Source organism: Amphiura filiformis, chromosome 11, assembly GCF_039555335.1.
Source record: "Amphiura filiformis chromosome 11, Afil_fr2py, whole genome shotgun sequence".
Classification (NCBI taxonomy): Eukaryota; Metazoa; Echinodermata; class Ophiuroidea; order Amphilepidida; family Amphiuridae; genus Amphiura; species Amphiura filiformis.
The window spans coordinates 20,478,012-20,540,597 of NC_092638.1; the positions used below are offsets into that span (position 1 = coordinate 20,478,012).

The 62,586-nt window shown below is 37.9% G+C and overlaps 2 protein-coding genes across 3 annotated transcripts; one reads left to right on the forward strand and one right to left on the reverse strand.

Moving 5' to 3' along the window:
* The first annotated feature begins 3,483 nt into the window (after nt 1-3,483).
* LOC140163543 (uncharacterized) lies at nt 3,484-9,072 on the forward strand. Its single transcript, XM_072186856.1, has 3 exons — nt 3,484-3,505; nt 4,596-7,012; nt 8,478-9,072. The coding sequence occupies exons 1-3, from the start codon at nt 3,484-3,486 to the stop codon at nt 8,709-8,711; spliced, it is 2,673 nt and encodes an 890-aa protein (XP_072042957.1). The 3' UTR covers nt 8,712-9,072.
* A 15,296-nt stretch (nt 9,073-24,368) lies between these two features.
* Nucleotides 24,369-60,162, reverse strand: LOC140164520 (extracellular tyrosine-protein kinase PKDCC-like). 2 transcript variants are annotated; one of them, XM_072187818.1, is made up of 5 exons: nt 59,675-60,162; nt 42,811-43,552; nt 33,717-33,851; nt 29,411-29,618; nt 24,369-26,708 (listed from the first exon to the last, which is right to left on the reverse strand). In XM_072187818.1, the coding sequence occupies exons 2-5, from the start codon at nt 43,405-43,407 to the stop codon at nt 26,503-26,505; spliced, it is 1,146 nt and encodes a 381-aa protein (XP_072043919.1). In that variant the 5' UTR covers nt 43,408-43,552; nt 59,675-60,162; the 3' UTR covers nt 24,369-26,502. The 2 variants fall into 2 exon arrangements, with proteins under 2 accessions (XP_072043919.1, XP_072043920.1); XM_072187819.1 differs by lacking the exon at nt 59,675-60,162 and adding an exon at nt 44,236-44,511.
* Between the last annotated feature and the right edge of the window lie 2,424 nt (nt 60,163-62,586).

Genomic DNA, 62,586 nt, shown 5'->3' on the forward strand with positions numbered 1-62,586 from the left:
CTATCCTGGTCTTTATTGCCCATTCTTTGATAATCAATAGGGCGAGATACAGTGTACGTCTAGTGCAGGGCAATACATTCATAAGTTGTTTTCGCCTATCGATATGGTAATTAATTTTGTTAAATCACTACTTCTACAGGGAATAGGGCAGCCCCAACCCAACCTGTCTTGTCTCATAATTTTGTTTTTACCACTCAGGAAATTCCACTTACCAGATACGACAAAAGGAACACGGCGGAGCAGTGGAGATTTATAATGGTATTGACAAATGGGGCTACATCTGCCTTTCACGTATATTTTACAAGAAACGTTTCTCTATAGCTTCATTTTTTTGCCAAAATCTTGGATACGTTGATGCAATGGCTATGACTCAGATCACAATGGAGAATAGTGCCGCCAACATTTTTCTGACGAATCCAGAGACAACAGGCTGCGTTCATACTGGTACTTTTGCTAACTCTACTATGAATGGTTGTTTTTTGTTTGCGGTTACCGAAATGTGTAGCTGCTACAATAACCAAGTATTTGGAGTTTATTGCACTGGTAAGTACGTGCTAATAATAAGCTTCAACATAAAAAGACCAAGTTTTTAGAAAATTTCTCAAAATATCAAGAGCTATCTTTAGAACCACTGAACCAATACTAGGCTTGTTTGTACTCATTTTAAAGCATTTTTCATGTTGATTTCAAATATGGTCATGAAAATTTACAATTTTTGAGAGAGTGGAGAGAGTTAAACTTGGAAGAACAATCCTAATTTTAAAACTATAAACCATATTTGGGTAGATTTATTTGTTTGCACTATCTCACCCGGCACATTATGACACCCCATTGAATCCGATGTGACTTCAAGAAGCAAAGTTACAAGCATTTGATTTGACGCAGGTCCAGTTTTAAAAGTGACAAATTGGCCTATTCAAATCTCCACGGACTAGACATCTGGTTTGAGAGTGGCGAATGGCTAATTTATGCGTGCCTTTAATTTAAAACAAAAGGAACAAAAGAGAACTGAAACAAAAAAACTGACAAATCAAATGAAAGTTATGAAAAGTACAGAAAAGTAAAAACTGAAATAAAAACTGCTTTAAATAAAGCTTCATTGAGAAAACTGTGTTGTCTTTGTTGCGCTTGTTGGAATCTTTTTACGCCTTGTATAGGCCAGTTTGTCACTTTTAAAAATGGACTTTTGTCTATTCAATTGCTTGTAACTTTACTTCTTGAGGTCGCATTGGATTCAATGTGGTGTCATAATGTGCAGCATTAGATAGTGCATCTATTGAAAAGAATTTATTCCAACATGGTTCAGTTTTGGAATTGTGATTATTTTTCCAAGTGTAAGGATACTTTTTTGGCGCAGTATACTTCATCCGGTATCTTTGCATAAAATTGGATTGAAAGAATGCACGATAATACCATTTTAATCTTCTTCATACTAAGGGTATTAATAATCTCTAACGTTTCAGATCCTGTTGCACTAAAACGCTACACTAAAGAAAGTGACCAAACGCTTGTATAATTGTAGAATCATCCTTTGCGCACAAATTGACGAGCTTACCTTAATCAGGGGTAGGGATGCTATCAAATATGAAGGGTGGTTCAGTGCCAACCAGAGATCTTACAAAGTGCTATTACGGTAATGGCCTGAAACTTTCTGTATGTCATATAGAATACTCATTTCCTCTATAAACCAAATCCCCGATAATAATCTAATGTATATAATTTTAGAAACGTGTTACTTTATACAATTTTTAAGGCATTAGCAGCTGAAATCAATGAGATAACTCAGACAAAATTTCAGCCAGGCAAAAGTGGTGAAGGGGGTCGATGTAAAAAGCTGGTCGGGGCTTTTTATACAGAAAAGGCAAGTGTTAACCAGTGTTCACGCTGCTTCCTGATTGTTGCTGTTGTTGATAATGATGATGTTTGATGTTATGTTGTAACTGATACTATTGATGAAATTCTACTTTACTTCTTTTTCTTTTTTTAAAACTATTTTAACGATTTCTGTTATTTGCAGATAAAATACCACATCCTCAAACCACCTTCAGTTTTCGTCTTGGCCAATTAACTGGGATAAATTCAGGCATTGTAGAAATCGATATTGACAACCAAGAATCGTGGCATACTCTGTGTATGTCGAATGCATATCAGAATGTAAGAGCAAGAATTATTATTTGTACACTACAAGATTCCTGGCGACGGTGTACCTTTGCTACACTGGTACTTTGCCGGTACTACCGGTACCGCTGCTACTACCGAGTATCCCTTTCCCGCGGTGGCCGACGTTGGTACTACCGCAAAGTAGCAGCGTCGGCCACCTTAATGTAGATACCCCCGTAGTTGAGTACCTACATCGGTACTCCACCATGCGTCACCTCCGAATCAGCTGCGGTGTACCGAGTTGGTGACTTATAGGCATATTGTACACTACCGACACAGTGCAAAAACCGCTTCTAGAGATTAAACACTTTTCTTGCAAACATGTTGCAAACTAAATATTTTTCAATTTCTGATGGTTTGGACTTTGCTGAATTTAGCCATCCAATATGTGAAGTGTAATAACTTGGTATGTTTGTTGTTACAAATAGTTGATAAGGTTTTAAAAATTTGTCTACAAATTGATTACAAGAATTCTTTTAATTAATGATTGATCGTTATTTTGATCACTTTGCGACAGCAAGCATATACGTACGCAGGACTTTGCAAACTAATCACAACGGAAGGTGGTCTTGTAGACTACCATAGTATTGGAATAGATGATGAACCCAGCTGGAAGATAACTGACGCTTCTGTGAGTATATGGCTGGGAGCAACTGATCTTGATGTTATGCCGATAACAACTATAGACAGGGTAGCCTATATCCGCGGATCATGTCAGCGCTACGGGTATCATGCTGTACACCTAACTTGCTCGAGACGTAAGTAACCTTCGTGGGTACAACGATAATTATTGTGTTTTGAAACCGTCATTTTCTAAGCTTTACAATTACACACAATTCGGCTAGTTTGTACAGGGTGTATCAAAATGATTGGTACCGACGACTTCTCATTTTTGCCGAATTTTAGGGTTAATTATTTAAATATTTGAAATTATAGTAGTTTTATCCTCTCTAAGAATTTTAGATCGTAAAGATAGCTTATTCTGTTCAGAAGTTACATGATTCCAAAGGAAAGTAGGTGTTTTTACACTTTTCACTGTAACGCTGGATCAGTAGCGCACCATTTTCAAAGCTCCATTTTACTATACAAATACCTTTTGAGAATGATATGTTGAAAATCATGGAAATGTTTAACTTTTTCCTTGCCTATTTCATCATTCATAATATATATAAATGTTCTAATCAATATTTATTATTTTAGAATAACATTACTGACTTCAATAATTTAGGTGGGGTGAAAGAAGTTTGTGTATCAACACCTTCTAGGGCGGTAATTTATATTGTAGTATAAGATGTTTGAGATTACAGTAGATGGTGTGGCAGAATGGCTATAGACTGTAGACAGTGTATGTTAGGTTAGACCTAGTAAGAGTTTTTGCAATGGCTCCACAGTATTCCACACTTTAGCGTGCGTTCATAGTAAGGTTAAGGAATTACTGGTTGACACGAAGCTATGCAGAGAAGACTTAGAATACAGTTTCCAAGAGCAAGGAGTATCCCATGCAAACATGCTATAACTTGCAATGTTTCAAAATTTGATATGGGCAGTTACAGAATGGATCCATCTCAGGTGTTAAGTTCATTCAAGATAGTGCTTCACCTCACACTGCCAGAGTCGTATATGCAGGGACTTCAGGAACTATCTTTCTAAAAGCATGTGCAAAGCAATTTTATGTTATGTATACTGAGGTGAGATATTAAAGAGCATGTGCAATAAGTAGTTCAAGCAGTGTACCTATTCATCTTGTGTTGTGTAAATAAAACCATGATGACGTCGATCTTCGTTTAAATGACAATAGCTCCCAGATGCATCAACCTATTATCTTCAGAATATTAGATCAATAAGTTAACATATGCCCCTTTCTATTTAGAGTACAAAAACTATATTAATTGGGAACTTTATATTTTTGATATATTTTCAAAAATGTCACATAGCCCGGTACCAATCATTTTGATACACCCTGTATAGTGTTAATTTGTATAAAGATCACGGAAGGGCGAGTAGGAGCAGCGGGTATTTCCTCGCCTTGCACCACTGAGGTCCCGGGTTCATAGACTCATGTGCACTTGCTTTATCCCGATTCCATGCTCGCTCTCGCAGGTCTTCTCCGGGATCTCCGATTCCTTCTTCTTTCAAAAATCGGGGATTAGTTGTTTGGTTATCAAAAACTTCCTTCACCTAGTGGAATTTGGGGAGCTGCATAGATAATTGGTGGATGTTACAATCTAAGTGCGGATAGATTTGCGCCAAGTTCGGCTGCAACCAGCCTAGTTGAAATTATAGCGCTTTTATCCCTCTGAGATCTGGGAAAAGGCGCTATATAAAACACCGAAATTTAATTAAATTTTTTTGACAACAAGGCATAGTTTTCTTTTCACGAATTGATCAAATTATTTTAGTTTTCAACTATTTTCCGTTTTGTTTTTCTTCCACAGCAATTACCGTTGGTGAATTCAAAGGACGAGTAGACCGATCACTTTCGTGCCAGGAACGTTGTGAGATCACCGGAAATGAAACCAAATCAGGCGTTTGCCAATGTGACCCAGAATGTGAATTATATAACGACTGTTGTATGGATTACTATTCAACGTGCAAATCACCAACCAATGAGAAGCTTTCTAACTCAACAACATTCCCAACAGAACTGCTTTCTTGTTCTAAGATATCTGAATTTATCCACACCGCGTTACTGATAAGCAAGTGCCCGGACGACTGGGAAAACGAGTCTATCCGTAAAAATTGCGCCTATGAAATTAAATCATGGGACAACAATATTCAAGCTGCTTCACGACATTGGCCGCTATATAATTACAAAGGCTACAACTTTAAAAACCTATTTTGTGGCATCTGTAACCATCAAAACGTTCTTTTTCTTGAATTTTGGAATATGAATAAACCGAAAGTCACAGTTGATCAGTCAAGAACATATGACTTTGGTCCATCACGTCACAGGCGTCAGACGGGGGCCATTGATCCCATCGCCAAAGATCTTTGTTATAGCGACCACAACAGTGATGACCCACAGCTACTTGAATATAGTGCAGGATATCGTTTACGCAGCTGCTTTTTGGACTTAATCGACACTTGCCCAGAAACATACGGAAATGAGTCAGTTCGAAATGCGTGTGAGGCTTATGTGGCACCGGTCTGTCACCTCAACGATAATGGTTACGGATTTATGACTGGGGTTGCGACACAATGGAAGAGATACAAAAACCCCTATTGTTTACTCTGCCACGATGCTAAAAATGTTAATGATTTCATTACATGCTCCGATTCGTCTAGTTGGACCTCTCCAAATGGAATTTTAAGCTCTGTTGTTTGGAAGTTCCTCACTAACACACACGGTCGTAAAAGCAGGCATTGCGAAAAAGAAGAAGTATTTGATACATACTCGGGCATTTGCCGCCCACTTGCATGCGCTCCAGGATTCCAACGGCGAGACGGACGCTGTATACCAGACCCAAATCGTCAAAGCATCATTGAGAGTCAATTTTGTGCTCAAGAAAAGACGAACATTGTTATTAGCGGAAATGAAATTACTAAGAATACGTCAGGTTGTGCGTTTGAAATACTTGGTATGGCGAATGAAAGTTACCTTAATATAGAAGACGCTTATTCGTTATACATGTACAATACCATAGATAGTAGAGGTGCCGGCTTCTTAGAGGAACATGACGTCAGCAATGGAAGCGCAAGTTATGTTCTCAATCGAATACAAGCTGCCCTTCATGATCCCAAAATTGCGCAGGGTCTCATTTCCTTCTGCTCGGTAGAGAGCATTGAATTCATTCATAGGTGTCAAAAACAATCAAACAAGCACCAATGTTCAGGTACTTGGTATAATGGACTATCCGGGGACTTTCGAAGAGTGAACAATATCACTAATATTGCAGAGGTATATATTCACGGTGATGTCTATATTACCCCCGAGTTTGTCATGTGTGTGATAAATTTTCAATATAACTCATTCCTGCAACACATTGTCAGTTTCGAGGAATGTCACGTGTGTGGTTATGAAACTCCGGTTTTACAATGTCCTCTTGTGACGATTTATGAGTACGAGTACGTAATGGTACAGAGACAAAACCACACGGAAGTCTGGTATGGCGACGTGGTTCTTTTTCAAGATCAGTTTGTACATCTCCCAGATGGTCGTATCTTAATATGTGAATCTCCACCGGAAGTGTTTGCTTATTCTGAAGGTCTTGCTATTGCAAACATCATTGGAACAACGTCGTCGTTGGTAGGACTTGCGATGACATTTGGAACCCACTTGGCTCTACCAGTGTTACGTAACATTCATGGCATTAATATGATGAGTTTAACTGCTTCGTTGTTCACAGCACAGTTGTTGCCATTGATAACAGATAACATAAGCGTCCATGGTTTGTTGTGCACAACCTGCGCCGTTGTCAGTCATTTTGCCTGGCTTGCAGCTTTCAGTTGGATGAGTTTGATTGGCGTGAATCTGACCTACGCATTCGCATACAAGCCCGTCCAATCACGCGAAGGAATCGTGGCACCAAAGCTGATGCTGTCTCGACATCTTCATCTGGTAGGTTGGGGAATACCTTCCACAATTGTCGTCATATGCCTGATTATTCACGGGGCTCAACCGGAAGGAATCTCTTTCCAATATGGCCATCAACAAGGCGCCTGTTGGATATCAAATGCCGAAGCAAATCTGATTTTTTTCGGGATACCAGTAGCTATATCCGTGGTACTCAACTTTATACTGTTCTCCTGGACTGTGGTGGTCCTCTGGAAGACAAAAAGAAATTCTGAAGTGTCTAATGAATCTATAATTCGAGCCAACGATGGTCTGCAATATATGCTACTGTTTTTAAAGGTAGTATAAACATAGAGAATAATCCCAAAATGTTTCACTAAAATGTTTTGAGTGTTTTATGTCCATTACTGCGCTTTCTTATCTGTTTTGTTCGTTGGTACTATCTATCTCAGCTGTCATTGGTCCACTACAGGACAAAGGCCTCCCATGTTCATGATGTTGGTGTCATTTGCACTATGGACCACAAGTCATTCAATGAATGTAATGTATTGGGGTTAAGGAACTGTACCCCTGATAGATGCACATAATTATTGTGGATCATAGTGTTTATACCTGTCCGGTGCTTCTATCATTTGCCTACAAATCTGTCATTTTCATCCTTCTGCTGTTTGTTGTTGTTATGTTGTGTTTTGGTGTCCGTCTACTTTCTGAGCTTGTACTTGGTCTCCAGTATGTGAATCGCTCTGTCCATTTATTGTCATTTGATCGTGTCATGTGCTCTGCCCATATCAAATTCTTGTTTGGGATATGTTTAATGATGTCTTATGTTGTTAATTTACCAGCTGCAAATTGTATACGCGCAATCGTAATGTTTCTGGTCACCTTGGCGCATGGTACCGACGAACAAACAGTTGTGTACGTTTTACACATTCCACGCGTGGAGTTCACAACGCCGAGCTCCAAAACCAGTTGAATAATTGAATAAAAACACCGTAAAATGCATTCAATTAATGCAATTCCGGTATAGCTGAAAGTTGTTTAGGCTCCAGCTCTCTTATTAGAATGAACACATACGGGGGTATCCAAAAGTTTTTGAAATCACCCAGAAGTGAAGGAGCTATATCGATGAAATTGTGTCAGTGTAATTACTGGTCCTTATGTACATTATGGTCCAAAAATGGTCTCATAAGTATGTTTACTTTCGTTACAGGTGGCGCTAGATGGGCAGTAGGTGCATAACCTGCAAGATGGTGACAAATGAGGCACGCAGCGTGATTAAGATCCTGCATTAGGATCAGGCCTACAATGCTCAGAAAATCTATGATGAAATGAAAGCTATCTACGGTGATGATTGCCCATCATATGGCACTGTTGCTTTTTGGAAAAGGTAATTTCCAAACTGACAGCATGTCCATCACTTACGGATAATGCGGCCACAGTGAAGAAACTCAAGAAAGTGGAGGATCTTATCAGCTCTTATCATGAAAAGGTTATGCGCCTACTGCTCATCTAGCGCCACCTGTAAAGAAAGTAAACATACTTATGATATGAGACCATTTTCGGACCATAATGTACATAAGGACCAGTGATTACACTGACAAAATTTCATCGCTATAGCTCTTTCACTTCTGGGTGATTTCAAAAACTTTTGGATACCCACTCGTACACATACACACGCACCCCAAGTTTTCCAAGTATTAGTCGACGCACCTACTACACGCCACCGCGGTTGGAATAAAACCCACCGTCCCGTTTGGAACCATTTACATAAATATAATTCAATCATTATGGTTTTCCTATTTAGATTGCTACACTGATGGGTCTGGTTTGGATTCTTGGATTCATCGCTGCCTTTACTGATATCACCGTTATGTGGTGGATATTTGTTTTGGTATGTTCTACTCAAGGGTGCTTCATATTTATCTTCTTTGCACTTAATCGTCGAGTGAGGCGCATGTGGAGAATCAAATTCGAGAACAGACCAATCAAAAGTGCAATTCAACTTAACAGCATCAAGCAAACAAGTACAATAGCGTGATGAAGAGAAGTGTCAGGGAATCCATTAGGAAACGAATTTGGAGAAAACCTTCTGTTAATAAAATACTATGCTGAGCCACCAGCCTGGTTGGCTCACGCTCCAGTAATTTCAGGTGATTGGGCTCAGTAATACATCAAAGAATGTCTTCCAATTCATGAAAACAAATAGATAATCAGCTTATCGGATTAAAAGCTTAGAGGGAAGGTCTTGCTGCTCAGCGAGTGTTTGTAATTATCAGGTTTTCTCCCAATTTATTCTCTAATGCCAACTCCCGGGAACCAGCAACAATTAGCTGTCTGATCATGGTCGATTGGGAAACCACGCATCAATGAGTATGCTGAGGTCCTTGTATTTCATGGTTTATTTCCACACCACATTTCGCCAAAATACATTCTAGAAACGCTTGCTGTTAGAATAAGAAAAATTTTAATGCTAATTTATTGCACATTCTAGGGAAGCGTGGTTACCTTTTTAAAATAACCGAGTGAGAGGGTTTTCAAGAAAATATTTTTCCTGTCAAAACTGAAGCATCCTCTGCATAAAAGAAAATATGAATATTAACTGCACATCATATATAACGATTCGTGATACCCAATTGTGGCACATTTGATGTCGTTTAAGAAGCAGAGAATTTTATTTCAATTTTATATACGCCAAAATATTTTTTTAATTGAGCAAAAATAAGGATAGAAAAAACGTTGAAAATCCTATGTGAATATTACATTAGACCCGGCAAAAGATTACTGTTTCGTTTTTTATGGTAATCTAATCTTTTATTTCCTGAAAAAACATTTGGGGTCTAAAATGGAATTTTTATGTAATTGATAAAAACATCGAACGTGATACAAGAAAATGGTAGGTTTTCCTCTATAGTATTTTACTGACCATGGAAATGTACTGAGACACAAGCACGTGTCAAAATCGATATAATGTATTGTCCATACAGACGCCCAGTTATCACTGTTTATTATTGGATTTTTTTTGTATAAAACACGCAGTTAACTTAATTGAGCGCTAATAATACACCTAAATGTTTTTAGGCAAATAAAATTCCAAAATATGGTACGTTTTCTGCCTTTGCTTGTCACGTGGTAGGCCTATGTTGAAGTTGCGATTATACCTTCAAATAAGTTTCAAATGAATTCCAAGAAGACAAATGGCCGAGTGGTCTAAGGCGCTGGGTTCATAGTGTATCCAAAGCAGTCCGCCGCCGCCGTGAGTTCGAATCCCGCCTCCGCCAAACTTTAATGAAGTAAAATTAAAATTGAAATTTTACTTTTAAAAAATTTCATATTGGGGAAATGTGACTGGCAGAATTTATGTATGGCGTGGAGTGGTGTGGTTTATTTCAGTGCAAAAAAGCATGTTGATGACTTAACAACGTGTGTGGAAAGAAAAACTTGTGGGTAAAAGAGAAAAATGTACTACTCTAGTAGTCCCTTATTATTAAATGTTTAAAAATGTGTATATAAATAGAGTAGTGCTGGTACCAGAATAATGGTAAATTATGTAATATATAGTAGGAGATGAATCTTCGGCCAATTGGGATAGAGTTACTTAGATTAAGGAAAAGCTGCTATTCCATAAATTAATTGCACCCCCAGACGTGAGATTCCTAACAATTGCAACATGTGTTAAAAGTTCCCAAAAGTATTTGTGAAATTTAAATTTTACCTTTTTACCTGGGAAATCCAATTTTTCATTGGAAATTTCCCCAAATTGAAAATTCCCATTTTTGACTTACCTACTTTGGCCTTGCCATCTGATTCATGGTGATTCCATGTCATACTACTCGGTCTTTGGCTATAGCCTTCTAGCTGCTGCTACGGAGGTGTTGTTTCGAGCTAAGCAGTTTGTTTTAATAGTGTCCATCCATCTTTTGAGAGGTCTTCCTCGTTTTCTGTTCCCATGTACATTGCCCTCTAGCACAAGTTTGGGGTATCTGTCGTTTCTCATTCGCTATACGTGGCTAAAGAATTGGATCCTTTTTTTTTTTGGGGGGGGGGGGTTATCAGAAGTTGGTCGACTGTGATTCCGAGGTGACCTTCTCTGCTGTGAATACTTTCCCTGCATGACTCAGTAGGCTGATTCCCCTGTATAGTTTGCGCGGTTGTTCTTATTATGGCCATTCCCCAGTCCTTTGGGACATATTTTGTTGCACAGCCGGTACAGGATGTTGACCCCTGCTTCACCTGATGCCTAAAGCTCTTCAGCCGTCACATTGTACATTGCCATCAGTTGGCTTTTTTTATGGCGCTGGTAACCTCCTCCTCCAGAATGTCCGGGCTCCTCTTCTGTGCTTGGCATTTGTGGGATACTGTTTGCTATCTCTTCATTTATAGGATTTTGGTTGTTTTAAAGTTGTTCATAATTTCCTCTCCATCGGTTTTTCACATCGTGTAGTTCAGTTAATATCTTTCCTTCTTTGTTCTTTACAGTCTGCATTTTGATGCTTGGTTTATTAGTGATTTTCTTTATTGTAGAATACACCTCTTTTGACTTGGCAGCTTGGTGTGTATTCTCCACGTTTCTGCATAGGTCTTATAAGCCAAGTGTCTTTGCAGCCTTTGGTTTTCCGTTTGATTTCCCTAGTGAGATAGTTGAACCTTGTCTTACCTTATCAGTTTCTCCTGCTTGACCTTCGAACGTTCTTCACTTAGACTGATAACCTCGTCGCTTATCCAGAGTTTAGGCTTTTGAGCCTTTGTTTCCCAGAATCTTCTTTGATGTGTTACTGAAGGCTGTCTTTATTGCTTTCCATGTGTCATTGATAACAGTGTCTTCATCCCTTGGGATATTTTGGTTTTACAGGTTTAGTCTTAATTTCAATTGGATATTTGCTTGTACAAGTTGGTGGTCAGATCCCAAGTCAGCACTTGGAAAGCTCATTGAGTTTGTTATGCATCCTTTCCATTTGTTGCTGATCATAATTAGGTTCTTAGATCAGAAGATTCCCATGTCCATTGCCTGTTGTCTTTGTTTTGTTTGAACAGAGTGTTGGTGAGGTACAGATCGTTTGTGGCGAAGAAAGTCAATAGCTTGTCACCTCTGGTGTTTATGTTCTTCATGACATTTGCCCACTCTGAGTTGTTGTCTCCTACTTCGGCATTGAGGTCCCCCATTACCATTAGAATGTCTTTTCTGGGTTTTGTTGTTTATTTCCTGCTGTAGCTGGTCGCAGAATTCGTCCACACTGTTTTCTGCATCTGCAGTATTAGGCGCATACCATGTATACCTATAGATGATGGTGAAGGCTCCCGTCTTTGTTTGAAATCTTGCAGACAATCTTCTTCATGTTCTTCCTGAGATGGGGTTGTAGCCCAGAATGGAATTTTGTGCTGTTTGTTAAGAATCAGGGCGTGTATGGTATCATTTCCTGCGCAAAAGAATTTTATAGCCTTCCATAGTGAGTTCACCAGAGTCTATCCAGTGTGTCTCATCAATTACCAGTATTTCCCATTTAAACCATTTCAGGTTCTTCATTTGGTTAAGCAGTATTTCCAGGTTCCCTGTTTGATGCCTGCAGTGTTCTAACATTACAGGTCCCGATTCCGATACTGTTTTAGTATAGTTAGTAATGCCACTCTTTCCTTTGTGTATTCAGCAACAGCTCGTCTAATTGGGGGTCGGCTTGATGTTGGTCCAGCGCTGGGAGAAGCATCAAACCTTCCAATTGGCTTTAGGGCTGAAGCGTCATAGGGCTCTGTCATTTGTAGGCCCATTAGAAGTATAATAGCGGGTTAGTAATTTCAGGCCTCCTTAACCCTGGTGCTGTTTTGGTTCTTCATAATGGATCAGTTCCACTCGTATGTAAGCTGGGCGGGCAAGCAATCCTCTCCTATCCATCCTGGTCAATCCGTCACCCACTGAACAAGTCAGTTGGCTCACAACCCCCACCACCGGACGGTAGACCATGACGTTTACACGAATATCTCACAAGTCGGTCGTCCCCTCACACTACATGCCACACTACTGTCTAATGCTACATGCAAGATGCTACCAGGGATCGACGGTCTCCTTCCTCTTTGTATGGTCCATCATAACAAGTATGATAAGAGACTACAGGCTTTAGGGGGGGGGGAGGTCATTTTTACCTAATGAAATTCTGCTCTGGGAACTCTCGAGTTTTTAAACTAAAAATTACTCTAGGGAGTGCAGGTAATTTCTGGAATAGCCCAATAAATCAGTGCAGTGGACTATTATTCCATCATTGTCTTCATTTTGACCACTTGCGGAGCACATGAAGGTTTTAAAACTGCATGAATTCTTGTTGCACAAAAAGGGTCCACTCCTAAGGTTAAACAAAGGCGGTTGACTCTTTGTGCTCCATGCAGTTAAGGCAGTCCGGCAAAGCTGCGTTAAACTTCCACGCCACAAAAGGGCACAATGTATATAATAATGAATAGTATTTTAATGTATAACTTAGATATTGTAATTTAGATGTTATTGTGAAATTAAATCATCAGAAGTAACTCTTCCAATATGACTAAAAATTTGAAAGTGTTTGCAGGTAACACGTGGTGACTAATGTCGTTAAGCTAGTGCCGCGTGTCCTGATCCTTCCAGTTTTCAGGCACCGCCGCGGCGCGCCGAACACAATTTAATTGACCTTTTCCCTCTATCCCACAATGCACTTTTCCAGGGGGTATGACGTAGTCAATTAACCTCATAGGTCGTGTGCATCTGATGGTCTTTGCAATTATTTTGTCTTAATATGGGTATACTGAATCCATATGCGGATTATCGTAAAGGCCATCGATGTTACTAATTATGCAATTATTAAATACACGAGTGATGCAGTTACTGAGCGATGCAGAATATCTGTGTAAGAGATTATTGTTTACGTTTTATTTTCATCTCCGAAAAAAAGGACGCCAAAACGGACGCCGACCATATCACTGCGTGTCCCGTCATTAGTTTTTCACCTCTAGGTCTATAAAATGTATACAAAGTTAGGTTTCAATAACAGGAAACTTTTTTTCGCGACGACACCGTGTCAATAAGGCATAGAAATGTTGTTTTTTGCCCCCGAAAGGTATTAGTGATCGTGCGCCATTATCATGATTATCGGTGATTCCTTTTTTGTGATGAAGGCACCAGCCGAAATTTCCGTATTCCAGAATGTAATGAACATAACTCTGTACTCCCCTCCCCGCTGGAATAGTGCATGATGGGAAGAAGGGAAAAGGTCTATAGAAGAAACAAGAAGCGCCGTAAAAAACTCATTTAAGACAGACCATCACGAAATGCTAATTAGAGTCAGGGGTTAGGGTTAGAGGGATTAGTAACCCCTGACCCTAATTAGCATATCGTGATGGTCTGTCTTAAATGAGACATTTACCAAAATGTGAGCATTTTCTACTTTTGACACCTTCATAAAACACATCGCCCCTCCTTTAGGAAGAGAGACAGGAGCAGAAGAAGAGGAAGAGAAACTAGAAGGCTATATATTTGTACACAAATACGGCTATACCCGCATGTTATCGGTTTACACAAACTTACAGTCCTTATTTGCTGAGGCCTTAAAATAAAGAAATTGTATGTGTAAAAAGTGAAAGTCCAAGTCACAAGCTTTAATTGAATGTAGGTTGCACTGTCGTAGCACTTAAAATAAAGAAATTGTAAAAAGTCCCCTCCCGGGGAGTCGTCTCTCTTACTCTCCATAGGTTGCTGTTGTCAGTCTCTCTTACTCACAGTGAGGCTATGCAATATGATTCAGGGGAAACTATTCCAGAGGGAGTATGTAAATTAAATGGAACAGCCATTTCAGAGGGAGTATGTAAATTAAACGGAATAGCCTTTTTTGGGCCATTTCAGAGGGAGTATGTAAATTAAATGGAACAGCCAATGGGTATGTAATTTAACTGGAACAGCCTTCACGCTGGTATTTCCAATTATGATATAATACGATCTGTCTGTTTAGTCCTACGTGTGTGGGGTGGATGGGTGTGTGGGTGCTAGTAACAATATAATTCTCAGGTGCTATCTGTGTACAAATTCTGAGCCCGGAAGCTGCTTTCTTTGATGAGAAACGGCCCGCCCTTTGTTTTAACATTTGGGGCCCTGGGGCCCATAATATTTGACTTATGAGGCCCATGTACATAATTACGTTGAAGTATAATTTTCTAGTGCTATCAGTATACTCAAGCTGGCCACTGTAGCTACTTTATTTACTGAGTAACGGCCGGCCCTATGTTTTAGCGTTTGGGGCCCTGGGGCCAATATTATGTAATATATGGGGCTCATATGTACATATAACAATGTAGTTCTCAGGTGCAATCTGTGTACAAACTCTGAGCCATAAAGCTGCTTTTTATGATGAGAAACGGCCGGCCCTTTGTTTTAACATTTGGGGCCCTGGGGCCCAATATATATTACTTATGGGGCTCATGTACATATGTTGAAGTATGATTCTCAAGTGCTATCAGTAGACTCAAGCTGGGCATTGTAGCTGCTTTATTTACTGAGTAACGGCCGGCCCTATGTTTTAGCGTTTGGGGCCCTGAGGCCCATATTATGTGACATATGGGGATTATATATATATATATGACAATATAATACTAAAGACCTATCTGTGTACCAAATCTGAATGTAGCTACTTTACTTGCTGAGAAACGGCCGGCCCTTTGTTTTAACATTTGGGCCCCTGGGGCCCCCAGCCTTGTACATCTGGGGCCAAAATGGGCAAAAGGCACATCTACAACTTAGGGCCCATACATATGCCACATATGAGGCCTAGTGATCTTGTACTTTTAGAGCTAGGCTTGTCAATCTGTTGCACCATATTTTAACATTTAGGCCCCTGGGGCCCATAATATATAACATATGGGACTCTTGTATATTTGTAAATATAGAGTACCCCTAGGGCTATCAGTGTACCAACTCAGGGCCCTGAGGCTGCTTCATTTGATGAGAAATGGCGTGCTTTGTATTTTCACATTTGGGCCCCTGGGGCCCGTGACCTTTGACCTCTGGGGCCAAGATGGGCAAAAGGCACTTCTACGGGGTAGGGCCCATACGTGTACCACATATGGGCCATGGGGCCCTTGTAGTTTTAGCGCTAGCCTTGACAGAATGATGTGTTTGATGGGAGAAGAAGGAGATGAAGAAGAAACCACAGAATGGGAATATACCCGTCCATGCTTCGCATGCGGGTATAACTAGAAGGCTATATATTTGTACACAAATACGGCTATACCGCATGTTATCGGTGTACCCAAACTTACAGTCCTTATTTGCTGAGGACTTAAAATAAAGAAATTGTAAAAAGTCGCCCAATTGGGCAGAAAATGTGTAAAAAGTGAAAGCCCAAGTCACAAGCTTTAATTGAATGTAGGTTGCACTGTCGTAGCACTTAAAGAAATTGTAAAAAGTCCCCTCCCAGGGGAGTCGTCTCTCTTACTCTCCATAGGTTGCTGTTGTCAGTCTCTCTTACTCACAGTGAGGCTATGCAATATGATTAGGGGAAACTATTCCAGAGGGAGTATGTAAATTAAATGGAACAGCCATTTCAGAGGGAGTATGTAAATTAAACGGAACAGCCTTTTTGGGGGACATTTCAGAGGAGTATGTAAATTAAATGGAACAGCCAATGGGTATGTAATTTAACTGGAACAGCCTTAACGCTTCACGCTGGTATTTCCAATTATGATATAATACGATCTGTCTGTTTAGTCCTACGTGTGTGGGGTGGATGGGTGCGTGCGTGGGTGTTAGTAACAATATAATTTAATTCTCAGGTGCTATCTGTGTACAAATTGCTGAGGACTTAAAATATAGAAATTGTAAAAAGTCGCCCAATTGGGTGGAAAATGTGTAAAACTTGAAAGTTCAAGTCACAAGCTTTAATTTAATGCAGGTTGCACTCTCGTAGCACTTAAAATAAAGAACTTGTAAAAAGTCCCCTGCCAGGGAGTTGTCTCTCCATAGATTGCTGTTGTCAGTCTCTCTTATTCACAGTGAGGCTATGCAATATGATTAGGGAAAACTATTCCAGAGGGAGTATGTAAATTAAATGGAACAGCCATTTTAGAGGGAGTATGTAAATTAAACGGAACAGCCTATTTTGGGACCATTTCAGAGGGAGTATGTAAATTAAATAGAACAGCCAATGGGTATGTAATTTAACTGGAACAGCCTTAACGCTTCACGCTGGTATTTCCAATTATTATATTAATAATTATAATACGGATATGTCTGTTTAGTCCTACGTGTGTAGGGTGGGGAGGGGTGTGTGTGGGTGTTAATAACAATATAATTCTCAGGTGCTACTGTGTACAAATTCTGAGCCCGGAAGCTGCTTTATTTGATGAGAAACGGCCGGCCCTTTGTTTTAACATTTGGGGCCATGGGGCCCATAATATTTGACTTATGAGGCCCATGGACATATGTTGAAGTTTGATTCTCCAGTGCTATCAGTAGACTCAAGCTGGGCACTGTAGCTGCTTTATTTACTGAGTAACGGCCGGCCCTATGTTTTAGCATTTGGGCCCTGGGGCCCATATAATGTAATATATGGGGCTCATATGTACATATAACAATGCGATTTTCAGGTGCAATCTGTGTACTAACTCTGAGCCCTAAAGCTGCCTTATTTACAGAGTAACGACCGGCCCTGTGTTTTAGCGTTTGGGGCCCAGGGCCCCATATTATGTGACATATGGGGTACATATATACATATGACAATATAATACTGAAAACCTATCTGTGTACCAAATCTGAGCCCTGTAGCTACTTTATTTGCTGAGAAACGGCCGGCCCTTTGTTTTAACATTTGGGCCCCTGGGGCCTCTAGCCTTGTACATATGGGGCCAAAATGGGCAAAAGGCACATCTACAATTTAGGGCTTATACATGTGCAACATATGAGCCCTAGTGCCCTTGTAGCTTTAGAGCTAGGCTTGTCAATCTGTTGCCCCATATTTTTTAACATTTGGGGCCCTGGGGCCCATAATATATAACATATGGGGCTCATGTATACTTGTATTTATAGAGTACCCTTGGGGCTATCAGTGTACCAACTTATGGCCCTGAGGCTGCTTCATCTGATGAGAATCGGCATGGTTTGTGTTTTTACATGTGGGCCCCTGGGGCCCGTGACCTTTGACCTCTGGGGCCGAGATGGACAAAAGGCACATCTACGGGGTAGGGCTCATAAGTGTACCACATATGGGCTCTGGGGCCCTTGTAGTTTTAGCGCTAGCCTTGACAGAATGATGTGTTTGATAGGAGAAGAAGGAGGAGGAGAACTAGAAGGCTATATATTTGTACACAAATACGGCTATACCCGCATGTTATCGGTGTACCCAAACTTATAGTCCTTATTTGCTGAGGACTTAAAATAAAGAAATTGTAAATAGTCGTCCAATTGGGCAGAAAATGTGTAAAAAGTGAAAGTCCAAGTCACAAGCTTTAATTGAATGTAGGTTGCACTGTCGTAGCACTTAAAATAAAGAAATTGTAAAAAGTCCCCTCCCAGGTGAGTCGTCTCTCTTACTCTCCATAGGTTGCTGTTTTCAGTCTCTCTTACAGTGAGGCTATGCAATATGATTAGGGGAAACTATTCCAGAGGGAGTATGTAAATTAAATGGAACAGCCATTTCAGAGGGAGTATGTAAATTAAACGGAACAGCCTTTTGGGGGACATTTCAGAGGGAGTAGGTAAATTAAATGGAACAGCCAATGGGTATGTAATTTAACTGGAACATCCTTAACGCTTCACGCTGATATAATACGATCTGTCTGTTTAGTCCTACGTGTGTGGGGTAGATGGGTGTGTGGGTGTTAGTAACAATATAATTCTCATGTGCTATCTGTGTACAAATTCTGAGTCCGGAAGCTGCTTTCTTTGATGAGAAACGGCCCGCCCTTTGTTTTAACATTTGGGGCCCTGGGGCCCATAATATTTGACTTATGAGGCCCATGTACATAATTACGTTGAAGTATAATTCTCAAGTGCTATCAGTAGACTTAAGCTGGGCAGTGTAGCTGCTTTATTTACTGAGTAACGGCCGGCCCTATGTTTGAGCGTTTGGGGCCCTGGGCCCATATTATGTGACATATGGGGCTCATATGTACATATAACTATATAATTCTCAGGTGCAATCTGTGTACAAACTCTGAGCCCTGAAGCTGCTTTATTTGATGAGAAACGGCCGGCCCTTTGTTTTAACATTTGGGGCCCTGGGGCCCATAATATTTGACTTATGGGGCTCATTTACATATGTTGAAGTATAATTCTCAAGTGTTATCAGTACACTCAAGCTGGGCATTGTAGCTGCTTTATTTACTGAGTAACGGCCGGCCCTATGTTTTAGCGTTTGGGGCCCTGGGGCCCATATTATGTGACATATAGGACTTATATATACATATGACAATATAATACTAAAGACCTATCTGTGTACTAAATCTGAACCCTGACGCTTCTTTATTTGCTGAGAAACGGGCTGGCCCTTTGTTTTAACATTTGAGCCCCTGGGGCCCCTAGCCTTGTACATCTGGGGCCAAAATGGACAAAAGGCACATCTTCAACTTATGGCCCATACATATGCCACTTATGAGCCCTAGTGCCCTTATAGTTTTACAGCTAGCCTTGTCAATCTGTTGCCCCTTATTTTAACATTTGGGGCCCTGGGGCCCATAATATATGACATATGGGGCTCATGTAAACTTGTATATATAGAGTACCCCTGGGGCTATCAGTGTACCAACTCAGGGCCCTGAGGCTGCTTCATTTGACGAGAAACGGCATGCTTTGTATTTTTACATTTGGGCCCCTGGGGCCCGTGACCTTTGACCTCTGGGGCCAAGATGGTCAAAAGGCACTTCTACGGGGTAGGGCCAATGAGTGTACCTCATATGGGCCCTGGGGCCTTTGTAGTTTTAGCGCTAGCCTTGACAGAATGATGTGTTTGATAGGAAAAGAAGGAGGAGAAGAGGAAACCACAGAATGGGAATATACCCGTCCATGCTTCGCATGCGGGTATAACTAGAAGGCTATATATTTGTACACAAATACGGCTATACCCGCATGTTATCGGTGTACCCAAACTTACAGTCCCTTTTTGCTGAGGAATTAAAATAAAGACATTGTATGTGTAAAAAGTGAAAGTCCAAGTCACAAGCTTTAATTGAATGTAGGTTGCACTGTCGTAGCACTTAAAATAAAGAAATTGTAAAAAGTCCTCTCCCAGGGGAGTCGTCTCTCTAACTCTCCATAGGTTGCTGTTGTCAGTCTCTCTTACTCAGGTAGTATGTAAATTAAATGGAACAGCCATTTCAGAGGGAGTATGTAAATTAAACGGAACGGCCTTTTTGGGGGCCATTTCAGAGGGAGTATGTAAATTAAATGGAACAGCCAATGGGTATGTAATTTAACTGGAACAGCCTTAACGCTTCACGCTGGTATTTCCAATTATGATATAATACGGTCTGTCTGTTTAGTCCTATACGTGTGTGGGCTGGATGGGTGCGTGCGTGGGTGTTAGTAACAATATAATTCTCAGGTGCTATCTGTGTACAAATTGCTGAGGACTTAAAATATAGAAATTGTAAAAAGTCGCCCAATTGGGTGGAAAATGTGTAAAAATTTATTAATTTAATGCAGGTTGCACTCTCGTAGAACTTAAAATAAAGAACTTGTAAAAAGTCCCCTGCCAGGGGAGTTGTCTCTCCATAGATTGCTGTTGTCAGTCTCTCTTATTCACAGTGAGGCTATGCAATGTGATTAGGGGAAAACTATTGCTGAGGGAGTATGTAAATTAAATGGAACAGCCATTTTAGAGGGAGTATGTAAATTAAACGGAACATCCTATTTTGGGACCATTTCAGAGGGAGTTTGTAAATTAAATAGAACAGCCAATGGGTATGTAATTTAACTGGAATAGCCTTAACGCTTCACACTGGTATTTCCAATTATTATATTAATAATTATAATACGGATATGTCTGTTTAGTCCTACGTGTGTAGGGTGGGGGGGTATGTGAGTGTTAATAACAATATAATTCTCAGGTGCTACTGTGTACAAATTCTGAGCCCGTAAGCTGCTTTATTTGATGAGAAACGGCCGGCCCTTTGTTTTAACATTTGGGGCCATGGGGCCCATAATATTTGACTTATGAGACCCATGGACATATGTTGAAGTTTAATTCTCTAGTGCTATCAGTAGACTCAAGCTGGGCACTGTAGCTGCTTTATTTACTGAGTAACGGCCGGCCCTATGTTTTAGCGTTTGGGGCCCTGGGGCCCATATAATGTAATATATGGGGCTCACATGTACATATAACAATGTGATTTTCAGGTGCAATCTGTGTACTAACTCTGAGCCCTAAAGCTGCTTTATTTACAGAGTAACGACCGGCCCTATGTTTTAGCGTTTGGGGCCCAGGGGCCCATATTATGTGACATATGGGGTACATATGTACATATGACAATATAATACTGAAAACCTATCTGTGTATCAAATCTGAGCCCTGTAGCTACTTTATTTGCTGAGAAACGGCCGGCCCTTTGTTTTAACATTTGGGCCCCTGGGGCCTCTAGCCTTGTACATCTGGGGCCAAAATGGGCAAAAGGCACATCTACAATTTAGGGCTTATACATGTGCAACATATGAGCCCTAGTGCCCTTGTAGCTTTAGAGCTAGGCGTGTCAATCTGTTGCCCCATATTTTTAACATTTGGGGCCCTGGGGCCCATAATATATAACATATAAAACATTTGGGGCCCCGGGCACATAGTATTTGACTTATGAGGCTCATATATATTGAAGTATAATTCTCAGGTGCTCTCAGTAGACTCAAGCTGGGCACTGTAGCTGCTTTATTTACTGAGTAACGGTCGGCCCTATGTTTTAGCGTTTGGGGCTCTGGGGCAAATATTATGTGACATATGGGGCTCATATGTACCTATAACAATATAATTCTAAGCTTCAATCTGTGTACAAACTCTGAGCCCGGAAGCTGCTTTCTTTGATGAGAAACGGCCCGCCCTTTGCTTTAATATTTGGGGCCCTGGGGCCCATAATATTTGACTTAAGAGGCCCATGTACATAATTATGTTGAAGTATAATTTTCTAGTGCTATCAGTAGACTCAAGCTGGCCACTGTAGCTACTTTATTTACTGAGTAACGGCCGGCCCTATGTTTTAGCGTTTGGGGCCCTGGGGCCAATATTATGTGATATATGGGGCTCATATGTACATATAACAATGTAGTTCTCAGGTGCAATCTGTGTACAAACTCTGAGCCATAAAGCTGCTTTATATGATGAGAAACGGCCGGCCCTTTGTTTTAACATTTGGGGCCCTGGGGCCCAATATATATGACTTATGGGGCTCATGCATTATGTTGAAGTATGATTCTCAAGTGCTATCAGTAGACTCAAGCTGGGCATTGTAGCTGCTTTATTTACTGAGTAACGGCCAGCCCTTTGTTTTAACGTTTGGGCCCTGGGGCCCATATTATGTGACATATGGGGATTATATATACATATGAGAATATAATACTGAAGACCTATCTGTGTACCAAATCTGAACCATGTAGCTATTTTATTTGCTGAGAAACGGCCGGCCCTTTGTTTTAACATTTGGGCCCTGGGGCCCCCAGCCTTGTACATCTGGGGCCAAAATGGGCAAAAGGCACATCTACAACTTAGGGCCCATACATATGCCACATATGAGCCCTAGTGATCTTGTACTTTTAGAGCTAGGCTTGTCAATCTGTTGCACCATATTTTAACATTTGGGCCCCTAGGGCCCATAATATATAACATATGGGGCTCTTGTATATTTGTAAATATAGAGTACCCCTAGGGCTATCAGTGGACCAACTCAGGACCCTGAGGCTGCTTCATTTGATGAGAAATGGCGTGATTTGTATTTTCACATTTGGGCCCCTGGGGCCCGTGACCTTTGACCTCTGGGGCCAAGATGGGCAAAAGGCACTTTTATGGGGTAGGGCCCATAAGTGTACCACATATGGGCCCCAGGGCCTTTGTAGTTTTAGCGCTAGCCTTGACAGAATGATGTGTTTGATGGAGAAGAAGAAGGAGATGGAGAAGGAGAAGAAACCACAGGATGGGAAGATACCCTGCATGCTATTGCATGCGGGTATAAGGAGATGGAGAAGAAACCACAGGATGGCAATATACCCGTCCATGCTTCGCATGCGGGTATAAAGAAGAAGTAGAAATATTAAAACCTGGGTTTTCTGTCATAAAAGACAATACAAAGTTGAGGCTGAAGTTTTCAGATACAATTTAATCAACTTGTGTGAAAACAAATGAAATATAATAATTCAAAAAATCTTTTCACCTGAAAAAAATCAGTTTTGACAAACAATCGTTGACCTGTCACTTGATAAAGGTAAATAATTGTCTACCTTAGGGACTGTTCAATATTTAAGACAGGGGGGTGGAATCCGAGATTTTTGGGAGGGGTGAATTTGAATATTGTACTTTTACCAGGCTGGTAAATATAAAGTTTTAATTGAGAAAAAGAGGGAAACAAGGGGGAGTCCGAATATTTTGAGTGGACGCGAGAGGGGGAGGAATATTTTTATCGATTTTTTGATAAAACTCCCTTTTCCTCTTGCGTAAATAATGAACTGTCCCTTAGCTTGCCAAAAACAATTTCAGGTGAAAAAATCATTTTCTAAGATGATTTTAAAATACTTAAATAATTAATTTAGAATGTAAATCTTAAATTATTATAATACAATATAAGAAATTAAACAGGTTAAAATTGCACATACCACATTATAGAAAATATATTTATAATACAATATGATTGTTTAAATTGCATTGTAATTTATAGATTGTCTGAAAAGAATGAAAGCACTGTCGCTATTAATGTAACGGGATTTCATTGACTAAATATATAAATCGAGGGTTCAGAACCAGAAAGCCGTATCTCACTAATAGTGACTATGGCCAGCTCTCACAAAATGAGCAAAAGAGGCCGGTCGAGTGCAGATCCGTCGGAACACGCTTTTCAATACGGAATAAATTCTATAACCTCATCGTGACATCATCCAGGCAGCAAAGTTCATTTCCCATTGAAAAGGCGTTATCCGACGGATCTGCAGTCGACCATTCTGTAAAGTTGGCTCCTTGCTTTGGTCTTCAAAAATCAATAATCCTCCACATCCACAATGTCTTTTGTTTTCTGTTGAATTTTGTCATGATTAATGGGCTGTATAGTGCCCTTGATGCTCATATCAGTCAACATTAATAGGTAAATTTTCACGGGAAATTTTTCTGGCCACGTGACACCCATGGGCGCAGACATATTAGCATTATGGAATGTGACCTCGAGCACAGCGGGTGGTCTTCCAATGTATTTGAATAGGAACAATTCTTCCTTTGATGCAAAATAAGTTACTTGTCGCAAGTTGATAATATTATGGTAAGAGTTTCCGTAGATATTTTTGAAATTACGTTTTGATGATAATGTGAAAAATTTAAGATTACATAATATTCAATAAATTTGCAATGCACACATTTCTATCAAAATTGCGGCCAAGAATACTATTTCAATTCCAAATTACTAAGACTTGAATGCCGAGGTCACCGCCGGGGGTCAGGGATCAGGCTCGAGGTTACACTCACATTGCTACGCATTGGTCACGTGTCCAGACAATTTTCCCGTGAAAATTTGGCTCTCAACCCTCGAAATAAACAAATAAATAAACAAATAAATAAACAAACCATTTAGCATTAATCTTGCTACGCTCGAAGGCACTGAAGAAACTCTATAAAACTCGTGCCTATTGCAGTGTTATGTGAGTATTGGACTATTGGTGTCATCAATCCGTATGGGACCGGGAGGGGACATTTGGCCTACAATTGTAAATAAGTGACTGATAATAAATGGCTAATTTTCCCAAAATTAGCCGTCCCCATATCCCCAGGATTGGCGCCAATGACTTGTCATTAGGAAATGAATTTGGAGAAAACCTTCTGTTAATAAAATACTATGCTGAGCCACCAGCCTGGGTGGCTCACGCTCCAGTAATTTCAGATGATTGAGCTCAGTAATACATCAAAGAATGTGTTCCAATTCATGAAAACAAATATATAGATAATCAGCTTATCGGATTAAAAGCTTAGAGGGAAGGTCTTGCTGCTCAGCGAGTGTTTGTAATTATCAGAAGGATTTCTCCAAATTCATTCTCTAATGATTATGTGACTATTGCTATTTGACATTTTCAATAATACTTTGAGGAAAATACTGGAAACCGCTGAAAGCATGCAGCCTACACCACCACACGAACGTGTTGGCAATAACTCCCAGGGCAATACCCTAACTGTTAATGATATAGGCCTACTATTTTTCCATATTGATCAAACCACATTGATCAAATTAAACAAATAAAACAATGACGAAAAAAATCCCATAAAATTCAAGGGAATTGGGCAAGGCATTTGCTGAAGAAGTATGACACAATATTGCAGAAGTTGATGAGGTCTGCACTATTTCAGCAGAAAATTATTTCGCCCGTATAACGGTTACTATCATTAATTTTTAGTTTTTGCCTTTTCCTTTTACGTGTTACAGATGAAAATACTTGTTATTCAAACATTGTCAAAAGCGATAACATTTTGCACGAGGGATTTTGTTCACTTTTAACCAAATTTAGAGGGTGCAGCGTTAAAAATGTTTCTTCTTCCTTCGTCAGAATAGGCCTAAGCCTATATTTTTAACAGTGCATAGATATTATAGAGGCAAATGCACTTAGAGGAAAATACGTAACAAGTTCATAACACTCCCATGTTTAAAATAATGATGTCTGTGTAAATATAACGTATATATCTGAGTAAAAATTAAAATAATACACAGTTCGCAAAATAATTTGGGTACCAGTTATGTTTACCCTTGTATATATCCTAAACAAAGATAAATATGTCATAAACCAGCAGCCAATAGCTGCATCTTTTAGCTCGGAGACCTCATTCGTGGAAATCGTTTTAGAAATAAATACAGACACGATGAACCAAAAACCCAAGAAAGATGCAAATTAAAAAGTTGCAGTTTGTTCCATCATGTCCATGTGCCTTATTGATTAATAGCGCCGCGCCGTGCTTTCCATTGAATACTACTGTTATGGCGCTATTTTCTTTCTAAATTTCCTCATTTAAATATATCGCTCCGCGGCTTCCTCTAATCAATTACCCTCGCCTATTATCCCGGGTAGTCGTCGAGAGCCAGCCACTGTGGGAGTAGGACGTAAGCATATTCAATCATCTATATTATGTTGTGATCACTTTGTTGATGCGGAATTAAAGTTTATTTGTGAAGTTATATTTTCATTTTGTTATCCGTATATTTCTATTCGAGTATTCAGCGAGTCTTTCCCCGTCTAACTGTGAGATCCATTGGCCAAGTATCTGGTTTAATTTCTATAACCAAATAATTGGCGAGTGGATTTTCATATCAGTTCAGCTTCATATCACAACACTAAAACTAGCGTCAGTGCAAACTTGATTTCGTTCCTTCTTTAAAGGTTTTAATCACCGTTCTTTAATTCTCAACCAATATCAATAAAAGAGGTCTTACATCAGAGCCATAGAGTATACAGATGTTGGCTGCTTGTTAGGATATACAGGGGTGAACATAGTCGGTACCTTAATTATTTTGCCCACTAGTCCAATTTCTCGAAGCTTGGGCTAGTGGTCAGGCCTCCTAAGTCAGCAGGCTAGCTTCGAGAAACCGACCCATAAAAATTATTAAAATGCTGTAATTCATAGATGAAAATACTGCTGGAAGTAGGCCTACTGTGTATCATGAACAACACATTACAGTGAACTTAACAAGGAAGCAAGTGCTTCAGATGCTTTCCTGGCGTCGTAGGTATGGTTCCGTATTTTCTCCATGATATTCGTGACATTGAAGCGAATAGTCATCGGTGGGTATTCCAGAAAGCTCTCTAAGAAAGTGTGAGTACATTGGAGTAAGTTGTGCTTCGCGTTGTAACCAATGCAACGATTGTTTGTGCAGTTGACTGGAATGTGAATAGATAGAAAAATAAATGACCGGAAATGGATGACTTTTGACCGGAAGTTGATGTTATATATTTGTCACCCCACCCCACCCCATTGGTCCTTGTGACCAACTATGGTCAACATGCCTCAAAGTATATGGCTGTACGGTGGCTCATTATATAAGGTTGACAGAAAGAAGAAAGAAACAAAGAACCTTATAAAAACAGACCTTAGCCATTTTGCGAATGGCTAAGGGAAAAAAGGATATGTGTGGCAAAGAGAATGCCTATTATTTCGTTTTGTCACTGTATATCTGCCGATTACTTCAAAATCAAAAAGTGCATATAAATAGGACCATAGTACAAGCTCTTACAAAAAGGTTTCTCTTTTTTTTAATGATCAACAGCTGTTGTCGTGTGAAATCCCACGTGAGAACATTGTTTCTTTTCATTTTGGATATTTGGTATTTATCATACTTATGTAAAACAAATATTGACTGTTCATTTAAGGGATACTACACCCTGCCCAATTTTGTTTATTTTTTGCATTTTTTTTCTCAAAATTATAGCGCATTGGTGACAAGTAAGATATGTATATTATAGGGGCAGGACTACAACTACTGCACTGGAAATTTTATTTCAGCACAGACAATAGTTATGGAGTTACAGTCAAAAATGAGAGAAAACCAATATTTGATCCATAAATCAATAACTACTTGCCTTGAGTTGCTGAATTTTCAGTGCAGTAGTTGTAGTCTTTGCCCCTATAATATACATATATTACCTGTCACCAATGCGCTATAATTTCTGAGGAAAATGCAAAAATAGGCACAAAATTGGCTAGGGGTGTAGTACCCCCTTAATTCGGGAAATTGTGCAAACTATTGGCCCTTAGTGGACTGACGACTATGGTCCTAATATTCTGTCTCGGGAAAATAGAAGATCCATAGTTTGCTATTTGGCTGTTTGGGGAAGACAATTGCACAGATAACAAAATTCTGTTGAATGGCACAGAGGGTACCTGTTTTCAGAAATAACCCAGAAGGAATTCTTCTGCTGAGAATTTCTAAAGTATGAATAAAATAGCCTATGTGGGAAAACTTATCTTGGTTTCTAACAGAGAAATACATTATACGTAACCAATTATACCGTTGGTTCAAGATATTTAAAACTATGAATATCTATCAAAAAGATTATACCAATCTTATACGTCTTTTTGTAAAGTTTGGTGGCTCTGAAAAGAGCCGTTCTTTCTGTGGTTAGGAAGCCTATTGTGTCTCATTTAGGAAACTAGTTGGCTCTAAAAGGGGCCATTTAAAAATTTATTAAGTTAACTACCGGTACCTAATTATAAAACAACTGTCAATTATCTTTTTAGAAGTTTAGTTGGCTCTGAAAAGAGCCGTTTGTTTGGGCTTTACTGACGCTTGTTTGCCGCTGGCGTTTTCTGCCAGTTGTGTTGATGAGAATGATAGTGATGGTGAGGCCGTTTATTCGGCCGTCTTTAGACGTATCGTGAGATACATGGATAAACAACAATATAGATCGAGTGCTTGCTTCTCATCCTTTTAGGTATTTCGTCTCAGATACTAATTTCAGATAGATTACAAACGATTTTTTATATCATTTATCAGCCTGTTTTTGTCTGTGGTCTTGATAAACCTGTAATCCGAAAGATTTTAAAAATTAAAGGGTCATCCATACATGATGAATTGTCAAAAATGGGCTAAAATTTACAAAATAAATCATAAAAAAAACCTTAATATCTGGTCCCCAGCACCCCCCATGCAGAGGGAAGAGGGGGAAAGACTTCTCAATAATATTATTCTTCACTCATACCTCCCGACACTGAGATCCCCCACCGGGGTCCCCCTCACACAAATAAATAAACATACCAAAACACAAGAAATTAGCGTTAATTGCCGGTACTGTATTGATCAGAGCACTACTGTGACGTAATCGTGAAGAAGTTTAATTTATTCTAATTCAACGAGGGCAGTATCAACCGAATAAATTCCCAAATATTAAGGGAACTGGAATGAGCGTTTTGAGCGTTTCGACAGCATTTTTTATGGGACATGAGAGCACATCAGACCTATCGAATTGCATTCTGAATACGAAGAATGTCTTTCTGATATCAAATAATTTTCATTTTATGAAATTCACGATATAATACAAATTTTATGACAAATTATTAAAATTTGATATTTTTCACATTTTGGAGATATAACAGTCCTCGAAGTAAATTTTATAAATTTAATGATATAGTCTTTGAGTGTATGTAGCTGGGAGGAAAAGCCGACGATCAATTGAAAATTTCGACCTTTCATATTGAAGATATGGATTTTTTTACCAAAAAGACCTAATTTTGTTTTGGTGTTTTGGGGAAAAAATCCATATCTTCAATACGAAAAGTCAAAATTTTCAATTGATCGTCGGCTTTTCGTCCCACCTACATACACTTTAGGTAGAGATTTATAAAGTTTACTTCGAGTACTGTTAAATATCAAAAATATTAATTTGTAATGATTTGCCATAAAATGTGTATTACATTGCGAATTTCAAAAATCAAAATTATTTGATATCAGAAGGACATTCTTCGTATTCAGAATGCAATTCGATATGTCTGATGTGCTCTAATGTCCCACAATAAATACTGTCCAAACGTATACCCCTTCCCTTAAAGATGCGGATATGAAAATTGCCTATATATGATTGATTACCTGTCAGACCTGGTTCTCCTATCACTTTAATACGACAGTCGTCTGTAGTACTACACGATGGTTCACCGGCAGATAAGTCATCCAAATCGCTAAGCTTAATTGTTCCATTAACTAAAACAAACTGTGACACTTTGAAGTCGTAGACACCAAGTGAACCAACTGGGGAATGCTCTAAATAATCCATGAGATCCAGGATATCAATGCAGTGCTGCAAATTAAATTTAAAACATACATTAAATGATGTCAAAGAAGACATGACTGTGTACGAGAAGTGGCAGGCGGCGGATGACATGATCGAGCCGGCAACTTGTGAAACCGCCCGGCCGTATGGCATTTTCCATATACTCGGTTAGTTTTGTGGGGTTCATTATCGAACCCCAACGGTTTTAGCTTGTATTTATATTATTTATCAACATAGGCCTATTTGTTTGTGATATTTCAAGCGTTTTAAAATTTCAAAATAATCCCATTCAATTACACGGTTGACGATGAAAATTTACTGAATTTAGGGACTGCACGTCATACACCACCTGAGAAGTGGGAAGAGGAAGAGAGCCGTTCGAAGTAAAACAAAATGTGAAAAATCGAAAAACAGTTATACACTACATATAATGCTAACAAATAGCACTTATATTAATGGCAATAATTATCATGATTATAAGAAACAAAAGGCTAATAATAAATATACAATTTACACTTGTATTTTCGCATATGCATAATTAGGGTTTAACCCTTAACTTTGTGCGTTTTAATGTTTTGCTCTTGTATGCATTTTGTTGTTCCTTTGTTTATTGATTTCATACATGTTTTTAATTGTTAGCCAGGCGTATCATGTCTGTGAGATGCGTTCTGGATCATTGCATACCCGAATAAATAAATAAATAAATAAATAAATAAATCATAGATTTTACAATAATTAATTACCATGATTATAGAGAAATGTATACTAAATCTGGATCTGTGAGTGTTAAGGATTATTTTGGTACCAAAATCACCAAATCACCAAATCGTCAGAATGTGAGTTATGACCTTTTGGTTGATTATATTTTTCCAAACGTTTCCAATTTCCACCCTTTTCCCGAAGGATTTTTAATGGGTGAATGATATTGACTGAAAGTAATACAAACAATTAATCAAACCAGTCATTGTGGTTCAATCCTTTGGAACCTTTTGGAAAAAACACAACAACAACAACCGAAAACGTCCAAATCAACTTAAATTATAGCGCATTGGTGACAAGTAAGATATGTATATTATAGGGCAAGGACTACAACTACTGCACTGGAAATTTTATTTCAGCACAGACAACAGTTGTGGAGTTACAGTCAAAAATGAGGAAAACCAATATTTGATCAATGAATCAATAACTACTTACTTTGAGTTGCTGAATTTTCAGTACAGTAGTTGTAATCCTTGCCCCTATAATATACATATCTTACTTGTCACCAATGTGCTATCATTTTTGGGGAAAAAATGCAAAAATAGGCACAAAATTGGCCAGGGGTGTAGTACCCCCTTTTTATTCATTTGCGGGCATGGGAAGTCAACGTTATGGTGTCTCTTTTGTCTGACAAATGAAAGAAGAGTTGAATAAAAAAATTTAAAAAAATAAATAGATGAATACAAAATTAAATAAAAATGGAAATAGCTGTCTGTGTTTCCTAAAAAGGGCAACTGAAATTGTTGTATTTTTAAAATTAACCGGGAAAAGAAATAAAACCAGATACTGTGTGTATAAATCGAATTATTTTTCGACGGGAAGTGCGACTCCAGCTGCAAAATACCAACTCATTTCTGTTGGTAATTTTGCCTATAATAGGAAACCATATCTAAAGATTTCTGTTACGATATGTCCATACCAATTTCTCATTTTCAGCATTTTTCTCGTGACTAGAAATTTGACTTCAACAAAATTAGATCCATGTCTAAGGATACCGGTTTCTCATGGGAAAAAACAAACAAAAAATAAAAACCCTGAAAAAACTACCCACTGGAGCGGTACATCACCGCGAGCCTCATATGTGACCGGACACTACGAATCAGCCGTAAAGTCGGCCCTGGTCAATTTTGTTTTGTTTCGTAATTAGAAAATATATGTTATAAGCTTTAAAATGGTATATCATTTGACTCCAAACGATATCCAGAAGCGGGAGTATGGTTTGTTGAACTCTGCTCCTTCAACAAAATGGTACCTGTTTACGGTTCTACATGTGTCTCTTTTTCCACATTGCTGGTAATGAATATCATACAGTCATAATTGGCGGTCATTTCAAATCATCCCCAAGTCAACGAGGTTCATGAATGTCCTCTCAATTATGGTTGGTTATATACCTAGACAAAATACAATCCTTTGTAAATCACCACTTGAACATGATTTCCCAAAGCAAAACAAAGACTAGAGCTATTTAACTTGATTCTATAGAAATAGATAAAAGATTATTATATCCTCTTCAGCAATAGGATTATTGATTGGTTTAAACGCTATCAAATGAGAAACATGTCGCGCCAAATTGAGGTACCTATGAATACGACCTTCACGCACATTTAACACTCAGAATACAATTTGCCGACTATACGGCTCATACGTATAGTGTACGGCCACATATTCATGGAAATGGCGAGATTGCCAAGGCCAGTATTTTCCTTTTGGCTGGCTGTTTATATCACTACGAACTAAAATAACTGTACCAGCTGACCAGCAGGGACATTTTGCATGGATCTGAATAGAAAATCATGATAAAACTGCTTATTGTGTACAACTTTTAAAAACGGTACCGTACTTCAGACTTGTGATCATCAATTTCCACAAATGTATTGCTTTAGTGTCTTTCATCTTTCAATTCGATTGCCTAACATACAAAATATTTTGCTGTATAATATTTTTTTAAATTAATATAATTAATTATCTTTTAATTATAATTATTTTAGTTATATTATACTTTAAATATAATATGTTTTAAAATATTATCCTTTGTAATGTAATTATTACTTGACCTGGTGTATGTACAATGTAAATACTGTAACATTTTGGTTGCATGCATTGCTCAAATTATTTTGTGTAACCTTCTATTGGCTTAAATAAGTAATGTTGTTAGGGCCCCCTTGCAGATTAGTACCAGATACTGAAGAGGCTACCCTGGTTAAAGAAAGATTAAATAAACAAACAAATAATATTCAGTTTCAGTGTCAATATCTAGAATGTGGGCTTTAAAAGATTGATAAAAAGACAAATGACAACTTTTGAGACGTTTTTAAAACATATCCCTTTAACAAGGTAAAGACAGCTGTAACCAAATACAATGTGTTTTTTCTATAGAGTTGATTTTTCCACTCTTGTATGTTTTTATTAATCTAATTTCTTTTTAGTGCATTAATTGCTAAACAGTTTGGTTGTCTTCTTCATTTGAGCATATGTGACCGTCCACCACAAACCAGTCGTAAAATCGGCAAATTGTATTCTGAGTTACAGTGTAAAATGTGCACGAAGGTCGTATTCATAGGTACCTCAAGTTGGTGCTACATGTATCTCAATTTGCTAGTGCCAGTCAAACACCTTTTAAAACAATCAATAATCCTATTGTTTAAGAGGATAATAAACTTCTACCTATGTCTATAGAATTCTTAAATAGCTCTAGTCTTTGCTTGCTTTGGCTAAATCCTGTTCAAGTGGTGGGTTACAAAGCATTGTATTTTGTCTAGGTATGTATAACCAATAATTAACAATGAGAGGACATTCCTGAACTTCGTTGACTTGGGGACGATTTGAAATGGCCGCCAATTATGACAGTTTGATATCTATTACCAGCAATGTGGAAAAAGAGACACATGTAGAATCGAAATAAGGTATCATTTTGTTGAAGGAGCAAAGTTCAACAAACCATAACCCAGCTTCTGGATATCGTTTGAAGTCAATGATATACCATTTTAAAGCTTATGATATATTTTCTAAACACGAAATAAAACAAAATTGACCGGGCCGACTTTACGACTGGTTTGTGGTGGACGATCACATATGTGATGTGATCAAGCAAAATCAGCCCGGGAAAATCAGTCGGATGTCGGAAATATTGATTTGGAGGTATAGTCAAACAAAGGAAACAATTTCTTCTCTTTCCTATCGTTTTGGAAACTCTTTAACTTTATTGGAACAATTTGTCCAATTTCAATGGGATTTTCTGCAAAATGCAGCTTCGCAAATGCTTTATACATCACAGTATAAGTAGCAAAATGAAAATTGACTACGCCCGGCTTCAGACTGATTTTGCTTGATCACACCACATGTAAGTTGCTTTATACTGTAGCCTACCTGTATTTTTTGTGCCCAGTTGGACTTCCGCACTAGCATCTTGCTTACTTTAAGGCCCAATTCTGATATTAATACGACACCGTGATCATGTAGCGATGAACTCATGTGCTCACTTCTGACACAGTAACCTAAGATCTATGGAAAAGAAAAAGGATATTTAAGTTGAAAGTGAATTGGTATGTTTCATTGAATTCCATTTTTTTTTCTGCGATGTTTGATTCAAAATCGTGCCATTTTGAACTACAATACTTATAAACCTATATACAGCGATCAGTAGAGTATTATAAACTTATACACGCCATATTACACAGACACACACACTTTTGCACCCCCTCACCGCCACCCACACACACCCACCAAAAACAACAACTATAATTCTTAATTATTATCAGTGATTGTTATTTTCGTTAGTGTATCTTGTTATGTATTTTAATGCTAAAGGTAAACCGATTGACGGAAAAACTGCATTGCTACTGTAATTGTATACAAGAACTATATAATAAATTGCTGATCAATGAAAGAAGATAATAGAATACAAAATATTAACAGCTAATACACTTCTAGTGCCCGTTTCTATTCATCGTTATGTATTCTTCTCCCGTGCAATATTTTCGCGAACTACCCTTCACAGCCCAAATTATATAAACCTGCACGCTAAACAATGCATTATCTAAAACCTGCACGCTAAACAATAGATTCTAGATAATACGTGCACGCTCAAATACTAGAAATACTACTTTCACATAACCATAAAGTAGAGTTAGGTGGCGCTTTAGACACAGAGATCACATAACTATATAATTGTCTGTTCGATATATATACCAACAAAAAAGTACGAATATACATTCTGTGGTGTTAAAATGGTATAGTTACAAACGGTGTTCTACTATAATAGTGTACAATTACCGAATAAGGTGCAACTCGCTAGACTTGAGTCCAGTCCTCGTTTACGGAGTTTAGGATTAGGGTTTAGGGTTGGGATAGGGCAGTCTTGTAATAAGACTAGTAGAGTTGCACCCTTGCAAATATCATTTTCATAAATTATGATTAATGACCTCAAATAAATCAAACATCAAATGAGAATAATCGAGCTTCTATTAATTAAAAAGGGCCAAAAACAGGTGGATCATAATTATACAAGATGACACCATTGCAAAATATTCAGCATTTTACAAATGAAATACATGTAGGCCTATATCTAAAATAACATAGCCGGGCACGGGAAACACACACTAGCGCATAATATCATGATCATGCTTTATAATACCATAGGCCTTCAAACACATGTGTTTGAAGGCCTATGATAATACTGAACAAATTGTTAAATCCCAATGTCGTGTGTTTTAATATAAGTAGTTCAAATTATAGAGCTATAAAGTCCAGTTGATATTCACCGTAGTACTAGTCTGACATCTAAATCGATCGTTTCCAACTGGTTCAGTGCTCTCTGTGTTCGAAACCACGATATTAAATGATCACAACATAAAGTCAAGTCAATTAAACCATGCGTGAATAAGTTACCTAAGTATGACGTATGGCGCAATCGATACCATTGATTACAGGGATTGATTTTCTTTACCAGTTAAATGCTACGTAGCTGGTCAATGTCCTGACGGTGTTTTTAAAATGTAAGATATTTTCCCTAATATTAAAACTAATATAATGAATGCAGCAATTAATATTGCCTATTGTTTTAATAGGCCTACACTCAAAGTGTATGACGGATAATGTACTCGTGCAAATGCATTCGTCAAGATAATTGCACTTGTTATGGAGTTATTGCATTTAGCTTTCGAGCCTATCGGCTCTCAAGCTAAATGCAATAACTCCACGGCGCGTGCGATTATCTTGACGAATGCATTGCACTCAGTTCATTATCCTTATCTTAACTGATTGCGGATCTATGCGAATGGAATTGGAAAATTATATAAACCTGCCACCGAGCGAGTGACATACATAGCATTGTACGAGGGGGTATCCAAAAGTTTTTGACATCACCCAGAAGTGAAAGAGCTATATCGATGAAATTTTGTCAGTGTAATCACTGGTCCTTATGTATATACATTACGGTCCAAAAATGGTCTCATAAGTGTGTTTACTTTCTTTACAGGTAGCGCTAGATGGGCAGTAGGCGCATAACCTTTTCATGATAAGATCCTCCACTTTCTTTGAGTTTCTTCACTGTCGCCGCATCATCCGTAAGTGATGGACGTCCACTTCTTGGCTCATCTGTGAGGGACATGTGGCCAGTTTGGAAATTCCTTTTTCAAAAAGCAATCGTGCCATATGATGGGCAATCATCACCGAGGATAGATTTCATTTCATCATAGATTTTCTGAGCATTGTAGGCCTAACCCTTCAAATGCAGGAACTGAATCATGCTGCGTGCCTCAATTTTCACCATCTTGCAGGTTATGCGCCTACTGCCCATCTAGCGCCACCTGTAAAGAAAGTAAACATACTTATGAGACCATTTTTGGACCATAATGTACATAAGGACCAGTAATGACACTGACACAATTTCATCGATATAGCTCCTTCACTTCTGGATGATATGTCAAAAACTTTTGGATACCCCTTCGTATAGTTCTATTCTTAGACTCATTTAACGTGGCTGTGTACTCTAGACATTGTTTCTTTCGCGAAATTGAGCTTTTTTTGAAATGTATTTACTTTGTTATGTTTTTTATAAATACAAGGAAAGAAAATCCAGATTTGTTAACTGCTCTATTTTATGGATTTTATTTCACTCGTTTCCGCAATTTAAAATCTTTGTTGTACTATCGGGGTATACGCGCGCAACAACGCATCGCGTTTTGTAGACGCGCAATTTGTTAACGCACAGATACGCTACGCATACGCAACGCTTATCTGCATGCGCGGCGCATCTTATGGAAGCACCGCGGAAGCACTGATTTCATAAAAACCTAGCGGTCAAATGGCTCCGTTTTAGCTGATAAAATGTGAATTTTTCAAGTTCTTTCCCCGATTTAAACATCAAGATATGAATAGATTTCGCCCAAACTTCTCAAGGGGCTGTGGATTTACCCGATGTTCACGTAATGTAAGGTAGAAAAACGAGAACTGCCGCATTCTCCTGTGAGCTTCGATCAAAGTGCAAAATGTGACCACTTTAAACTTCAACGGCCTTTATTTCAATGTTCATTTTCTCGGTCAAATGACGATTTAGGTACACGATAACTCAATAAATACAGCATCTATAGGTAAGCAATTATGCTCATCATAAAAAGCATGATCGACTTTAAGAAACGGTTTTCTCATTTTTTATATTTTGGTCTATTTCCGATTTTAGGCATCATTTTGTGCAAATAGGCGTTTGTGAATTTTAAAAAGTTCATTTTGATGCCTTATATGGTCAATATCTCAAAAAATAAGGCCAATATCAATAAACCGTTTTTGGAATGGTGCCTCAAGATTAAGAAAAAAACAAAACAAACATTTTTGGAAAGAGTGTTTTTTTGTTATGATGTACCGAACAAAAATTGCCCAAAATTCACCTTTTTGTGATTTTCTTCATAATTGTTGTTTTTACACCAAATCTGTATTTATATTAAGATTCATTGATGTCTTGCCTTTATAAAAATGTATACTTTTATATCTCTTGCGTGAATAATTACAAAGTTATGGCACTTTTCCTACATGCATGTCTGAGAGTACACAGCTGCCTTAATACGGTCAATCATGCACCACCACCCACTAGGAGACAAAAATCCATAATCGCGTGAACAATCCGTGAAAAATCTATGATCCAACACAGATTTTTCATGGATTTTTCAACTGGTCACCAATTTTTCAGACAAATGTCTCCCAATAACCAACATCACCACCACCAACAACAACAACAACAACAACAACAACAACAACAACAACAACAACAACAACAACAACAACAATATTGCGAGTCAATTAATATTGATAAAGTAAATCAGGATATTAACACTGTGTATACTATAATTAATCAGGATAATGTTGGCTATGTATATTGTTTAATAAATCAATATAGCAAAATGATTGTGTTCTTCGTCCGTGTGTGTTTAAGGGGGTACTACACCCCTGGCCTATTTTTGAATTTTTTCTCATATAGGGGCAAGGACTACAACTACTGTACTGAAAATTCAGCAACTCAAAGCAAGTAGTTATTGAGTTATTGATCAAATATTGGTTTTCCCTCATTTTTGACTGTAACTCCACAACTACTGTCTGTGCTGAAATAAAATTTCCAGTGCAGTAGTTGTAGTCCTTGCCCCTTAAGTGATTCTTCCTAACCCACCATTGAATTGACAAGAAAGTGTATTTTGTGTTATAATTATTTAAGGGGTCAGTCTCCCACCTTTGCACAGTATTGTGGGACCTGAGAGCACACCAGACACTCCAAATAGAGAGTTCCCGTGTTTTCAAGCGGAACGGACTACAATAGTGTTTATAACGTGATTCGAACCGCCGTATTCCTCATTCCATTGATTTGGTCAATGACCCTATTAGTGCTACATTCTACAAAATAACATTTGCTAATTATTGCGCGAGTGTTGGTATTCTGAAAATTGTAAACGGAGTTTAGGTTTCCCTCCAAGATGGCGGGTAACCCAAAACACGGGAACTCTCTATTGCATTCTGAATACGAGGAACGTCCTTCTGATATCAATTTGTTTTAAATTCGCGATATAATACAAATTTTATTTGCAAAGGTGGGTTACAGAGCCCTTAAAAGTCTGGTCATTTCAAGTTGATCCAATAGTACAGTGCAATTGGAAGATGCAGGGCATTTCAAAAACACCCAACAACAGACGGATACAGTTTGTATGGTTAACCGAGTCATGGAAAAACTACATTCCTGTCAAACTTATATAAAATATTAAACGTTTGTGAATGCGATGCATGGTTTAAATATGAGAGGGATGGTTCCATTTCACTAGTTTTTTATTTTTTAAATTTTATGCGAATGGAATGGGACAATACATCCAGTAGCGTAGCGAGAGCATCAGGGGCCCATGGACAATGAGCAGTACGGGCCCTTTTAACCAGGGCGGGATTCGCCTTATGGGGGCCCTGGGCCAGGCCAAAATTTGGAGGCCCCGAACTCACGTGCCGAGGATGGCATTTCCACTCAAGTCAGTGGCCAAGTTTTACGTATAATATAGAGGGGGACTAACATATTTTGTTCTGATGTTACTAGGACATTTGCGCGCAAAGCACGCGAAAAAAATTCAATTTCAGACTATTTTAGCCCCAGATCAACATGAATTTTGTTATTTGAATGCGCGCGAAGCGCGGAAAATGTTACAATTTTGCCCTATTTGGGCCAAAAAATATGCTGTTATTGGGATTAAAAGAAAGATGCGAGGGCAATTTTGGGGGCCCTGGACCCGGGCCCATCTGGCCCAATGGTAAATCCGGCCCTGCTCTCCATTATCAGCCCTTATTTAATTTTTGCTTTAGTGCTCGGGGCCCCTGAACCCTCGGGGCCCATGGACTTCGTCCACCCTGTCCCCCCGCTTGCTACGCTCCTGAATACATCTGTCACCAAGTGATATGTTTATCATTACACGAATTAAAACAGTCCACCGACGTCACCACAACCACCAGCACCACCACTGGCAGCAACAGCAGCAGCAGCAACAACAACAACAACAACAACAACAACAACAACAACAACAACAACAACAACAACAACAACAACAACAACACAAATATTGCAATAACATTGTGAGTCACATTGTATATATAATAATCAGCATTGTGTAAATGCAATGTTAATTGGTAATTTCATTCCAGTATGATAAACCGAGTCATGGAAAAACTACATTGCTATCAATCTTGCACCGCAAGTAAATTCATTAAAATAAAACCCTTGAAATATTATTTAACATTAGTAACTGTGTTCGAGTGTGGTGCACGGTTTAATATAATCACGAGATGATTTACAAGCGGGAGAAATAGGCCCAGCAAACACAAAAATGCTCTTAAAACGTTTACTCAAAACGTTTTAATAACATTTAAATGTCTGGTTATATAAAGTCACGAAAACGTTTTTACAATGTTAGTGTAAAATATTTTCGGCAAACTTTTTTGCAAAATATGCTGTCAACACTCAATTAAATAACTTTCTGCTTTAGAATGTTTGCATCAAGTTTTCAAAAATGTTTTTGAATGTTATTAAAACGTTTATATACCCTTTATATAACCCGACATTTAAACGTTTTCTGTAAAACGTTTTGTGTTTGCCGGGGGAGACATATCTTTCACCCAAAGATTCTATTTTTACCAGCAGACAAATTAAAACTTTCATTTTTATTTTCGGTTTTTTTATCATCACTCATGTATAAATTCTTTCACTTTCGAATAATATCGTGTTCTCATATCTGCCTACACAAGTGACATAATTCTTATTTCCAATTATTGAACTAAATGCGCAAAATACCAGTCGTGTACGCACACATAAAAAGTGCGGCTTAAATTCACGGTCCCTCAGCCTCAATGGGCTATTCCATTTAAAATCCACACTACCCCTGTGGAAGATTTTGCTAAAGTCTGCCACAGATGGAGTATCAATTTTGGTTAGAATAGACAATTGGGTAATTTCCAATTGAAATACTCACGCCAGTTGTGGAAGATAATACAAGGCCGGGATACAAGGGGCGTATGGTTTTCAAAATGATTAACTCTAACCAATTACATTTGAAATTCAGACTCCTCCTGTGGAAGATATTATCAAAATTTTCCACAGGGGTAGTGTGGATACTAACTGGAACAGCCCAATCAACCGTCAGTTCATCAAAAGTAAATCGCCACGCTCCACTACCAGGTGCAATATAAGTTACAATACTCAGGTGAGCTTAGATATAAAATATGCATTAGTTTCAAACAAAAATGAGCATAAGAATACATCTATTTACATTGGCCAACCTCAGCATGCTTATATGGTCAATTCCAGCCAAAGCGGGACAAAATTCTCTCTGGGGGCCATTTTAAAAATGTTTTCCTTTTCAATTCTAGACTTATCAAATGAGACGATCATATCTAGTGAATCATCAGGTGGAAGTGCCATCGGATTGAAAAATAACTTTTCTTGCTAGACCAAATAAAGTGTTAAATGCGCATATGCATGTTACCCACGAATTCAAGCCTTTTTCACCTGTTGTATGCCATAAAATTTCACTTTCTTTAATATCTTTCAATATTTTATGAGTTACTCATATAGGCCTACACTAGAAACCGGTGAAGACTTTGAACGTGAAATAGAATTTTATTACATATATCTACAAAGAAATATTTTGGTTATTACAAATTTTAAGAAAGAACCAGGTGTACAGTTAAGATTGTGTCAATTCTTCGAACTCTTTCCAAAGTAGCTGTCATTTAACATTACTGTATTATTTCGAAAGATTAGAATAAATGCTTCATAGAAATATAAAGTTAGATTTTGTATCTCGTCGCAGGATGAGGATCTCGGATGGATTCGTGGGTAACAGCGTCTGAAAAATAGCAATTCCTATCAATTTTTTTAAATAAAAATAAACATTACTTTTCCGTATGTCAATAATTCAGGCTGCAATGGCACTAAAATGAATTTTAATCAAAATACAAACTACATGGAATATTTAGAATTGATCATTATGGCATTTTGGGTATAAAAATTTTGAGAATAATGAAGTTGTCAAATTCAAATAGACAGAGCAAACAATTTTATATTATTATTTTAGTAAAATCACTCCATATTTTCATGCAGCAATATTCTATTAACTCGTGTTTGACAGTTCCTATGAACTAAAACACTATCAATACATTGTTAACTATAATTTAAGTAGGGATTCGTGGGTAACCAAAATGTTCGTGGGTAACACGTATTTGAAGGTATGTATTGGTAAGCGGCAAAATAGAAAATATTACAGAAGGTTGGAAACCATCATGCGGTTATTCCACCATTGTGTTTCAATGATTCCCGTTTCTCTAACCAATTGCATTTACCCAAAAAATGGTAATTTAGGATTATCAATCAAAACTTCATGATACAGCTTCAGTATACCTTCAAGAGGACGCTATTAAACCAGGGATATGATATCCCTGATTAAACAGGACTGTTTTGGAACCTATTTCGCATGTTTTCAAAATGTTAAGATGCATAAGAAACAAGTAATTTACGAGTAAATCCTTGGATTCGTGGGTAACGCCGAATTCGTGGGTAAAGCTATAAGTACTATAGTAGGCCTACCGTTTGGGGTTTGCGTTTCTTAGGTGCATAAACTGTAAGTACTGTAAAAATTATAGCATACCCATGGCTTGAATATGTGCTGATTTAAACTTAAAATAAAAAATCTCCTTGTTTTTCAAGGTTAGCATCTATTCGGGATTCGTGGGTATCAAAAGTTTAAACCGTTGTAGATTATATTTTAAAGCGGGGAACGTATTTTTACGATTTACAATTTTAAGCGCTTGTCAAACTAAATTCAGTGTCCAAAGTCATTAAATGTTAATTTAAGTTATGGCAATTATATGTGCTGGACTCGTGGGTAACAGTTGATACGTGGGTAACGTCAAATTTGATGTTATGGAATTTTATGGGTAAAATGTATTTGCATAAAATAATCACTTGGACCTCAGAATTATAGAACGAAACTTCGTTTCATGATATAGTCATTTATGGCATATTCACTTAACATTTTTCAGAACGATCATTTTATTTTTGATACGCGGGTAACAAAATTATTAGCCAAATTGACTTAATGGCCTCTAGAGTCCACAAACTTTGGTGGAATTCAATCGTTTTACATATGATGAGAGATCATGCAAACGTCTTTCTAACGGTAATAATTTCATTTTGATTGAAGGACATTCAATGACATATATGGTGCTTTATCTTTGAATTCGTGGGTAACGCCGATTCATTTAAGCCATCATAACTTGTCCCCTGGTATGACTTGCTAGTAAAGGCCTATATGCTCAAAGAGAGCACATTGGACGTGACATGATATGCTCCATCAATAACGTGATTTCCTTTATTAATGACATTTTAAAGTGGAAAGTTAACATAGAGAGAATTTTGTCCCGCTTTCGCTGGAATTGACCATATACGTACCTTCAGTATATTACGGTGGTTTAACTGCAGCGATAATGTAATTTCCTTGAGTAACTTATAATTAGCATATAGATAGCATTCCTCTGGTTTATTATACTTCCCTCGTTTCAAACAAGCCGTTACATCTTCCACGCTTGGTGTAATCATTTTAACCGCGACGTCTGTACCTTTATAGCTACTCTGAAACACCTCTTTAGTGATACCTTTGCCTAGATTTCGTCCGAGTTTTAATACGCTTAAATTTGCACATGATAATAGTTTTGACTCTTCTGCTTTGAGCTGTGGAATTTGCTCTCGATTATCTTGCTCTGTTTCAGTTTTCGAATCAAGCTTACGATGATGCAATGTTGATGTATTTCTTTTCACTATATATCCTTGTTTTATTAATTCATACGTGCAGTTATGATGCTGTTCATATTCAAAATTCACGGTATCCCTATCTCCGGATACCTGATATGAAAAATTAATCTTCTCCAATAGAGTTACAAGGCACAATTTATACATTAAAATAATCAAAATGAGTAGCCGACATAGACATGATAGACGAAAACGGTTCAGTCCATGGTAAACATGGCAAAGACTCTGTGTGATTATCATGGTTAGAATATTGCTGATAAACTACAGCTCCGCAGAGGATACACATGTCAAATCTAAGGCAGTTCGCGATTGGAAACAGTCGACGGAATGTAACTAAAGCATGGCATATTCCCGAAGTCGCAATTGTCAAGTATTCACCGTGTGTCTGAAATCAAAAGCAAACAAATAATAATAGTTTTTACATAAATGTATTACTTCAAGACACAGAGGTTGTACACTTTCAGCAAAATGGTTCTAAAAAGCCCGAAGGAAACCGTTTTGTCCTTTATATACAGTGGCACCTTCAAGAAAAAAAGTTATTTAAACTGAAAGTACACTTTAAGGTTCTTTAAAATGTTCTTTGACCATCTTTGGTCTTTATAAAACCGTTTTTGTACAGAACCATTGAGAGTTCCATATAGAGGCCGGGTATAGAGGACAGATTTTAGAACCCTTTTTGTTGACTGAGAGTGTAACACTTCATCTGCAAAGGTGCAAAGGAAAAACAATATACGAGATTTCAATATTACTTCAAAACGCGAAGGTTGTAACACATTACAACACACATGTCCCAACTTACACATAAATGTAATCAACCAAATGTGTTGTTTGTAGCTCAACAGAGCAATTTTGACATAAAGTCATAATTATGACTTTATGTCCGACATAAAACTCCATGTTAAAGACCAAAACAGCTTCACTTTTCCATGTTATTTAAGCTTAAAATGGACAGAAACTCTTCCCGGCAGTTATTACTATAATATTTCAGCATTTTGGGTAAAGAATAACAAAATCCAACCAAATTGATGGAAACCGTACGTTTAGTTATGAAAAATAGACTTGACTTACCAAAGTCAGTATCACACATTTTTATAGGTAAAACAAAAAGTGATGAGCTGAGCTGTTCCTCAGAATTATCCATTGCTCAACTAAAAGTATCCAATTCCATCTGGTCAAAAAAGGACAAGTTCTTGTCCTTGAAGTCACGATCTCGTGCAACATTTGTGATCGTTCAAATGCAGCAAAGTACGTATCCGTGCTGTTACATATAATGACTGTGGAATAGTTATCATAGGTATAGTCATTAATGTAAATTGATTTCGCACCATGACACGTCTCGCCGAAGCTGTAAAACAACAGGCATCGCTTGAAAATGCTTTTCAGCGCGAGTAATTTGAGCTGGCGTAACTGACGACGCTTGAGCAGTGGAGGAATGAAAAATACATGGATTCAATGTCACCTATGCGATACAATGGAAATAGGTCAACTCTATATTAATTGCTCTCAAAACGAAACAATAAAGATATGTTGCACATGCAGGCATAGTAATTGATTACTGTTATCTTAACAAATATATCACTATGGACCAGAATGGCCTCATCCCAATGCCATAGTTCAATAACCTCAATTAAACAATCATAGAGCAAAATTTGACCTCAAGTTGCGGAGTATGAGTTTGTGTACCCAAATTTCAAAAGGTCATTCAATGAATGTGCAACTGTATTGGGGTTTAAGAAATGTGCCCTGAAAGATGAGCATGTTGTGGATACGCAAGATTTGTATGGTCATGAACCCCGTAAAGTGATAGTATAGGGTACCTGCAGGGAATATGGGACCATTAAGGACGTTTAGCTTATTTGCATAAAAACTAAAGAAGATATGCCCACAAGAGATTGTTATGATGAACAACCTGTCCTTTAAGATTAATAAAACAGGCAATGTTACCTTGTTTTTATGTTTGTTTGGACGCTATGACGTCAAAATGACGTCATCGTCAAGTGTCCCATATTACCTGCATGTGCAGGTAATATGGGACACTGTGTTATCTCTATGGTGAAAATCAAAAAGTTCAGAAAATCACTCTTTTGTTCTAAAAACATTTTTGTTACATGATTTTGAATGTTAAATGCAGATTTCTACAAGAAAATTCAATTTTCTAAATAGTTTTGCTTTTCGCATTGACAATGCACACAATTTCCTATGTGTCCCATATTACCTGCACCCATTCAGTTGAAAATCAGAGAAAATAATCATTTATAAAGGAAAGTGCCACTTGTCAGTGGAATTTTACCTGCTGATAAGCTTAACCCATCACCTAAAGATCATAAAAAATGACAAATGCCCCCTCAGTACCAGAGTTTTTGGATACACAATAGAGAGATTGCGAAGAGGCGTTCACTGGAAACGCCATACGGGTTACCTGTTACGGCATTGTGCGGGCGGACCTCATAATGCCGTTCGCCTCGAAACTTAACTATAATAAATTTATGGTGGCGCTATGCTGAAACAAATATATCTATAGATGACCTGCATGCTTTTATCGATTGGCTCCAAACAAAGGATTTTAACCGGTGTCCTTCACCGTAATCATGGCGCAGTCCAGTCCATTCAATCAAATGTTGTCATCAACCTATATGATCGTAGTGCATTTGCTTTTGTGTGTGAGACTAAATGTCGCGGTAGATTGGATCATGCTTTTGTTGAATGCATTTGAGTAGTCCGTCATATTCACGGTATGATACGTTATATGCACAACCTCAATAAAGAGATATGAATCACCATTTCACCCTTGGGTGTATCGAACCCACATTTGTATTCGTATGAAATACGATTGGCTGCATTCAGTCCAGTATAGATCATAGCATCGATGTTTTGCGGGGTTTTTTTTAATCGAGTATTTTTTAACAGGTGTATGTCATTAGTTGTCTAAATAACCAAAACAAGAGTTTGGTGTCGGATGGTGAAGGCAGTATGATCCAGACTTGTAGTATTGGGACCCGTCATGAGTACGGGTACGGGTACGGGTCCCGGACCATGAGTACGGGTACGGGTACGGGTCCCAAGCCATGGGTACGGGTACGGGTACGGGTCCCAGGTCATGGGTACGGGTACGGGTACGGGTCCCAGTCCATGAGTACGGGTACGGGTACGGGTCCAAAGTCAAAATAGGGTATGAGTACGGGTACGGGTACGGGTCCGAAGCCACGGGTACGAGTACGGGTACGGGTACGGAAATTGGGACTCGAGTACGGGTACGGGTACGGGTCCCAGTATGGGTACGGGTACGGGTATGGGTCCAATTATGGGTATGAGTATAAATAAATTAAATTAAATTAATTAAACATGTACAAGAAGAGATTAAATATTTCAAGTCTGGACTCGGACTCAAGTCCACTTTTTGCTGGACTCGGACTCGGCTCAGAATTAAACATTAAAAGGCTTAGCTCAGCTCGGTCAAAAAATAGGACTCGGGCTCGAAGTCGACCCCAGTCCGATTCCAGTCCAATCAATCCATGTACAATGTGGGAAAATTATTTATCTTAAACATCAATTGGAATTAAATTAATTGTAAATTTTCCAAGTACATTCATGCACATATACACAATACACATCCAACAGATTTTCCATTAGCTTAATCATTGTAATTATTACCATTAATTATGCACATCTGGATAATTATATCCATGTTTTATTTTATATTTTAAAACTCCTTTAAATCTCTTTCAATATCAAATCCCAAATTCCTGTATGGTAAGGCCCTCTCTATTCATTTGTCTCAGATGCACTAGCCCAAGCCTGGCACAAGAAGTATGTACACTGTATGCTCATATGTGGCTGGCAGAAAAGTCACACCAGTCATATTATCATTAGTTATACATGTGTGCAGCATACAAGTAGTGGAGTGTATTTGAATGGAAAATATCAAAATGATTAGTAGAAGCTAAAATAATGATATTTTAACATGATAACTTGAAATTCACCACAAAAGAAAACATCTTTGCTGGGTCTTTTTCTGTATTGATCAGTCATTGTGTGAATGAGACATGTGTATGGGTGGCAGTGTGCACAGGCTGCTACATTGTACATGTGCAGCATTCATGTTCATTTTGTGTAGCCAGGGCTGGATTTATCTTTTTCAGGGCCCTGGACCAGGCTAAAATAAATTTAAAGGCATTTGCTATAGCTTTCCATTTACTCCCCATCCAACCCCATCCATGATGTAGGCCTAGTGGGCCTAACCTATTTGTTTTAATTATGAATTTATGATCAGAGGACTCACAGTGGGATTCATGAGTGGAGTTAACATGCATTTGGGAAGTGAGAGTATTCTATTCTCACTTTCCTGCATTTTTGTGTAACCATGTACTGTATGGTACCCGTACCCATGGGTACGGGGGTCCCTGACCATGAGTACGGGTACGGGTACGGGTCCCAGGCCATGGGTACAGGTACGGGTACGGGTCCCAGGTCATGGGTACGGGTACAGGTCCCAGTCCATGAGTACAGGTACGGGTACGGGTACGAAGTCAAACTACGGCATGAGTACGGGTACGGGTACGGGTCCGAAGCCACGGGTACGAGTACGGGTACGGGTACGGAAATTGGGACTCGAGTACGGGTACGGGTACGAGTACGGGTACGGGTACTACAAGTCTGGTATGATCAGTAAAAAACCGAGTTTGTACAGTTTGTACGAATTTGTGCCAATTTAAATCCACTGGCTTTGTGTTGTGTTCGTTTTGATCGTGGTTCCGTGAGTAAACCAGTTAACTTGGCATCGATCGATTTTGACATCACACTACGACAAATAGTTATACAATCTTATTTCATTCATGGTTTTATTTATAGACCACTTGACATCGTCTGTCGATATGCATGAACGAGCTGCTACACTGTTCAATGGCTTTCTTGTATATGAAATGCGGTAGGCGATTTAAAATGCACGTGTCCTGAGCAAACAAAAACACTGTAGGGCAAAGAACAATGGAAATGGCACCCCTTTTTGCTTGGTCTAACTGCCCTTTTCACCTGCTAGCTGTACCATCCATTCACTGATTTTTTTTTTTTTTCAGAGCAAACTCTCTGTTTGTGAGACCATCTTCTTTTTACCATGCTGATTATTACACTACTTATCCATGGATTAATTAATTTATTTGCACTTTGTTCAATTATATTTCTCTTCTATCTATAAATATCCTCCATTAAATACTTTTATTACTTTAATTTAATTTATTTATACTTCATATTTATTATTGATTTACTACTTTTATTATTCTTATATCATTTTCAACTCTAGACATGATATATTGCATGCTCCAGTTCTATTCGTTCATGATTGAGTGAACGGGTGAATCTTTTTCTTCTGTTCATCATTGCTCTTTTTCTCGCTTACTGCTTCGTGCATCATGCATCGATTATGACTCGTCGTCACAACGAATTCCCCCGGAACACTGATCGAAAAGAAAGACATCGATAGATATGTTGCGGTCTTGTAAGACCGCGAAGTCCAGTGGTGACCTTGAAATGACCTCTGATGACCTTGAAATGGCTTTGGTCAAAATTGTCTTTTTGTGAAAAATATAGGCACTAAGTTTAATGGCAATCTAATAAAAACAATTTGATCTTGACTTGACCTCTGATGACCTTAAAATGACCTCCATCGTGTTTTGAATCATATCAACATCACGTAATACTAATTTCATTCAAATTGGATAAAATTTTAGAATTTCCCCCAAAACAGACCCCTCCCCATGTTTAAGTCAACTGTAATTATAACCCTATGCACATGATGCCATTGTTCTGATGATCACAGCAAAAGGGAATTTCAAAGTTGTTTTCAGTAATAAACTGTTTGACCCCTATATGATCTTGAACCAGCTAATGTCAATGCTTATGTGTCAGTCGCACCTCTGTATACCATGTAATCTGGAGGAAAAGAAGCATTTTGAAGCTCTTTGTTATGTACTGGAATTACACCCTTAATGACCTTTGACCTCAAATCTGTGCTTACCCTATAGGCCCCGGCTATAGCCAAATCTCAATCCCATAAGCAAAACACTTTGACAGCTGTTTAACATGTTTAAAACAATGAAAAAGCAAGGCGAAAAATGGCGTTGCATGAACTTATGTCCCCGTCCAAAACAAAAATTCAACGGCAAATTTGCCGTAACACGACTCGATATTGCCTAAAACGCCTCTTCGCAAGATGATTTTTGGACGGCATTTTCCACACACAAATGACTAGGTAATCTTCCCGTTCGAATTCGCGTCGAAAAAAATCGAAATTTATTCACTTCTTCTGGTCTATACTAGGTCAAATTGTAACCCCCAAAATGGATTTTATTACATGTCGGACTCTACTTGCTCTATTAGGATACTTTGATTCGCTTCATAGCAAGAGAAACATAACATTTTTCTGCATTTTATAATGCGTCTTTTTGTCATTTTAGAACGTCATTTTTTGCTACCAACCGCAACGTAATCGCCTTACGGTAATTCCACGATTGACCAATTCACAATAGATTTCACCCTCTAGAGGGCACACTAACCTATTTTTGACTAATGTAGTTTGCCGTTGCCGTTCCCGTATCACGTTTCACGTAAATTTCGCAATCTCTCTAATCATAAAATGTGACGTCATTGATTTTATATCAGGCAAAAAAAAACGACATAATTTTTGGGCAATTTCACTCTTTTGGCATTGATTTCCAAGAGTTTGATACACAGACTCCAAAACTGCATTTCTAGAAGCACAATTGATGTCTCTAAACACTTAACAAATCAACTTAAAGTGTTTACCTTCTCTAAGCTACTTTTTGTAAAAAAATGAAAACAGGTGTCCCATATTACCTGCTGTCCCATATTACCTGCAGCTACCCTACATATTATGCAAAAAATCACATTTTGTAATTATGATGTCTATAGTCTCTTTAAAGCCTATAAAGTAATGCAAGTTTTCCATGATACGGATCACAGTCTAAAATAAAAATACATAGTGCAAAGAAGAAATAAAAAAGGTAGTGGACAGTGGATGATGAGGAGGAGGCAATGGAAGAGGATGAGGAGGAGATGAAGAAGGAGGAGGAGGAGGTGGTTGTGGTGGTTGTGGTGGTGGCGATGGTGGTGGTGGTGGTGGTGGCGGCGGCGGCGGTGGTGGTGGTGGTGAAAGAGGAAAGGGAGTGAGGAGGAGGAGAAGGAGGCGGAGAAAGAGGAGAGGGATGAGAAGGAGAAGGAGTTGAGGAGGAGGAGAAAGTGGAGGTACGTGGAGAAGAAGGAGGAGGAACCTGGTGCTTTATAGATGGCACACATTGTAATAGTTTAGTCTTATTTTAATATTTATTATAGCTTTTGCTTAGATTAGTTGTATGTACGTTTTCCAGCACACGGATCACCAAATAAAGATTAAAAAATAATAAATATATCGTGCGCATTAGATAAACATTCGGAATAAAATATTGTGAGTCACATTATAATAATCAGCATTGTGTAAATGCAATGTCGGTGATTAATGTATTTCCATTCAATATGGTAAACCGAGTCATGGAAAAACTACATTGCTATCGATCTTTTACCATAAGTAATTCATAAAAAAACCTTTTCACATAAAACATTAGTAACTGTTTGTGAGTGTGGTGCACGGTTGAATATAATCACGAGATGAAATATGATTTACATGCTTTATTATAACTAAGATTAGTTGTATACAATGTATGTTTTCCAGCACACGGATCACTAAGTAAAAATAAAATGATATATAAATCGTGGGCATTAGGCCACATTCGGTCGGATCACAAACAACGGAAAAGAAGAAGTGCATTACATTTAATATCATCTTTGTTAGTGTAAGGCTCAGTCAGTCATAATTGCTAGAATTTACTGTGCTTAATGACACGCAACCTATGGAGCCTTTGAGAGTTTCTTCTCATCTTCATATTGACAAATGACACTCGGCCGAAGCTATTCCGTTTGTAATCTATACCCTCCCTATGGAAGACATGACCTTAATCTTCCACACAGGGAATGTGAATTTCAAATAGGATTGCCTTAATGAAGAGTGATTCCATTTCAAATCTGCACCCCCTGTTTGGGAGATTAAGCTTAGGTGTATGTCTTCCACGGGAAGTTTATGAATTTCAACTGGAATAGCCCGATATCTGATAGCTAACAGTCTCAAATGGTTAGGAAGGCGTTAAAAGGCCTCTGCAAGGTTAGGATTATTCAGCCGATGTTTGGCACGTTCGATGCATCAATGCAATGTATATTGGCACATGCAATTAAAGCAATAATGTGCGAATTCAATAAAGAGAAGGGAGAGAGTGAGTCTAATTGGTCAATATTATATCGGTCAAAATTGCGCGACGCCCCACCTGTTCCCAAAACGGTGCAATTAAGTTACTGTTTTTTTTTTTTTTTTTTTTTTTTAACAGTTTTCAACTTTCGGGCTTCTTTTACGTTTGCAACGGTGTTTTTTTTAATTATTTTTTTAGATATAATAAACCAATTAATATACAAATCAACAAGTCAACAGCATAATAGGCCTCCTCGTAAATATATTGATTCTTTTCACGTGGTTGACGCATCGTGATAATGGCTTAAATGGCTCATTCTCCGATAAAGCGTTCAAGTTTGGTCTCGGTAATTGCAAAATTCCAACCACGAAGAATTCATGAAAATCATTCAGAATCGTAAACTTTAATAGTTTCAGAGCACAAAACAATGCATGGGTGATTTTTTGCCATTAATATACCTGATTTTTTAACTTTGAAACCATTGTGTTATATACCACATATATAATATAACTATGGAGCCTGCTTGATCCATCACATAATATGATAACATTCATATAGGTAGTTATTTTGACAGATTGCTATCCATTTGAAATATGGTAACGTATCTGTGAACAATATTGGCGACATAGTCTCAAAGACCTGTTGGAAAAATTTAATAACCTGCGTTGTGATGTTTTATACTTTAAAATTAGGGCATGATACCAGCTAATGAAAAGTACCTATAATCCATTATTATGCGCGCATGTATAGCGAACAGGGACACATTATACGGAACGCACCTTTGCTGGCGACATGGAGGAAAACAATGGATATGCATAATCAGCTTTATTGTTTTATACTTTCTAGGCATGTTACAACCTCTAGCCCCACACATTTTAAAAAGCAACTCCTAAGTATTAGTTATATTAATAAAAGTCATTTCTTTCTGACAAAACAAGTCTGACTAGATCTGGTTACAGATCTGGACCTAGCCGGAGTCGGAAATGCCAGTCTTAAAGTTTATGGACATCACACACCATTAATGGTGCATCACTGTAGCATGTAGGGGCTTCATGCGTCTTCCATAGGCTAAGATACAGCTACTTTTCCGTAATTTTAAACATTTTTTGCAAATTTTACGTTTTGACCTCCTTAATGACCTTTGACCCCAATATTAAAAAAAACTCATATACACCTCAAAAATGCATTGTTACATTTTAAATAAAAAAAATCTACTATGCTTAGTTATGGAGATAAAAATTCTTGAAGTTATTTAGCTTAAAACCGGAAATGACGTCTAAATGACCGTTGACCAAAAAAATAAAAACACCGTGCATACACCGTGTAACACTAATGCATATACGAAGTTTACGTCACTCTGGTCTGGTTACGTTTTGAGATTTAAAAAAAATTACATATTTGATGATTTTTTGTTTTTGACCGGAAGCGACACCTTAATGACCTTTGACCCCAAAACTGTAGACACCCCAAAGACCCTGGTTGGTAGCAATGCATGTGTGCTAATGACAACACTCTGCTATGTAATTTGTAAAAACAGTGATTTTTTGAATATTTTTAGCTTTCAGACCGGAAATGACCCCTTAATGACCTTTGACCCAAATTCTGTGAATAATTTATAGGCACTGGATATAGCCGATGCATATGTGTAAGTGACATCATCGTACTATGTAATTTGTGGCAGAAGAAGCAATTTCAAGATATTTGGTTTTATACCGGAAATGACCCCTTAATGACCTTTGACCCCAAATGTGTGAATATCCTATAGACACTGGATATAGCCGATGCATATGTGCAAGTGACGTCATTGTAGGATGTAACATGTAGGAGAAGAAGCATTTTGAAATTTGTTGCCAGAAGAAAGAAGAAAGAAGAAAGATCCGATAGCATCACAAGACCTAGCCGGTGTCCCGGCTAGGTAAATACGACTTGAAACTATGGGCGATTTGGCTTTTTGGACACTTTATCGGAGAATGTGCCAAATGTCTAATAACGTACTTTCATTAACATATGGACGCAATAGCAACAACAATGTACAAAAACAGATTTTTTTTGTAATGTTGCACCAAACGGCTTGAATTGGGGTTTCATTTTGAAGAAAAAAAATCAAATTCTCAGAAGGTATACATCCCCTCTCAGAAATCCCCTAACGTCGCACAAGTATTTTTTTGTTATAACAAATCCACCCTGCCACAAATCTTTTCGACCAGGTCAAAAATCCCGGGTACAAGGTTTCTATAGACAAACATAAGTAGCCTACGAGTTAATTAGTAGGGCCTACAGGAAATTCAGGGCGTTGGAACATCCCCACAGCTGGGCTATAGGGGAAAGTGGGGTAATGCCGGACTGTGGGGAATCCCGGACACATCGATTGCAGCTAAACGGAGAAGGGTGGCACTATTATACTACCTTAGGGTATTAGCTACCTCAAGGTGTACCTCACGTGTACTACTACCAGCGCTTTGAGTATCGTCTTTCTTTGTGAAAATTACGAAAAAACAGAAATTGTCATTTTTGACTTTTTATCTGAAAAGTGATTTATTAGCTGGGTGATAGTTAATGCGACAAGGGACACAGATGAAGTATGGATGAAAATTATGTTTGATATTTGATTGTTAGCTGGATGTATGAATTTTGGTATCTTAAAAATGGATTAGTAGAACAAGCACTGAAAAATTAAATCGGGACCGTGAGGGGTAATCCCGGACACACATGCGTCTCTATACAGATGGGGTAATGCCGGACACTTGTTATTTCGAAAATATAGACAACAACAGCTCCCATAGTTGTATGCTTGAGGTAACAGAAGTACCTAATACATTCTAGGTGATCATCATCCTACTCCACTTTCCCTCTTAGCAACAATCATGTGTCCGGGATTACCCCGTGTCCGGCATTACCCCATCATTTTTTATTTTATTTTTTTTAATTGTAACTTATTAACCATAGATGTTGAGTTATTAAAAACTGGTTACTAGTTAGAACATTACTCCTACTTTGCATTGATATGATTTTTACTGATGAACTTTATTTAATCTTGTACCTGTGTAGCCTTAACGAAAGGTGCCCGGGATTACCCCACTTTCCCCTAATAGTTGAGACGTGTAGTATCATCGTCAAAATGGCCCGGCCCATGCAGTTGGGGATGTACCAATTAGACTTCCAGGGAAACTGGACGTTTGGACCATGTTGGACCAGGGTAAGCATTGTTTCCTTCACTATATCTATGTTCACAGGGAGGTTGGTGAAGTAATAACGGGGAAACTTGATTTTGTTGCTCATTTAGAGGGTTAAAAGGTTCTTAAATCGCTAGCAATAATGTGAGATTTCAATAAAGAATAGATTCTGTGATGTGCCCTGAGTAATTTAATTTGATGATTTATCTTTGTTTACAAAGTTACATGAGTGATGACATTTTAGGGAATTCCCTCTCAAATTGAGCAAAACAAGTTGAATCATATCTAATTTGGAATATTTGGAAACCCCTTCAGATTGTAAAGAGATGACATCATATATGGGATTCCCCTCAGGAAGTGATGTAATGGGATTTCCCCTCAGGAGTGATGTCATGTGAAAGGTTTATGTTATAATTAAGACTTTGGAATTTCCCAGATTGAGCATAATGTGAAGGTAGTAAATGGCCCATAATAGAATGGGGTTTTTCCCATGCTTGATATATAAGAAATGTAAACACAATTATTGTCACAGTTGATAGTGTTGATCTGGGCTATGCTTACAGTCCAATTCCTTGAAAGAAAGGAAATTACAAACCAGAAATATTTTATGTAGTCAAAGTGCTACTATTTACCAGTGTTGTCGGAGAAGATCTAGAATACGTCAAAGAACGTTATTCTTCCAAGAAAGGAAATATATTCTTCTGTCGACTTGCTGAAGTCTGGTATTTTGATTCAACGCAACTGTCAAAATAAGTGGGGACAACTGCATCGCAGTCCTACTTCCTGAAGATATTGTGTGAAAGGTGGAAATAGCACCAAGTTTGGAGAAAGCAGCGCAAGGAGTTGAATTTGGAGAACTGCGCAAGGAGTTTAGCATAGGAGGACGGCGCAAGGAGTTTAGCATAGGAGGACGGCGCAAGGAGTTTAGTATAGGAGAATTGCGCAAGGAGTTGTAAACGTGTTTGGAGAACACCATTTTCGTGTAAGGATTTTATACGCAAGGAGTTATCAATGCAAGTGTACAAAGGACTTCGCTGATTGTCGCAGGACAAGTGAATAGGGATATATTACATCAGTCGTCCAGAACATTACAAGAACTTTATGATCACCAAGAAGAAGAATGCTGGCTAAGTACAAAATAGATAAAGAGTGATTATAGATTAATGTATATGTGCATTTGTAGTCATTATATTGTACCAAACGAAACTTGCTTTCAATTAAAGACTTAGATTTTGTTAGCTTAAACGAACAGTGTATTTGTGTTGTGCATTCGTGTGAGTTCGGGTAAAAGGTGATTTTGGCCTTGAGTCAAGTACGGCTCGTAACAATTCCTATTTGTTCGCCACAAAATGTTAGTTTTCACTGATCACATTAGGCCAAATAAAAAAATAAACATGTTTCACGTCCCCTCCCGCTTCCTTTTTGGAGGTTTCTTCAATTATTTTTTGATTTTTTGAAATTCAGTTATCTTTTCAAAAAAATATGTCTAGGAAGTAGGGATGCTTTCTATGACATTGCTAATACAGAAGAAACACTTTTGGAAGGTTTTGAGATAATGAGAGGGGGCCTACCTCCCAGAACAACAAATAAAAAGAGGCCTCCTCCTTTTTCCATGTATTATTGTGTACGCTAAAACGGCTCTAATTATGGGTATTTATACAGATTTTGCGATAAAAAATAAAAAATAAAAAGCCCCTCCTCCTCCTTTTTTTTCAAAAATCCGGACGTGAAACGTGTTTTTATTTTACTTGGCCTTATGTCCCCTTTTTAATTTCGAGCCAACCAATGAGGTCAAGAACACTGGTATTTCATTCCAGCGCCTAATGCGTGTATTACCGATTGTTATTTAGCTTCATGCAGCTTGGACGTAAGGCGAATGGCAATATACACACAGTTTATACGTCATCACTGATTCAATAATACACATGCACGAGACGTGTGAGCCATCTATTCTCGATTGGTGTTTTCGGTATAAACCTGAGATCTCCGGTTTTATTATAAAACCTTAAATTTTACTGTAATTAAAGCACTCCAGGCTTAGCCTATAGTTTTCACATGGTATTTTAGTACACCATGGGCATTATACAATCATGAAAAAAGTAGAAATTCGAGAAAAAATTGAGGGCGTCGCTGTGGTCTAATGTGGTCTAATCAATGTGACAAATTAAAAAAGAAAGCAAAACTTAATGTAGGCCTACTCAAAATATGCCCCGACGATTAGAAATTTAGGAAAAATATGCTATATAACATTTCATTTTAGAGATAAGAAATAACTTCAAAAAAAGAAAGAAGGGCAATGATTTTGTACGAATCCAATATTATATCCCGTCTCTACTGAGCAGTACTATACAGTCCACAACTTATAATTTCCCTATAATACTTTTTAAAATAAGTCGAAAAATGTTTTACGAAAAATAAAAATGTAAAAAGATATGTATAGCCCTATTTGTTTTACCCTGGCCCTGTGCACCAATTTTATAGCGTCACACCTCATAATTTGCGTTCAGTCACAATGGTTAATTATGTGTAAAACAAATAAGGGTACTTATTCTTTTTACACATTTGCATTTCGTCAAATATTTTTCGATTTATTAAAAAAGTATTTAGGGGGGAACTTATAAGTTGTGGACCCAATATAATATGTAATCCTGTTGAATGTTTAAATCAATATAGTCCTATATATTATTTTGTTTCCTTGCTGTAGAACGTTGTTTGACCTGTGACGTGCTGCAATTATTGTTTTCTGACATTTCGTATATCTGATATCTATTAACATTGTATCACGTTTTCATAATAATGGTACTTGTATATACAAAAGACGAGATATAAAAATAAACCCAGTAATGACTACACAAAATGTGCCCTTTGTTATTCCCATTTAAAAAATCACGAAAAAGAGATTTGGAATTGGCCACAGAGACATACCCAGCAAACACAAAAATGTTTTTAAAACGTTTTAAATAAGTTATATTTTGGGTTTTGGTTTAGGTAAAAACGTTTTAATAACATTAAAATGTCGGGTTATATAAAGGTCATGAAATCGTTTTAAACGTTTTGTATGAAAACACACTACAACAATATTTTTTAAATGTTTTCGAAATGCCATTGTAAACTATTTTTGCAAACATTTTTAGCCAAATATTTTGTCAACACTTAAATTATGTTAAAATATTTGCACCCAGCAAACACAGAAATGTTCTTAAAATGTTTTTTACAAAACGTTTTAATAACATTTAAATGTCGGGTTATATAAAGGTCGTGAAAACATTTTAAAAACGTTATTGTAAATATTTTGGGCAAACATTTTTGCAAAATATTTTTCAACCCCAAAATAACATTCTGTTTAGAATGATTTGTACCAAGTTTTCAAAAATGTTTTTGGAATGTTATTAAAACGTTTTTATACCCTTTATATACCCCGACATTTAAATGTTTTCTGTAAAACATTTGTGTTTGCTGTGCAGTAAATTACCAACAAAATGTTATTTAATGTTATGAAAACGTTTTATACCATTAATGTACCCTTTATATAACCCGACATTTAAACGTTTTCTGACAACCTTTTATAACCTTTTGCGAATGATGTCGAAAACGTTTTGTGTTTGCTGGGTAGCTACATAAATCAACAAACATGACAAGCGATAAACAATACAGTATAAAACCCCATCCATCATTTGCTTATTTACTTCCCAATGCGATAGGTAACTTAATTAAGTAATAATGGGCGAATCATGCACAGATTTATATTGACTATCGTGTAAATACAAGGCGGTAGGCCTACTACAGTGTCGGGCCTCTTGATAAATGTGTGCTATTTTGCATTTTTCTCAAAATTTATAACACACTGGTAACAAAAGTTATGTATATTATAGGGGCAAGGAATCCAGTTACTACACTGGAATTTCAGTGACTCAAGACAAGCGGTACGTTATTTATGATAAGAAAAGAGGTATACCGCTAGAATGTACCTCATTTCTTATATACATAATGAACCACTTGTCTTGAATCACTGAAATTTTAGTGAAGTAATTGGATTCCTTGCCCCTATAATATACATAACTTTTGTTACCAGTGTGTAGGCTTATTTTTTGAGAAAAATGCAAAATTAGTCACAAAATTTATCAGGGGGCCGACACTATAATAGTACCACCTTTTAAGTCCCTAGTCCTGACGTGGTTTGTATTTACTAAGTTCCTCAGATAAAAAGGTTAATCTATATTAGGTCGCGTATTTATGTATTCCTCAGCTCGGGGGGATCACTCGCTAAAAATGGGTGACGGGGATGTGCGGCCACATCCCCCCTTTTTCAACTTCACCCAATGACCCCCTTTTTTTTACTGAACTCATTCTTACTCAATGACCCCCTTTTTTGTTTTCATGTCATCAAAAGACCCCCTTTTTTCAAGAAATATGGACAAATTTCTAATAATATCTCACCGAATTTTGATTGTTTTATATTTTGACCCAAACCTTCCCAGTCTCATGACTGAAAGACCTCCGTTTTTGGTAAGATTTTCCCAGTCTCACGAAAAGACCCCTTTTTGGCTGGGGGCCTTCTCATCGAAAGACCCGTCTTTTTCGTGGCTAGGTATAGGCTCTCACCGAATTGCCAAAAGACCCCTAGTTTTGAACTGCTATCCGCACATTCCCATCACTTCCAAAATCTAGTGCCCCTCCCCCCGGTTCAATTCAAGGAGGCCTCTGCAGAGTGTCCTGCCCATGCAGTGATGCAAAAATCGAATATTTTTGCAGTATGCTTTGAAGGAACAAGCTTCCAAATGAGACCAAAGTCATTACCGTGCGACAAAGTATACCTTGTTCTATCGAACTTTTTGACCGCCCTCGTAGGATACAATCTTCAAGCCAAATCTATATTTTTTTCGCGTTTATTCCCTCAAGTTAAAAAAAATTACTAACTTTATGTTCAGGAAATTTTAAAACACTTAACTACCTTATTTACACAATTATTATAATTCATTGTTATACGATTATAACCGTCTTTTAATTAAAGCATCATAATGATAATAATTGGCATAGCGAACTTACCTCTTAATTATTATGGACTCCGTTTTCACATTGGAAAAATCACACGGACTTGGAAGCTCAAATAATTTTCTGCCTATACTGAACGTCAAAATTGTTTCATATTTCCCTTTTACATAATTATCCTAAACGTTCTGCTGTACTCAATAAATCCAGTTGGATAACAGTACCACTCTCAATAGAACAACGTTAATACTGACTCGATTTGTCTCAATACACGTAAAACACATTTAAATGTAAAATAATTCCGCATATAAAATTACCTCTTCAATCATGCAAATGCCAAATGCGTCACTATTTATAGGCCTAAATTTATCATCATTAGCTACACATTTGAAGCGGGCGTCTTCATGCCTGGTAGGTTGTTCATAGTCCCGTTACAATGAACTTATTTATCTGTATTGTGATCAAAAAAAGTCCCAAATAATAGAAATTAGTGACCCAGAGTGATTGTGACAATATATCACTGTCAAACCTGAGCTAAATGAGTAGTTGTACTTGTAACCTAAAATTTTGTTTTGGTAGTGAACCATTAACGGATCACGTGACTGTCTCGTAATAGTGTTTAGAATATTGAAACATTGTTGTCTATGATTGAACTAATGTTGATTAATAGGGCCCTTATTTTGGTAAAACCATTAAAGAAAAACTTTACTTAAAATATCAGACAATAAGACCTACCGGTATAACACTATATGAAGATAGGCTACATTATTGTGTGTACAGAGAAACGAGAAATGAAGAGGGTACCGGTTGTGAGAGAGACAATATTTGAGAGATGGGAGGAAGGAAGGATATATTACCCCCGCCCACACCCCCAATCCATGCACCCCGCTCTGTCCTCCGACCCGACACACCGTGCATAATAAATTGCTATCTTCAGTAGATAACATGAAACTAAATCGAGCACTATACATTGATACGTATGGTATAATAATTCTCTATTCTTAAAACCGGTCGTTTTCTTATCTTTGAACAAGTTCATTAGGAATGTAGATTTCAACTGTGACTGTTGTTCATTTTTAACAATTCCAAGTAAAAACGAAGGTGATTTACTCACGTTTTAGTGACGTTTCACCACTACACTAGTGGCTTCATCAGACCGGTCGTTTTCTTGCATACAGGGGTGTGAGAGGCCATAGACCAAAAAAGAGGAAAGTTACTAAAAAAACGCTGAAAACAGCTTAAAATCAGGGTAAAAACGCCAAATATGGGCTGAAAATAAAAGAAATGCGTACATTTTGCCAACCCAAAACGAGGAAATCAGCTGAAAAGAGGAACTCTCACCCCCCCTGATTATAGTAGTAACCACTGTAACTTCCTGAGAGACTCCAGCCACTTAAAAAACAAATACCCCAAAAATAAATAACCAAAACTTCCAAAAATTTGGTGATCGTAACATGTATACAATTTGACGGGAACGCTTTCAAGTCACATAAGCCATACTCCTACGTTCAGTGGGTGTGGTTGAATTGGTAGCATAGCTAGTAACGCAACTTCCGGGGAGACTCCTTTTCCTTCGAACATGCCAATGATAAGATGCAGTCCCAAAAATGTCCCGTCCATCGAGATATATTTTGAGTGACGTTAAGCCATGTCATGACCGTTAATCGGGCCATTAAATCAAGTTATTAAAGAATTTGTCAGTTATATAATACACAAATATGTCTGTGAAATAAAATATGACTAAATGAATATTTCATTTTTAATATATAGAACAATATGTAAAATTTAGCTCAATGATAATATTACATGTAACCCAGCAAACACAAAACGTTTTACAGAAAACGAAACGTTTAAATGTCAGGTTATAAAGGGTATTAAAACGTTTTAATAACATTCAAAACCATTTTTGAAAACCTGATACAAAACATTCAACACAGAATGTTATGTTATTAAAGTGTTGCCAAAGTGTTGCCAAAATATTTTACAAAAATGTTTGCCCAAAATATTTTACAATAACGTTTTAAAAACGTTTTCATGACCTTTCAAAATGTTATCAAAACGTTTTAAGAACATTTTTGTTTGTGTGTGGGGGTGTGTTTGTATTTATTTCTGTGTTTGTGTTTAAGAACATTTTTGCGTTTTAAGAACATAAAACGTGTTTTTGTTTAGAACATTTTTGTGGGTTTTTTTTCAAATGTTATCAAAATGTTTTGAATAAACGTTTTAAGAACATTTTCGTGTTTGTTGGGAAGCCTACTCAAGTGTAGATATCGATTTCGCTTGATTTTGCCGAAATTGCCATATCTCAACGATGCTTAGATGTAAATTTCACAATTTTCTCGCCAAATATTTTCAAAATACTCCTTTAGAATATGTAAAACTGTTAACTATCAACTATATGATAAAATTAAATCCGAGAACAAATGGGTAGTTGCGTTTGGGACACCCTGTATATGGATGATAACATAAGCCTCACATATTATTTGGGGCCCAAAAATCACAGAATTGTCCAAAATGAGCTCTCAAATGGAGGAGTCTGGAAATCCGAACTCCTCTATAGGGCGTGTGCATCATTGCTATCTTCAGTAGATATATAGCTAGCACGAAACTAAACCGAGCAAATGAATATTATGGTAGCTGACCATGATCCCGCGTGACAAGAAACAGAGAAGGAACTGGTAGCCAAACAAGCAGGCAGGCAACCATTTGCTATCTTCAGTAGATAGCAAGAAACTAAACCGAGCACTATTAGCTGGCCGTGATACCGCGTGTTAAGAAACAGAGAAAGAACCGGACAGCCAAACAAGCAGGCAGGCAACCATTTGGATGATAACATAAGCACAGGGGGCCAAATCACAGAATTGTCCAAAATGAGCTCTGAAATTGAGAAGTCTGGAAATCCGAACTCCTCTATAGGGCGTGTGCATCATTGCTATCTTCAGTAGATAGCAAGAAAATAAACCGAGCAC

Bases quoted from the DNA above. Each gene is read 5' to 3' on its own strand.
- LOC140163543 (XM_072186856.1), top strand. From the start codon at position 3,484: ATGGCTATAGACTGTAGACAGT. The intron at 3,506-4,595 runs GTATGTTAGGTT...TTTCTTCCACAG, and splicing joins GGCTATAGACTGTAGACAGT to CAATTACCGTTGGTGAATTC. The intron at 7,013-8,477 runs GTAGTATAAACA...TTTCCTATTTAG, and splicing joins ATATGCTACTGTTTTTAAAG to ATTGCTACACTGATGGGTCT.
- LOC140164520 (XM_072187818.1), bottom strand. From the start codon at position 43,407: ATGATAATCACACAGAGTCTTTGCCATGTTTACCATGGACTGAACCGT. The intron at 33,852-42,810 runs GTACGTATATGG...TCTTTTCCATAG, and splicing joins ACCACCGTAATATACTGAAG to ATCTTAGGTTACTGTGTCAG. The intron at 26,709-29,410 runs GTAATCAATCAT...TTCACATTCCAG, and splicing joins AGGAGAACCAGGTCTGACAG to TCAACTGCACAAACAATCGT.